The sequence below is a fragment of the Symsagittifera roscoffensis genome, chromosome 1 (genome assembly GCF_963678635.1).
Source record: "Symsagittifera roscoffensis chromosome 1, txSymRosc1.1, whole genome shotgun sequence".
Classification (NCBI taxonomy): Eukaryota; Metazoa; Xenacoelomorpha; order Acoela; family Convolutidae; genus Symsagittifera; species Symsagittifera roscoffensis.
The window spans coordinates 28761120-28829184 of record NC_087062.1 but is presented as its reverse complement, the minus strand read 5'-3'; the positions used below and the strand labels follow the sequence as shown (position 1 = coordinate 28829184).

The 68065-nt window shown below is 38.5% G+C and overlaps 2 protein-coding genes and 1 long non-coding RNA gene across 5 annotated transcripts in view; all 3 read right to left on the bottom strand.

Moving 5' to 3' along the window:
* Positions 1-24429: 24429 nt before the first annotated feature.
* LOC134856231 (uncharacterized) lies at positions 24430-27077 on the bottom strand. Of its 2 annotated transcripts, none has more exons than XR_010164721.1 (3): positions 26748-27077; positions 25815-26621; positions 24430-24585 (listed from the first exon to the last, which is right to left on the bottom strand). It is a non-coding gene; the product is annotated as an uncharacterized LOC134856231 (long non-coding RNA). The 2 variants fall into 2 exon arrangements; XR_010164719.1 differs by lacking the exon at positions 24430-24585 and adding an exon at positions 25419-25543.
* A 3162-nt stretch (positions 27078-30239) lies between these two features.
* On the bottom strand, positions 30240-32255 carry LOC134855650 (uncharacterized). Its single transcript, XM_063872245.1, has one exon. The coding sequence runs from the start codon at positions 32253-32255 to the stop codon at positions 30240-30242; it is 2016 nt and encodes a 671-aa protein (XP_063728315.1).
* Positions 32256-44806: 12551 nt separating this feature from the next.
* The window catches only part of LOC134842276 (mannose-P-dolichol utilization defect 1 protein homolog), a 160214-nt gene continuing 136955 nt past the window's right edge, over positions 44807-68065 (bottom strand). Inside the window, exons 1-4 of one of the 2 annotated variants that reach the window (XM_063858558.1) lie at positions 54387-54715; positions 47143-47330; positions 45322-45668; positions 44807-45115 (exon numbers count right to left, since the gene is read on the bottom strand). In XM_063858558.1, coding sequence (XP_063714628.1) covers positions 44937-45115; positions 45322-45668; positions 47143-47324 — 708 coding nt within the window. In that variant the 5' untranslated portion in view covers positions 47325-47330; positions 54387-54715 and the 3' untranslated portion in view covers positions 44807-44936. Of the gene's footprint in view, positions 45116-45321; positions 45669-47142; positions 47333-54386; positions 54716-68065 lie in introns of those variants that run through there. The other variant, XM_063858550.1, reaches the window with a different exon arrangement.

Genomic DNA, 68065 nt, shown 5'->3' with positions numbered 1-68065 from the left:
TTCCAGGGTCGGTGTCGCTATGACCACGTCGTCCACGTAACACATCACGAGATTCCCGTATTTCTTGGTCGCTCTGGTCAAAGCCTGAGCCATCAGTCTTTGAAAAGTGGCTGTGCGTTGCACAAGCCGAAGGGCATCCTCTTCCACTGGTACAAGCCCAACTCACACGCTAATCCGGTTTTCTCTCTGTCCTTCTTCCGTAGAGGTACCTGCCAGAAGGCAGAACCCAAGTCCAATGTGGTGAAGAACTTGGCATCACCAAGCTTAGAGAGGATCTCGTCTATTCGCGGTATCGGGTACGCATCTTTTATCGTTACCGCGTTCAAGTAACGAAAGTCGCAACAAAACCTAAGCTGCCCCCTTCTTTTTCGCCATTACTACCCCGCAAATCATGACGATTTCGAGGGTTCTATCTTGTCGTATTCAAGCAACATTTCAATTTCCGCTCGGCACGCTTCCGACTTGTGTGGCGTCATTCGTCTTGCGCCTTCCCTATGGGGAACGGCGCCTTCCCTATGGGGAACGGCGCCTTCTTCTAGTTCAATTTCGTGTTCGACGAAGTTACAGCAACCGATATCCGCTTTATGTTTTGAAAATACATGCCCTTTATGTACATGCCCATACAGTTCCCGCTTTATGTTCTCGAAGGCAACTTGAGCTTCATCGTTCCATTCAAACTTTTTCCCTTTGTTGCGCATCAGCTTCTGCATCGGATACACCTTGTCCGCATATCCTTTAATGAACTCACGGTAGTAGTTGGCAAACCCTAGGAAGCTCAGGAGCTGTGTGTCCGTTCTGGGAGCCTTCCATGTTAACACTGCTTCTACTGCTTCTGGGTCCGGCCTCACATCATGCCTGTCCACCATTCTTCCCAGGTACTTGATTGAATCCCTAAGGATTTCACATTTGGATGGTTTGCACTTCAAGCCTGCTCTCTTCAGGCATCCAAAGACCTCATCGAGCCGATCAATGTGGTCTTCCAGGGTCGGTGTCGCTATGACCACGTCGTCCACGTAACACATCACGAGATTCCCATATTTCTTGGTCGCTCTGGTCAAAGCCTGAGCCATCAGTCTTTGAAAAGTGGCTGTGCGTTGCACAAGCCGAAGGGCATCCTCTTCCACTGGTACAAGCCCAACTCACACGCGAATCCGGTTTTCTCTCTGTCCTTCTTCCGTAGAGGTACCTGCCAGAAGGCAGAACCCAAGTCCAATGTGGTGAAGAACTTGGCATCACCAAGCTTAGAGAGGCTCTCGTCTATTCGCGGTATCGGGTACGCATCTTTTATCGTTACCGCGTTCAAGTAACGAAAGTCGCAACAAAACCTAAGCTGCCCCCTTTCTTTTTCGCCATTACTACCCCGCAAATCATGACGATTTCGAGGGTTCTATCTTGTCGTATTCAAGCAACATTTCAGTTTCCGCTCGGCACGCTTCCGACTTGTGTGGCGTCATTCGTCTTGCGCCTTCCCTATGGGGAACGGCGCCTTCCCTATGGGGAACGGCGCCTTCTTCTAGTTCAATTTCGTGTTCGACGAAGTTACAGCAACCGATATCCGCTTTATGTTTTGAAAATACATCTGCGTTCCGATTTAAAACGTCCCGCAACTTTTCGAAATCTCCCTCACCTATTTTCCCTTTTAAATGTTCTATCTCTGGCAAAACCGGTTTGTCAGATTCTAGTTCATATGACGAGGGGCGTTCCGGAAAATTCGAGCAGCTCGATAAGCCGTCGTCCGTTTCGGATTTCATTGAAAACAACTTATGAATAAATTTTAATTCCTTAATCCTCTTTAAAATTTTATCTTTATTGGCATGATAAGGACAGTCTTTCACACTATGTTTCTTCAAGTTTTGTGTCTCCTCATAGTCTGTCCTCATCGGCAAACCGTAACCAAGCTTCTTTCCACGCTGGCTTGAAACCGTGGTGTCCAGTGTGTTCAATAACACACTGACACACAGTCCGTTTTGCGTTACCGAGAAGCTCCGGCCTAAAATCACCGAACTCTGACTATTTGGATTCGGTACTAAGCAAACCTGTTTACTATCGCCTAACGAATTTAAATTTCTCATTCTAAAAATTGACACCACAGCCTGTCCTGGCTGTAGCTTCACTTTTTGATCTAAAAAAATTGGCACCTTGTTTTCGTCTGTTATTATCCTATTAATTGGTTTCTTAACATACTTCCGGTCCGGGTTTCTAATCCGTATCAGACCGTTGTTCAAGTCAATCATTACGTCAAAATTCCTGACAAAATCTCTGCCCAAGATGAATTGGTCGGCGTCGTCCAAATTCTCTACCACCAGTAAGCTGATCCAAAGATCCCGTCCTCCCATGTGGAGAACCAATATTGGTGTTCTTCCGGCTACGTAAATCGCTCCTCGATTGGCGGCAGCCAGTCGGAGATTCGTTGGAATCAGATATTCCCTCGTGAAGCCCATTCTTTCCCAAGTTTTCATTGGCATCACACTCACTACCGCTCCTGTGTCCAGCAGCCCTGTGACTCCGATTTTCTTTCCGTTGGTGTCGAGCAGATGTCCGGTCCCATCTGCTTCATACCCATTGTGTACTGCATCTTGTTCCATCATGGCGTCGTGGCCTATCCTGCGGACTTTGAGTTCATCCTCACCCAAATAGATCTGCCCTATCTGGTCACTGTCTGTTGTTACATAAGTCCTAGTGTAGATACTGATCTCATCCACGTTCAGCATCACTTGATACGGCCCATAGACCTCCAGGTAGCGTCCATCAAGTTTCTTTGTGCGAGGGCCACCCGTTGTTAGTAGTGCTCGCACAGCTCTCGACTCAGTGCGTGTGTCCAAATGCATCAAAGTGAACTCGGATGGTTCACTCAGATTTCTGATTACCTGGTGCCCAGCCACTGAAATTATCGACTGTATCTTGCTTCCTTGTGGCAGCATGCCGAATCTCTGACCGGAGATCACATTAAGTTTCATGCTCAAACTACTTGGTGCTTTAGTCTCATCGACCTCCGTTGCTTCGAAGGTATTCAGTTGCTCCTGTAGTTTCTCATTCTCCAGCTCGAGTTTCACTTTTTGTTCGATCTCTTTCGTCACCAGTTCCTGCTGCACTCTATTTAGAGCATCCCGCGCGGCTGCCCTATAATCAATCTTGAAGTCATCGGCCGCAGTCACTGGTTCCGGTTCACGTGTCTCTTTAGTTACCGCTTGCATTTTCTTCGTCGCCAGCTCTTGAGGTTTGTCTTTTCTGCGTGCCTCCGCTTCACTCAACAGGCGAGCCTTGCTGGCTTTCACTCCTGACAAAGCTTCTTCACGCCTTGGATGCTTGATGTCTGCCACTGCATCCCAGAGTTGCGGATAATCTGATTTAAAATGACCTTCCAAGTTGCAAAAGAAACACCTCGGGCCGAATTTTGCAATTAATCCTCTCATGAAATCCTCATGGTCCATTTCTGACGCATCTTCGTCCTCGAGGCTGAAGCCTATTGCTTTCATGCCTTGTTTGTAAGTTGGGCATGCCGACACATGATGGTCTGTTGAACTGCAATTGGCACAAGAGCGTCTCTTTTCCATATCATCCCTCGGTTTGTACCAGTTGTTCCCTTGGTTTGCTGGCCCATTGTTAAAATTGCCATAATTGTTCTTATAATAACCAGATCTCGAAGGAGGTTTCAATAAAAGATATTCTTTTGACTTGAGCCTCAACTCCTCTGGTGTTGGCGCATTGGTTGATAGTGGTGTGTAATGCGTTGCCAGCATTGTCCGAAGTTCATCATTCTTCACACCATCGATGAATTTTGAGGCTACTGCCAGGTTCATCCTTCGGTTTGACTCATCCGGTTGACTGCGTCTTCTCAGCATTTCTAAGTCGTCTAGAAACTTGTCTATCGTTTCATCCTCTCGTTGCCTCCATTTCTCGAAGCGCATCATCGCCTGGTGCCCCTGCATCCTTGATCCAAAACGGTTTAACAAGATTTCGAAGATTTTTTCGGCTGTGTCACGCTGATATTGCTTCTTGGCCATGACACAGTTCAGGGCTGTCCCTTCCAAATTTCTGGTGAGCGCACTGCATTCTTGTCTTTCCGACAAGTCCTGTTCCTCGAAATGCAGTTTCATTACCTCTATCCAGGTATCAATACAGCCATCAGATTCGTCCTTATAGCATCTTGGTTTCTTAAAGACTCTTCTGGACTTCTCACTGCGTTCATTGGTTCTGGATAACCTCGTAAGGAATGTCTCCAAAGACCTGTTTAGGGGTTCAAAGGCTGTGGCCATTGCCGTAGCATCCCTTGAGTGTCCCGCCTGAGTGTCCTCACACCTTGTCAAAGGCTCTGTTTTCGGTACATACCTGCAATCCGAATCGCCGTGAATGTTTCCCCCTTGGCCCACATGACTCCTCCCTGGGCTCGCATATCTCCTGTTACCGGAATCACTTCTCCCAGTCGCATGTGTGCCTTGCGTTGGTCGTTCGTTAGAGGTCTGTCTGTTCCCCGTTGAACTTGCTCTACTGTTCGGGCCCCATGTTCTATTATCCCTTGTGGCATAGCCTGATGAACTGCCCCTACCTCTAGTGGATCCATATGTCCTCCTTCTTTGATGGTCATTGAAGTTCACCTTCGGCTCCCTGCTGGGACCTCCCGAGTTCGGTTCCCCTTCTTTTTGTCCTCTCTTGCTGCCTAGTAGCCCGTCCAACCTATCCATGATAGCCTGAGTTCGCCTCTCCATCATCGCGTCTATCTTTGTGTCAAGAGTCCCAAGAGACTGTTCTAGCTGAGTTCCTAACTTCTCCATGTCGTCTCTTAAGCGTAACTCTCTCTCTTCCGCTTCTCTTGTCAGTCGCGACAAGTTCTTCGCTATGTGCTCGTCCGTTCTTTCTTTCAAGCGTTTTTCGCTCCTACCAACTTCTTGTCTATTGCGGTTTATTTCTTCCCGCAGACTTTCTCTTTCAATGTGAACTGCTTTTTCTAGTTCACTCATTCTTATGGACATCTGTTCATTTTGTTCTCCTATACTGCCCACTATGTTGTTCAAGGCTTCTTCTAGTGCTTCCCCGTTATCCACGAGTGGCGTCACTAGTGGCGGTGTAACCCTGTCGGTCCCAGGTAGCTTCGTGCTGGTCGAGATTCGGGCCTTGACTCTCTGCCTCGACGTCTTTTCATTATCCACTTCAGGATCCGCCAATGCGTTGCCTAGCCCTTTGTTTCTACTCTCCCCAGTTTGCGGCTCTGAATTTGTCATAATCGCGAAGCCTCTCGACTGGCCCGGTGTGTTTACCTCTTTGCTTATCGTTCTCACCACACCAAATTTGTCCATGGTTCCAATCTCTCTTTCGACGTATGCCTCATTCTCCTGGGTCGAACTATTGAGGCTGACTTGAGACCCAAAGTCCACTTGCTCTTCTTCGTCCTCCTCCTCCTCCTCCTCCTGGGATTCACCTTCATTTCCTGTGCCCACTCCCATGGTGAATGGAAAGATGTTTCCTAAGGTATTCCTCATTGTTTCTCAGTCCCGCCAGCCATCATGGTGTTGTCTGTTGGAGATCTTCTAGTTGCCACTCTTTCAGTTGAAATGTCGGACAGTTCCGACATCTCCTCTCGATCCAATGTCCCGGTGGAAGTGGCAAAATCATGGCCTTGTTCTACCGGAGTAGATTCACTCGCCAGCCTTCTGCCTCTCCCTTCCAGTCCATGTACTTCCTGGTTGTCATTCATGGCCTGGTCCGTATTGACCTCCACTTCTAACATTTTTTTTCTCTCTTCTGAGGTCTTCTGACTCCTCGTTTCAACCATTCTGCCTGAAACCGTCTCACCTTTGTCGGTCCGGGCTCGTTTGATCCGATGCACAAAAGGGTCGGTCATTGTTTTTCTTTACTTTTTAGGTATAATTTCCTAGAGCTATTACCTCGTTTAGGTATCGTTGACTTGTCTAGACTCATTCTAAATTTGTCACTTCTTTTATGCCTATACACTCATTTCGATTGCTAGTGACTTTATAGTTTGACTATCAATAATAATGACACAACACAAAAAACTTCACAAGATTCTATTAAATAGTGACCACGAATCCCTGTATGTTATCAGAGTACAGTTTGTATATAATTTTTTCACACTAACCGATTATCGGTCGTAAGATTTGAGAACTAACACAATATGATGTTATCAGTCAATTTAAAAGATAGTGTACTCACTACCTAATCAAGCACAATTTATGTGATTTAAAATCAAAAACAAAAAAATATATAATGACAGAATATGAATACTTCTATAAAAAAACGTATGTGTATTGTACTTTTAGTCGGTCGCAGTACAATAGTCGAACTTATATTTGAAAGAAAAAGCTTTCCCTGCTTGGTGCTGCATCAAACAGATAAAAATTTGGAGGCAGTAATTTTCTCAAGTGGGCGTCTATTGCATTCACCGAGTACTGTGTTACCTATCTGCCTTCGGACTGGGCAGATACTTTTCAAAATCCTCAGGGCAGTCACTTTTCACAAAAACGTATTGGGTTTCAATCCACACCAATTAATTACGCTCTTTTTAGTTCAGACTTAGTGTAGCGAATATCCGAGTTCGGACCTGTTTTGTTTTGGTCTGGTTTTTATTGAAAGGCAAGTTACCAGTGCAGTCACTGATTCCTAGCCCGTCTGCTAATAACCTAATACCTCTCACTGTAGTCTTTCTTCTGTTTACCTAAGTCCTTTAATAAAAGAATACCCCCCCCCCCCCGGATTGGCAAAAATAGAACCCTTCCGGACTGGCAAAATTGAGACCCCTCGGGATTGGCAAAATTTAGACCCCTCCGGATTGGAACCCCTCTGAGTTAGCAAATGTAAGACCCCTCCGGATTGGGACTATCTGAGTCAGCAAATATAAGACCCCTCCGGATTGGGACCCCTCTGAGTTAGCAAAGATAAGACCCCTCCGGATTGGGACCCCTCTGAGTTAGCAAATATAAGACCCCTCCGGCTTGGGACCCCTCTGAGTTAGCAAATATAAGACCCCTCCGGATTCGGACCCCTCCGGAATTAGAAAAATTTTTTGACCCCTCCGGATTGGGAGTCCTCTGGTTTTTTAAAAGTAGCTTTTCGGAGATTTGCTTCTTTCAAGCTATACCCTTCCGGATACGTTCTCCGATGCTATTTTGCTTTTTAAGTTAACTAGGAAGGGTATGTAATGCTTTCCTAGACCCTTCCGGATTGAAGTTAAGCCTCTTATTTGAAAATTCACGCTAACGGTGAAGGGTCTTATCGCTAGCCTAACTTCGGCTCGATTAAGGTTTTCCTGTGCCTTTAGCCTTCCCTTTTCGTCTAAAACAGCCTAAAGTTACTTTATTCAACCGCTATTACCTTTTGGTAGGGGTGTAAGGGCTTTCCTAAAAAAAATTTCTAAAACGTGAAGGGTCTACCCTCCCAAATTGGTGAATTTGCTAAAAAATAATCTCAAAAACTTTTCACGCTTACTTTTTCGAAAAACTTTTGTCCCTATCAGTAAGCTGAGCTAATTTCTGATCAATTGGTACCAAGATTAACTGGATTTGTCCAGTAATTCCAAAGTTATTAACCAAAACGTCTTTTTTCTAAAGTCAAAAAAATTTCTGTCTTATAGGTTCTGCCTAACTTTTTCCGCAATTCTGTTCTTTTCGACCTAAAAATTAATGATCCGAGCTCAAAAGGCCTATACTCTTCTAGTTCAATGCAAAAGACCCGATCTAAAACGCTTTAGTTGAAAAAATTTGCGAAAAACTATGCTACCTGTACCCCTCCGGATTGATGAATCCACCAAATCAAACACGTTAAGTTCGATTTCTCTGCAACCCGGAAGGCTTTCGGGAAGCTGGTTTTAAAGCTTGTAGATTCACTAGTGGACGTTGTCCGAACAACTATTTTTACTGTACTAACTCAAAAATTTCAAAAAGTTTTCTGAATTTATAGTGTTCCGTTTTCTCAAAAATCACGAAAATTCGGTTTTTGGTTAAGAGATAGTTCCAACCACTTTCGAACTAAACTTAACCGGTTCTATCTATTATAGTAGTGCAGTTACGATGTAATACAATACTTTAGCGCTTTTTTCCGTTTCAAAAAATATTGATATCTCAAAAATCGCGATTTGTGGGGGGTCAAAATTTCGCTATTTTGACCCTAAAAACCGGTCTGCTTTCTGTGTTTTTCACTGAAAAAGGATATAGGAGTATTAATATAGGCTATATAAGTAAAAATATTAGTAATACTATACCCCTCCGGGATTGTTTAATATCCGAATTAAGGTGCTTAACTCGGATATTCGCAGTTCGGTGAAGGGTCACTACAGTGCAGCACTGTCGAGCCCCCCACAGATTACTATCTTAAATTTGTACCAAAAGGGATACAAAACTTGTTAACGATACCAAACAGTCGATTGTTGTTGTCGTTGAGCCCCTTCTTGTTGCTCCTTGTACTGCTTGCCGAATCAGTCTTCTCCCAAGACCCCTCCGGATTGAGCGCAAATCAGCTGACCCTTCCGGATTGAGCGCAATTTATCATTAACGTGCTTAAATGCTCAAATAACCCTACAGTACAAGCCTCACAAACGGGCTACAAAATTGATCGTAACAATCCTGAGTGATATAAATGCCTGTAACAACAATATATCTATCAACAACAAACGGGAGTGTCGGATCACATCTTGTCTGGGGGGATGATTTCTACTGATTTTTTTACTTTTTACTGTTTTTGGTTTTTCGGTTTTTTTCATGTTTTTTGTTTTTCTTGGGTACTATACTACTTTTTGTTTGGTTTTACATATATCTTTAAGTGTTTTTGGTCACAAACCTCTCAGGGAACGAGGGGATGGCCGATCCCCCCACCCTTCCTGATTCGTGAATTTTCGGTCTCAACTAGGTTAAGAAGCTATTCACGGTAATCCGGAAGGCTTCCGCGTTCCGAACTACCCTTCCGCCCCGGCGGTTTAGGCCTTCTAAGGGCGTTAATGTGGGCATCCGCTCGGCGCGGAGTGCTCGTTAACGGTTCTGCCGGTCATGATGTTAAAAAAGAATAACACCCAGGAGCGCCATAAAAACATCTATGTAACATTCGCCCGGAAGATACATATCGACGGAAAATAAAGCTAGTTTCTAAGACGACTGGCCAACGTCTAAACAGAGCTCTACATGCTTTTCACCGTCTCTACAAAGCCAGTACTTTCGGTAGTCTTTCTAACATCGGGTCGACAAAAAACATTACTGCTTTCGGCTTCGGTCAAAACACTCAAATTAACTAGATTACATGCAGAAATAGTGAGCTCATGGCTGGGTCTCAGTGTCCCCAGACCACGAGGTCACTCCTAAAATCAGGGCTATTACTATTTATTAAATTATTATTGCTTTTGTTCAGTAGATAAAAATCATCGTCTCCATCAAAGATGGATCAACCCTTTCCCCCAACTCCTAGCTTCTCATCTTAGCAGAATAAATTCAGATGTTAATTAAATTCAATTCAGGACATAATAGGGAAGCTGAAAATTTATATAAGTTGATAAAAGTTCCAGTCCCGAGACCCCTCCGGATTCTTGAATCCGGGGAAATAAGACTCTTATCTTTCTTCCGGAAGGCTGTCTTCCACCCTTCACCGTTGTTCGCAACGGCCTTGCAACTATTGTAGCGACACAATAGTTGCAACTCGGAACGGTCTCTGCTACTTCTGCAATCTAATGTTGTTTTTACAACACAATTTTCGTTGTTATCGCTATCGCAACTAATGTTGTTGTGTGTCGTTTCGGTTTTTTCTCTAAAATGGCCGTTTTTGACGTTTCTTAGAATTGTTACGTCATCAATTCGAATTTTTAAAATTTAGGAATTTCCAAATCCTTCGGCCTTCCCGATTTGTCCAATCGTTCGAATAACGCTCCTATTCCTTCAAAATCGCCAATTCGGAAGGTTCGCTGCTAAAAACTCGAAATTGCTGCGTTTGCATTTTGGTGCATTCTGGTCCAATGTCACAATTGTGGCTGTATTTTGATCCACATGGGACATCGATATCCAAAAATACTTTCGTCGTGATAATTTATCAACAAAATGATCTTTTTTTCTGTAAAAATTTGTTTTCGTTTGTTAGCACTTTTTATCTTCGTTTAGACTAAAAGCACTGTCCTCTGTAATCAATTTTATTCGAGTGGTTGGCTGATAGTAAATAGCCTGCATAGAGTATTTTAAACACGGCTATTGCTGAAGATTGTTTTGCTTGTGTTCTTTCTTGCTCATATAAATGATGTAATGTTTCAAGTGACATTTCTTGAAAACTTCTACTGATAGTATAATCGAGTTTCATATCGAGACGAATGTCATAAGGGATTGCCCCTAAAAATTTACTATTCACTAGTGATAATTCGTGTAATTGCGTACTGTCACGATTTTCTGGTAGGAGCTTTCCACCAATGTTTACATTGCTTTTATGTAATGTGCACTGGTATACAGGATTTTTCATCCTCTTTCTTTTGATTTGGATGAGATATGGAAATTTAGAGTTTTCCGGTTTTATAATCAATTTTTTTTTCATCCTCGACTCTTTGTCTGAATATTAAATTCGAAAAAGTAGTTTCCAGTATTTGCATGCTAAATATGTTTCAGGGTATATTTTGAAAACGTGGTAATATACTTTGTTTTCCTTCTATGTTTTTATAGGGGTTCCGTCATATCTCCGTCAAATAGGGTATATTTGTTCAAATGATATAGCTTCAAAAAAACATTTTTTGTGAAACTATCGTTCTTGCAAGATTTTTAGCGTCTTGAAAAGTGGTACATGTGTCTTCCAAAGGGAACCAAACAAGGGTTATCTGGGTGCAAGTGGTGGTGTCGCAAAATCCTTGATCAACCTTACAAGGTAAGTGGATTTCTTGATATAGCCTTGTGTTGAGTTAACTCTTAAATAGCGTGTAATTTGAACTTTTTCAAGATGGATTTTCCAATCAAAAATCAGTATTTTTCGTTATCCTAGTTTTTTTGTGTGTTATATTTGCCATTTGGTGGACCGTTTTTGACGGATTCGCGAAACTATACCACTCAAAAAAAGGTTAGTTCATATCATATTATTTTACTAATCATTAAAAAATCAATACCTTGTAAAGGAACATTACGACATATTTGTTTTAATTCCTGACTGCGTATAAATTTAACTACTATTCGTAAGTTAACAATGAGCAGTAGGAACTTTGTTCTTTTAAAATTTGCTTTAAAATTTAATATTTCTCTGAAAACAATATAAAGTCCAAATAAAAATGCAGAGAAATTAATAGTGAAATCTGAAAAGCAATTGTGAAAATTACATGTAAAAAAGGTAAGTAGTAAACCTTGAAAAGTAACAAGTGATAAATTTAAACTCATACTTACTTAGTGTCCGTTTCCCAAAAAATTCATTGGGAAAGTTAGTTGTAATTGTGGGCGAATGCGTTTTGCGAGCATTCGGATGACAACTTGAGTACGTAAAAGTGGCCAAAGAAGCTCTAGTGTGCGCGGATGATGTTCTTCGGCAGTGGCGGAAAATTCATGGTTTATTATTTGTATTAGGTTATATAGCTTGTGATTAAACTTAGTGATATGAAATTTCTCCAAAAAGGGAAAATCAACTGGTTGGATAAACTCATGCGGGATAATGATGGGGCAGGAGTCTTCAAGGGGGAAGTTGTTCGTGAGGGTAGAAAACATATACCTTAGGCCGACTGGATTTTTATTTCGGAGGGTGACGTGGAGGTTAGCGGTTTTAATACAATATGTGCGGTTAAGTAAGCAGGGCGAGGTATATTTGGATTCAATAAACATGCGGGGATGATGAGGATTTCGAGATGAGGAGCTATTTAGAAATTGACGCTGGATGAAGCGGTAATTTGGGTGGGTGTGAGTAAGCTTGCTGTTTAGTATTAATTCTTGCAGGCAGTTGATGTCACGCTCATTTGGAGTGAGGAAGTCATAGGTTAGTTGGAAGCGATCAAAGTTGGTAAAGTATTATTCGTATGCTTTTTTGTTCTGTAATGCATGGTCAAAAAGGAGTTCGGAGTCTAAAAACTCATCGGGTATGTCAAGGGCGGGGTTTTTCAGTGTGTTTTGAGTATGAAAAACAATTTGTAACGAATAATCGAAGAGCATCGGGGATGAGGTAGATGAAAAAGTAGAAAATCTAGGGCTAAACAATGGTAAAAGAAAAGAGGTGGGGTCGGAGATTGATATGACAGAGTGTTGTCGGTGGAGGTTGGAGGGATAAGAGAGAAAACTATTGAGTGATGCAAACCGACGGCTGATTGTGGGCTGAAAAGATGGTTGCTATTAGAACGAAAGTTTATTTTGTGTATTTGTTTTTATTAATTGCTCATATGTTTCATCCGTGTTCTGTGGCTGATATGCTGTGTGAAATAGAGCTTCGTAGCATTTCATTATTTTGTTGGATGCGTGATGCTAATGAGATTGTAGTCCTAAAGTACTGTGGCAATGTTTCTAATTGGGTCGTACTTAATAAATTATGTAGACGTGAAAGAGCTGTGATTTTTGTAGTGTTTTTTGGAGTATCGTACCTGTTTGGTTTTGCCGATAGTTTGTTTTATTATATTCGCTGATTTGTGCGTCTGAGTTGTAATAATCGATGTGGAAAAAATTCCAAAAAAGCTTCGAATAATTATCTTGGTACGCTTGCTTGTCAATAATTTTTGAGTGGATTGCGCTTTTCTTGTATAATCTTTTAAGAAACGAAACAGAAATCCAATGAAGTTATACATGTTTATAAGATAGACAATCTTTTTAGTATGTAATTGGGCCTTCCTATAAATACTAGGAGCTTATTTTTGATATGCAAAGTTTAAAAAAATAATTAGTGAGATGTCTTGTGGACGGTATTTTTCTCCGCTGAGGTAAACATAATCTTCAATTTGTGTAAAGTATTCACTGTAGTCTCGTTTGTAGATATCGGAGAAACCGGCTGTTTCAGCAAGTTTTCTGAAATATTGATCTTCAGATAGTAGTTGATAGTTTTCCATTTTTAAAGAAGTTCCTGAAATTGTAGAAGTTCCTGAAATTGAAGAAGTTCCTGAAATTGGAGAAGTTCCTAAAGATGATGGGGGATTGGTTGGGTTTTCTCTAATTCGTTCAGAAGTAGGTGTTGAACAAACGTAGTCGAATAGAATATTTGGTGTTTTTTGTTATGAATTGAAACTTATAGGTGGAGGGGTGCTTCATAGTGTGTTGCCTGATAGATCAAGAGGAGTCGATGTTGGTTATGAGGGTTCGTTGAATTGAATTCGTGATGTTGTTAGGGTCCTGTTTCGTCGTGGATTAGTTATTTGGGTTTTGGTATTTGTGTTTTGATTTTGATTTTGCTGTCTCGTTCGACTTAATTTTTATTGTGAAGATGGGTAAAGATTATATGTTACTTCGGATTGCGCTTTGCTCTGAGGTGCGGATGCCAATGGTTCTGATAAAGTTGCTTGTTTTTCTTCAAATGTATTTGCGTTTTCTACGTATGAACTTCGATTAAATGTTTAAGGCTGGTTTAATTGACGTGAGTAGGTTTGTTTAGGAGTTTTGGGACGGATTGGTAGGTGGGGAAACTTTGGTTGGTATTTGATCCGCAATTTTGATTTTTTTTGATACTAGAGTTTTGTCAAAAAAAATATTGAAATGAAAATTGTGGTAATCTGTTTCAACAAAAACTACTATTAAAATAATTGCTAACCCAAATGCATTTTTTTTCAGTCAATTATAAAGATCAAGATGAGGGAAGCTGTTAAGGGTTAGAAAAATGACAATAGAGCCAGGATGCTTTTTTAATTAAGAAGAATTTTTATCATCTAGAAGAAAAGATATTTATTATCGTGCCTCGTTAGGTTGTCGAAGGTTTAAGAAAAGGAGATATTTATATGGAGTAGGAAAAAAATGCAAAGTGTGTACAAAAACTATGAAAATATTTATTCCGAAATCTAAAATTCAGCTTGATAGAATAATGCAAAAGTTGAAAATGTTTGGTAATATTTGTTTTGATTGGCAAAAAATTGTTTTGAGAAGTTTAACAACTGACTTTAAAGTGAGCATTGAAAAAAAGATCAACTTTTTGAATTACTTTCAAGTTTGTCAAAGTTATATCGATTGGGGTTGGATATGAAGAGGTTTTGGTGAAGGAAAGTCTGGAATTTTAGTATAGGGTTGCTACTTGTTATTTTTTTATGAAATCTTCAGCAGGTAGATTGTATTTAGCCTGATTGATCTCAAGCAATTTTGGTTTTAGTCTAATTTGTTTGTTTTCTTCCAGGAATTTAAGGGATTGAATTTTTTTCAATGTTTTTTTTCGCTGATTTTTGTTATAATTGATAGGAAGGGTTTGTAACTTTACTTTTATAATTTATAACTTAACTCATTATGATTTCAAAGTTACAAACCCCTACTATCAATCAAAACAAAAATCAACAAAGAAACATTGAAAAATATTCGATCCCTTGAATTCCTAGAAAAAAATAAATAAATTAGACTAAAAGCAAATATACATGAGATCAATCAATCTAAATACAATCTACAGGCCAATGAAAAAAACAACAAGTAGCAACGCTATAAAAACACTCCAGACTTCCTTCCACCAAAACCTCTTCATATCCAACCCATTTGTCAAAAATCAATAAGCAATCTGACCCCAATCGTAATAACTTTGACAAATTTGAAAGTAATTCAAAAATTGATCATTTTTCGAATGCTCATTTCAAAGTCAGTTGTTAAACTTCTTTTGTCAATTCTTTTCCAATTCTCGTCGTTCTTTTCCATTCATCAATTATAAAAGTAAAGCTTATTTTTGACCTGAATGTCTCTGAGTTAGAATTATATTTTAGTTTAAATTGGAGTTATGTCGGCTAATTATAACAGTGGTGTCAAACAAATAATAAATAATTAAAATAGAATTTGAAAAGTTGCTAACACACAATTATTTCCAGTTGCGTTTATGTCTGTGATGAATGTTGATTTTCGCGTGTGTTTAAAGAATGTTTTAATTAACTAGATGTTTAATATTTTTTTTTCTTAGGAATAAAGTTTAACATTTACGAATAAAATTCTATTTTCTTTAATTTTTTAGATAAAGGGATAATTTTTTTTAAATCTTTTCTTGGTGGATTTCAGAGTCAAGACTATTGGCGTTGTTGACGTCCTTTTCTGATGGGCTGTAATTTCCGGGGAATTCCTTTTCCTATTGTAACACTTGAAGTTATTACAATAGTTCCTTTTTTCAAATCTGAAGCTGGTGTGAATCGTAATTTTTTGGAGACTAAATGTTTCGTCTTTGTTGCAGTTTCTTTGCTATTTTTTGATAAATTTCATTGTTTTTTCATCTCTGTTTAGAATCCAATTTGTGTGGGTTCTAGAGGCTAATTTTAAATTTTATGGGTGACGGAAATGATCTTCATCATGAGTATGAAATGGTAGATTATAACAAATTGAGTCGTTTGTAGGTTGGCAATTGTCTTGTACATCTTTTGAAGAGTTGTCGGTGAACATTATTGGCTTACGTGGTTTTTGGTAAACAACCATTTCATAAGATAATAATCCAAATATTGTTGTGATTTGAGACACATGCAAATGGGATTAGCTTTACGTCTTCTGACCATTCAGTGTAATTTTTTATCGCCTCAGTTAATTAGACATCGGAGGTTCTCTGATAATGAACGGTTCATGCCTTCAACTAGTCCATTGGTTCATGGAGAATGTGATGTTTTAGGTTTGTGTATAAAAATGACTTAGTGTATTTATTTCTTTGTTAAAAAATGCCGTTCCTTTGTCTGTAACAAGAATTTCGGGTAATCCGCAATTTGCTCAAGAGTTGTGTATGCATAGTAAGCATTGCAGTTTGGAACGGAATTTAGGGCTACATAGTTTGTACATGCCTCTACAATGACCATAGTGTATGAGATTCCGGAAGATTGATATAAGGCCTTTTGTATCATTTGAGGTTCTGTGGTTAAAATTAAAATTTGTCCATCAAATTTGTTTTTCTGCGATTTGTTTTTGATGTGGAAAAGGTTTACCTAGGAGACATGCATGTCAGGCAGTCATTGCAAAGTTCTTTAATCTATATGGGTGCCTTTGAGAAATGTGAATTTTGTGTAAAAGTTTGGATGTTTTTTTTCTGATCCAATATGTCCTTTTGTTTTCAAAGAATGTGATGAATGGAAAAGCTTAGATTAAACTTAGTAACATACAGGGTACCTTTGTATCCGTGTAATGGTATTGTAATCTATGTGTGTTTTCGTTTATAGGTTTTGTTATATTTTCGAAAGTATGGTTTTATATTTATGACGAGATTTCATTTGACAAACAACAGGGTCGAGGTTTCAATATTTTGAGTAGGTCGGTTGTCATTTTAACTGCATGGCAGGAAGCACTTTTGAATTTCCTGAGATAATTGGGGAATGTTGTCATTTGCTAATTTTAAATCAAATACTTTCTTTATTGTAGAGCTTTTTGTTTGTTTCTGACGGTCCTGCTAGGTTGAATGTATCTATTAGATTTTTCTTTCTTTTAAAAGGAAAATTTCTATTGCGCAGTGCAGTTTGTTTTCGGTTTCAATTGGTAATTTTTTTATCCCTAAGGAATATGTTATGGGTTTATATGTGTTGTTTCCTGTTAAATCGACTTAATTATGGTTGTTCTAGGTGATTGGTTTGTTTGATTTTGGAGTTAATTTTAACTGCATACTTACATACTAATCTTGGTGATCTTCCACATTTTGCAAAAAAGAGTTGTATATTTTGTGGTTTTCCTACGGTTTTTTTATCTTGTAAGTAAAACTGATCGCGTGTTTCTACTAAGTTTATTGGGTGAAGCAAGGTTTTTACCTGCTGTCCAAACTTCATGTGAGTTTGGAAATTTCATTGAAACCATTTGAAAGCTATATACTCTTTGATTAGGGTAAGTTTTTTGTGCAATAAAAAAAATAATTTGTTTATGATGTGTAAATAAAACTGTTGGATGTTTTGATCCAAGGACTGAAAATTCATATTCTGTTAGAATATATATTTTTGCTGTGCATTTTCTCACGGGTGTAGAGAGTCTAAGGTTTGCTTGTAGGAAAAGTCCTGAGATTGCTGATTTTAATTTTAGTTTGTTTAATGCGATTGTAAAAGTGCTGAGCCAGTTCCAAAATTGGATGCATCGCACATTGCAGAAAATGGTTGGTTTGGATCTGGGATTGTATTTGAAATTTCTTCGCTTACGATTTTCTAACTTATGTCGAAACATTTTTGATGTTCTAATGTCCATGTAAATTGTTTTGTTGACGTATTATGTTGAAAATTGGTCTAAAATATAATTGCATCTTAGACATATATTTGCTTAAGAAGTTTAAAACTCCAAGAAATTCTTGTATTTTCTTTTAGTTAGATGGTGGGTGAAGTTTCAAAATTGCATCTATTCTTAATTTTAGAGGTGTAATTATTTGTCCTTTAATAATTGTCCAAGAGATTGCACACGAGTAAGGAAAAAGTTAATTGTCTGGAGCTGACTTCATGATTTTTCTTGAAAAAATCTGATTGTATTTATCTGAAACTTTGAACATTTCTTCTTTTGTTTGTGATTGTATGATTACATCATCAAACTATGTAATTATGATTTTACTTAGGGTTAATGATTGAAAAATTTTACTCAAAATTGCAGAAAAAGCTGCTGGTCCTATTGAGATACCATAGATTAATCTATCAAATTCGTACTCTTGATTTCCAATTACAAATTATGTTAAACGGCGTGATTGTTTGAAAAAGCTACTAGTCCTATTGAGATACCATAGAATAATGATTCAAACTGGTACTCTTGGTTTCCATTAGCGAATTGTGTTAAAAGGCGCGATTGTTCATCTAGGGGCAGTTAATTATATGCGCTATTCATATCTGCTATTGTATGGTTTTTTCCATATATTTTTCTAAGAAATTTCTGTAAAGGTTCGATTGGCCAATTGAATTTAGATTCATCGATTAGAGTATTCAGGTATCTTGTGTCTTATACCATCTTGAATGATTTGCTTTTTGCTGGGATAATAACTGGCTTTATAAATGCGTTTTCTTTTCATTGTTGTTCTTTGTTTACTGTTGAGATAATTGGAACTTTATTGGAACTTTACTTGCACGTTGCCTTCTGAAATTTGCGACGGGTTTGAGTGGAAGATATAATGGTGAATGTTTTTTTCCGACATCGAATTTAGCACAAACATTGGGGTGTTTAAGTAATAGATCTGCTAATTGTTCAAAATCTTTTCGGTTAATGTGAGAGTGTTGGAAGTTAAACTTTGTTGGAATGTTGGTTTAAAATTTTTGTAGGTTTTTGTCAAATGTTTGTTATTTCTTTTTGATTCGTGTATGATGTTGTTCGTTGATAATTCTTTGTTCAATAATTAAGATTGACAACAGTATAAAAGTTTAAAAATGATATTTTTTCTGTACGTTTTTTCTTGAGTAGGGCATAATGTTGCATTCGTTTTGCATTATCCGTGTTACCATGGGGGGAAGTGTGGTTGTATACGGAGAGATGTTGTATATATGTCGTGCGATTACGTCTTATTTGTATTCTTTGCATAATTCATTGATGAGATTGTTACTCAAAAAAAAATGTGTATTCGTTTGAATTCAAAGTCAGGCATGTATTACTGTAGTGTGTTTTGGCCGTTTTTATTTTCGTGAGCTTGATTAATTGAGAAATTGTATGCATGTCCAGTTAATGTTTTCAAAATTTTACGTTGCTGGTTGGATAAAGGATAAAATTTTGAGAAGAATGGAGGTTATTTATTGAGTCGTTGAAAAAATGATAAATGAGTTTTATTTGTTCGTTTGTGTTTATCTGTACTATGTAGTATGTAGGACATTAATTGTTGATGTATTGTGTGATAAATCGTTATACTAACATGATTTGTTTAAAATCTGAGATATGAAATATTTGTTTTTAATGATTTTACTAGTAGTCTAATTTGTTCCATCGTTCTCGTTGGTATGAGAGATATTTGAATTTTTCCTTAACTTTTTAAGCTTGTGCCTTGCGAGAAAATTTATATGCTTAACGTTTTTGAAAATGGGAGTACTGGATGTAATGAAGGTTTTTCGTTCCATGTATTAAAGTTTATGTTATTTGATTATGTTCCTGAGTCTATTGAAAAATCTATTTCAAGGTCTGGCGGTTGAAAATTCTTGATTTTTTGGCATTCTAAGAGAAATGGCATTGTCAAAATTTTTCTCCCGAAAATTTTTGATGTTTTAATCGTTGGATCCGAGTGAACTGGAGTTTTTTATTCGTGTTCTATTCTTAACATACCAACAACTAATGTACTTTCGTTTTCATTTTCGTCATCTATGCTTTCACAGCGAATTTGATTTAGTTATATTTCTCAGAGTTCTGTGTTTTTTCTTCATGGTGGTTCTGGAGTTGTCTCATTTGCAGCTTGTACTTGATTTATCTATCTATGATGTTTAGTCGTACTGCTTCTTTAGTTTTGATTTTGTCTATCTGAGTGCTGTAAATTAATTCGACGTGGTGACTGAGAATAAATTCGGGATCTGTTTTGGTAGTAATTATTTTTAGTTCTATCAGTATTTGTAATTTCGCGATATCTGTTGTTGTAGTTTCGGTTATATGAATTTTCGAGTAGTTTCCATATTTAATATTTGAATAACTCCTGTTGCGGTTATTCGAATAGTTTTTTTTTGCATTTGGTTGAAGAATGTCTAGAACAATCATTTGAGTAATATCGATTACGGTTGTTGGAATTTGATCGATTCTTATGACAGTTGGAATAATTACTTATTATTCAAATGATTTATCTTGAATAATTGTTTATTTTATGATTATTTTAACTACTTGATAGGCTATACCTATTTTTGTGAATAACTTTGTGAATTTCGTCTATCTGAGGATCGTCCAAAAATTTGGTTGGTATATGGTGATTGTGATCTTCTGTTACTATATCTAGGTGGAAATGGTTTTTATGAGCTATTACTGCATATGCATTAGTTTCTATCCTGTTTCATGCATTTTTGAATTAACTTGTTAACCAGGCCCCAAAGAATTCTGCTAGTAACAGAATTTAGCAAAACTGTCAGAATTCGCTTTATAGAGCAGATGATTTTAAAGAGCAGCAGATAGAGCAGAATTTAATCATACAGCAGAATTCATCGGTGGTTTTTTCTCAAAACTTTTTCAAAACCTTAAATAGAATGCTGAATTGCTATTTCTCAGAAATACCAAACAAGCATTTTATTTCTTATTGACTAAACTTCAGTTAAAACTGCTCGATCACTCAATATAGAGCAGAAAAACAAAAATGCATCTATCCGCAGCTCTACTAGCCTACTGTTTTGCCTCCTGAAAATGCTGTTCAATTTCCAAGTACACTTTTTTCTTGAAAAGTGATAAAAACGGACGGTAATTTTTTTTCAATAAACGCATGATTAATGAAAGTTTTCATAGGGCAAAAAAAGCTGAAGTTTTGTTTATAGAGCAGCAGACATTGCTCTATTTAGCAGCACATTTTTTTGGGGCCTGCTTGTTAGCTGACATATTTCATCACTTGAAATTACTATCGATGTCAATTTGTAGAAAAAAAGACAAGCTTTCAATGCCAATTTACGCAATACAAAGCATTTGAAACAGTTTAAAGATTGAGTCTACGAATAAAAAGAAAAAAATTGATTTTCTGTTCTTAAATAAGTTTCATTCTATTTGCTCAATTGCTTGCAATTTATGAAAACTGGGGATGCTACCCAAAAAAGCAGTAGCTGTTCGAATCATTTTTCAGATCGTCATTGCTGTATCGCTTCACAATTAGCTCTATAAAACCGCAAAAAATTAAGACCCTACTCATTTCGTGAGTGAGAAAAATTTAACCACTAAATGAAAAAAATATATGTTTCGCTGAGTCACCTTGGATTAAATTAAAAGCTTCTAATTTAAAACATAAAACGTCTGTGTCCCGCATTTCAAGTAAAAAAAAATCAATCATTTCATATTATATCTAAAGTCGTAACCTAAATAATCAAGTAATTTCTAATCTATTTACAATTGCTAAATTTAAAGTTTCAGTTTTTTTCTGCAGAAAAAAACCAGTCGTTGTTTTGTTATGGCAGCCGCAGGGTCGTCTTCAGTCCCAACAAAGAGCAGCTTTAGGCTTTTAGTAATTTGAGTATTTTATTGCATATATTGTAATTTGCATATGCAGTAATAGCTCATAAAAACCATTTCCACCTAGATATAGTAACAGAAGATCACAATCACCATATACCAATCAAATTTGTGGACGATCCTCAGATAGACGAAATTAACAAAATTATTCACAAAAATAGGTATAGCCTATCAAATAGTTAAAATAATCATAAAATAAACAATTATTCAAGATAACACTCTAACAGAAGTAATTATTCCAACTGTCATAGGAATCGATCAAATTCCAACAACCGTAATCGATATTACTCAAATGATTGTTCTAGACATTCTTCAACCAAATGCAAAAAAAAAACTATTTTAGTAATTTGACTGATTATTTTAACTAGTTGATAGGCTATACCTATTTTTGTGAATAATTTTGTGAATTTCGTCTATCTGAGGATCGTCCACCAATTTGGTTGGTATATGGTGATTGTGATCTTCTGTTACTATATCTAGGTGGAAATGGTTTTTATGAGCTATTACTGCATATGTATTAGTTTCTATCCTCTTTCATGCATTTTTGAATTAACTTGTTAACCAGGCCCCAAAGAATTCTGCTAGTAACAGAATTTAGCAAAACTGTCAGAATTCGCTTTATAGAACAGATGCTTTTAAAGAGCAGCAGATAGAGCAGAATTTAATCATACAGCAGAATTCATCGGTGGTTTTTTCTCAAAACTTTTTCAAAACCTTAAATAGAATGCTGAATTGCTATTTCTCAGAAATACCAAACAAGCATTTTGTTTCTTATTGACTAAACTTCAGATAAAACTGCTCGATCACTCAATATAGAGCAGAAAAACAAAAATGCATCTACCCGCAACACTACTTACCTACTGTTTCTCAAAAATAGAGCAGAAAAACAAAAATGCATCTATCCGCAGCTCTACTAGCCTACTGTTTTGCCTCCTGAAAATGCTGTTCATTTTCCAAGTACACTTTTTTCTTGAAAAGTGATAAAAACGGACGGTAATTTTTTTTCAATAAACGCATGATTAATGAAAATTTTCATAGGGCAAAAAAAGCTGAAGTTTTGTTTATAGAGCAGCAGAAATTGCTCTATTTAGCAGCACATTTTTTTGGGGCCTGCTTGTTAGCTGACATATTTCATCACTTGAAATTACTATCGATGTCAATTTGTAGAAAAAAAGACAAGCTTTCAATGCCAATTTACGCAATACAAAGCATTTGAAACAGTTTAAAGATTGAGTCTACAAATAAAAAGAAAAAAATTGATTTTCTGTTCTTAATTAAGTTTCATTCTATTTACTCAATTGCATGCAATTTATGAAAACTGGGGATGCTACCCAAAAAAGCAGTCACTGTTTGAATCATTTTTCAGATCGTCATTGCTGTATCGCTTCACAATTAGCTCTATAAAACCGCAAAAAATTAAGACCCTACTCATTTCGTGAGTGAGAAAAATTTAACCACTAAATGAAAAAAATATATGTTTCGCTGAGTCACCTTGGATTAAATTAAAAGCTTCTAATTTAAAACATAAAACGTCTGTGTCCCGCATATCAAGTAAAAAAAAATCAATCATTTCATATTATATCTAAAGTCGTAACCTAAATAATCAAGTAATTTCTAATCTATTTACAATTGCTAAATTTAAAGTTTCAGTTTTTTCTGCAGAAAAAAACCAGTCGTTGTTTTGTTATGGCAGCCGCATGGTCGTCTTCAGTCCCAACAAAGAGCAGCTTTAGGCTTTTAGTAATTTGACTATTTTATTGCATATATTGTAATTTGCATATGCAGTAATAGCTCATAAAAACCATTTCCACCTAGATATAGTAACAGAAGATCACAATCACCATATACCAATCAAATTTGTGGACGATCCTCAGATAGACGAAATTAACAAAATTATTCACAAAAATAGGTATAGCCTATCAAATAGTTAAAATAATCATAAAATAAACAATTATTCAAGATAAAATTCTAACAGAAGTAATTATTCCAACTGTCATAGGAATCGATCAAATTCCAACAACGGTAATCGATATTACTCAAATGATTGTTCTAGACATTCTTCAACCAAATGCAAAAAAAAACTATTTTAGTAATTTGACTGATTATTTTAACTAGTTGATAGGCTATACCTATTTTTGTGAATAATTTTGTGAATTTCGTCTATCTGAGGATCGTCCACCAATTTGGTTGGTATATGGTGATTGTGATCTTCTGTTACTATATCTAGGTGGAAATGGTTTTTATGAGCTATTACTGCATATGTATTAGTTTCTATCCTCTTTCATGCAATTTTGAATTAACTTGTTAACCAGGCCCCAAAGAATTCTGCTAGTAACAGAATTTAGCAAAACTGTCAGAATTCGCTTTATAGAACAGATGCTTTTAAAGAGCAGCAGATAGAGCAGAATTTAATCATACAGCAGAATTCATCGGTGGTTTTTTCTCAAAACTTTTTCAAAACCTTAAATAGAATGCTGAATTGCTATTTCTCAGAAATACCAAACAAGCATTTTATTTCTTATTGACTAAACTTCAGATAAAACTGCTCGATCACTCAATATAGAGCAGAAAAACAAAAATGCATCTACCCGCAACACTACTTACCTACTGTTTCTCAAAAATAGAGCAGAAAAACAAAAATGCATCTATCCGCAGCTCTACTAGCCTACTGTTTTGCCTCCTGAAAATGCTGTTCATTTTCCAAGTACACTTTTTTCTTGAAAAGTGATAAAAACGGACGGTAATTTTTTTTTCAATAAACGCATGATTAATGAAAGTTTTCATAGGGCAAAAAAAGCTGAAGTTTTGTTTATAGAGCAGCAGACATTGCTCTATTTAGCAGCACATTTTTTTGGGGCCTGCTTGTTAGCTGACATATTTCATCACTTGAAATTACTATTGATGTCAATTTGTAGAAAAAAAGACAAGCTTTCAATGCCAATTTACGCAATACAAAGCATTTGAAACAGTTTAAAGATTGAGTCTACAAATAAAAAGAAAAAGATTGATTTTCTGTTCTCAAATAAGTTTCAATCTTTTTGCTCAATTGCTTGCAATTTATGAAAAATGGGGATGCTACCCAAAAGAGCAGTCACTGTTTGAATCATTTTTCAGATCTTCATTGCTGTATCGATTCACAATTAGCTCTATAAAACCGCAAAAAATTAAGACCCTACTCATTTCGTGAGTGAGAAAAATTTAACGACTAAATTAAAAGTATATATATGTTTCGCTGAGTCACCTTGGATTAAATTAAAAGCTTCTAATTTAAAACATAAAACGTCTGTGTCACGCATATCGATTCAAAACAAATCAATCATTTCATATTATATCTAGAGTCGTAACCTAAATAATCAAGTAATTTCTAATCTATTTACAATTGCCAAATTTAAAGTTTCAGTTTTTTTTCTGCAGAAAATAACCAGTCGTTGTTTTGTTATGGCAGCCGCAGGGTCGTCTTCAGTTCCAACAAAGAGCAGCTTTAGGCTTTTAGTAATTTGATATTTTGTGAACTTTGGTAAGGTCAGAAAAAAAACAAGAGATAAAGGAACTGTTCAGTAATTTTTGTTCAGACCACCCCGGAATAAAATTTTTGAGCATCCCATTTAACAGAACTTGGATGAGTTAAAGGCCTAAAAAATTCTCTTGACTAGTGGCTATAGAGCTCGCAATTTTCCTAATAAAAATCTTTACTTGTATTTTTATGCACTCAATTGCAGGGGCGGATCTAGGATTTTCTCGAGGGGGGGGGGGTTTCAAAAAATTGTCGAAAATTTTGACGACCTTTTTTTTAGGTTGACCAAATTGATTTTCCGACGAGCTCTCCTAAAGCAGTAAAAAGACCCTGATTTGGGCCAAATTTCTGCGCCGCAGGCAAGTTTTTGAAAACAGGTCAAAAAGCCGTTTTTGGGCATTTTTTGGAAAATTTTGACAAAAAAAATAGCGTTTTTTTGGCGCGCACTCCCCCTGAAAGTTAGTATATATTGGCGCCAAAGGCGCCTTTTGAAAAATTTTAGGGGCGGTGCTACCCAATAGAACAGTCACTGTTCGAATCATTTTTCAGATCGTCATTGCTGCATCGCTTCACAATTAGCTTTAAATGAAACCGCAAAAAATTACGACCCTACTCATTTCGTGAGTGAGAAAATTTTGACCACTAAATGAAAATATATATATATGTTTCGCTGAATCACCTCGGGTTAAATGGAAAGCTTCTGACATGAAACAAAAAATGTCTGTGTGACGCATATCAGGTCAAAACAAATCAATCAATTCATATTATATGTAAAGTCGTAACCTAATTAATCAAGAAATTTCTAATCTATTTACAAGTGCTAAGTTTAAAGTTTCAGTTGTTTTCCGCGGAAAATAACCAGTCATTGTTTTGTTATGGCAGCCGCATGGTCGTCTTCAGTCTCAACAAAGAGCAGCTTTAGTTTTTAGTAAATGAATATTTTGAGAGCTTTGGTAAGGTCAGAAAAAAAAGATACAGAAACTTTTCAGTAATTTTTGTTCAGACAACGCCGGAAGAAATTTTTCGAGCATCCCATTTTACAGAACTTGGATGAGTAAAAAGCCTTAAAAATTCTCTTGAGTAGTGGCTATAGAGCTCGCAATTTTCCTTATAAAAACCTTCACTTGCATTTTTATGCACCCAATTGTCACATTTGAAAAAGCTGCTCCAACCCGCGTTTAAGGGAGAGCTCCTATGAGAACACATCTCCTTTCTTTATCGTGCCTGCTCGCATTTCTTCCTGAACCTCACTTTGCTGGGACTGCATCTCATTGAAGAAATCCTCTTCTTCTGCTGTTGCTGGGTACTCCATCCTATATTTCCGACCGCACTTCAAGTATCCTCTTAACGTTTCAAACCGCTCCGTTGCGGACGATAAAAAATTTGAGGATGAGAAATAGCTCCGCTTTTGTAATCAAAAGTTACAGCTCAACCACCCGCAGTGTAATTTTTGTTCTCGACACTGGCTCGGATAAGGAAAGATAGGAAAGAAGGAAAAAATGCCGTAGAAAGTTATTTCTAGGAAAAGCTTCGATATGGAAAATACTTTTTGAAAGGTGCACCAACAAATTATGAACAAAAAATTTTTTCCTCGAAACAGTTTTAAGTAATTTTTTGAACGGAAAAGATTACGCTGGAAGAGTTTCAAGAGAAAATTATTCCGCTTACGGATAAGTTTCAAAGAAGAGGCTTTAACACTGAGCATGCACTCTGAACACCTCTATTTCAAATTCAGCAGTACAAGAATAACCACGCAAAAAGAATCGCATTGAGAACATCGATCTTGTTATTATGGTGAAATAAAAGGCGGAACGCAGATAACTATCTTCGAAGCGAAGGCAAGAGTTCATATTTGAATGACTTTGAAGTAACAGTATCGCCAAGAAAAAATAAAAGACCAGAGGTCGACTAAAAATTAAAGTTTATAAGCTTCAAGTGTGTATAATAAATTAGAAAGCTTTATAAAAAAAATTCGATGACTGAAAATTAAGCAGAACAGTTAAATTATATGCTTTATTCTTGCATGCATCATTGAATTTTAAGCTTGGCTGCCAGTGGCAAGCAAGCTGAAAATACGCAAGCAAGAATAAATCATATAATTTAACTAGGTTTCAGTTAACGAATCTGGTAAGTCGCTCTAATTTTAAGGCAAGAGTTTCCATTTTTTTAACTACTGAATTTGTTGTGACAGGAGTCATTCAAGTACCATTCTGTTCAAAAAGATTTAGATTCCCCGGAAGTTGCAGAAAAAAACTGAAATTGAGGTCAAGTATTGTATGTTGTAATTGTGCATAACAAAACCAGGTTCAGAAACCACCGCTGCAGAAAAAATATCAACTATGTCGCCATATGATTGATTAGTCATAATCAATATCAATTCTGTTATAAACGCAAACTAATTATAGATTATCGAAGTAGAAAGTCCAGCGTGGTTGATCGTGATCACGAGGTCTGTGTTAAGGTGAGATAACCTCAGCTGAAATATTATAAACACAAGTAATATCTGCATTCATAAGTTATGAGTAACATGCATAGCCAACCTCACATGCACAAAATTCGAAATTTGGTTTCCTTTGTTAAAAATGAGCATCCTTTTTGGGTCTTTTTGATTATAGTAACCAAAACGATTTTCACTCTTCTAACAATTTTTCCATTTTCCTCTAGATTAACATAAATATCTTAAGCAAAAAAAAACTTAAAAATTTATCTGCCAGTCTTAAATAGAAACATGGGGAAAAATAACTTTTTTTTCGACCTAAATAAGCAATGAAAACTAATTTTTGTTTGTAGAACAAAAAGCCGAAATCCCACATTTCAAATGTTAAGTTTCAAGATCTTTAACTGTTCCCCTGTGGTACCTAAGAACAAATTTTGACCCCCTAAAAAGAATCAAATTACTGGTTAAGCTATATAAGCTATATCTGGTAACGAATTTCCCCTCCGATCCTTCAGTGGTTTTTTGTTTTAATGAACCCTGGAAAACATGAAATTGTTAAAAATGATTTAAATATAAAAAATCCCAGATCTTCAATCATCAACTGAAAAACATTGATACATGAATATATGATTGCGTTAACCAGCTAAAAAGGGACAGTACAACAGTGCCAAAAATGAAAAAGGGTTCAACAGTGCCAAAAATTGATGATTTTTGGCACTGTTGAACATTAAATCATTTTCGACACTGCTGTACTTCGGCTGTGTTATGCTGCCCTTAGAGGGGCGTTCAAAATAACTAATAAGTCGTAAATAAAATAACTGTTCAACAGTGCCGAAAATCGTCAATTTTCGGCACTGTTGAACACACTTTTTCATTTTCGGCACTGTTGTACTTCGGCACTGTTGAACGCCCCCAGCTAAAAATAACATCACATATAATATCCAAATTATTGTTATGTACCATTATTCTTAAGCTGTTAGACAGAATACTTTTCAAATATTGCTTGAGTATCTTTATATGACAAGAAGTACAGAAAAAAACTTGCAATGTGTTTCCAACAACGAAGTCTGTTTTCGACCAGCTTTTATTCTGACAATAACAAAAAATGCCCTCTTATACTCTCAGTTTGATAACAAAGTTTAATAATTTCGTAAACTCAAGTTCTTTATTATCTGTTGGGGGGGGGGCGTTATATTTTTTGGTATAATTTTTTTTCATTAATTAAGGGGTTTTAGAAGAAACAACTTGCGTGGTAAACGGCTTTTGAAACATGTTCGCGCACGATTTTTTTTACTTTGATTCCCGGTATGACAATGGCAATACTTTTTGGGTGATTAAGATTCCAATTTCAAATCGTAGTTTAGTTGTTTCTTTTTAAATGATTTCTTTTGATTTTTGAATTTTGAGTCTTTCAGTTTACTAATTTGGCGGCATATTCATGTCGAAAAATGTGGCAAAATTAGGTTTGGCAAAGAATAAAGTTCAAATGTCGTAGACATAGCCGGGCCCATTTGCAGGTTGCAAATTAGAAAATGGTTCGTTGAAGCTGATGGTACGTCGTCGTTGATTGTAATGGTCATCTAGTTGTTAGCTGTCGTTGATCATGTTGGTCATCTAGTTGTTACTGTGGTCCAATACTCGCGAGAGTTTGACTGCTGGTCGGTGTAGAATCCCCCTGCTAGTTTTAATTTCGCAGGAGCGAACGATTCCGTCTGCACCTGGGAAAGTACGAAGTACCCGTCCCAGGGGCCAAAGACCTCGAGGCGTTAGGTCTTCCAGTATCCATACAAGATCTCCTTGCTGAAGATTTTCCAATTGCTTTGTCCAATTCGTTCGGGTCGTCAAGGTTGGCAAGTAGTCTTTGAGATATCTGTTCCAGAACTGTTGACTCAAGGCTTGAGCTTGTTTCCAAGTTCTCTTGTCCGTTGTGTGGCGAGGGAGGCAAATTGTTTGTTGGTCGTCCTAGTAGAAGGTGATTGGGTGTAAGGGCCTCGTCGTCGGTTGGGTCTGATGAGACGTGGGTTAGCGGGCGAGAATTCATCGTAGCTTCAACCTCGCACGTGAAGGTTGACAGAGTTTCGTCGTCCAGTGCCCGTGTTCCAATGACTTTGTAGAAAGCAATCTTAAATGTTTTTATGAGGCGTTCCCATGATCCACCAAAGTGAGGAGCTGCAGGTGCGTTGAACTTCCAGGTTATTCCAAGTAATTGGCATTGATTGTTGAAGTCGTTGCTGTGTTGAATCTCAGAAAGGCTTTCCTGTAATTCCTTGTCAGCTGCAACGAAGGCTTTTCCGTTGTCAGAGAAAATGAGCCTGGGTTTACCGCGTCTAGCGATGAAACGGCGTATGGCTTGTAGAAGTGAGTTTGTGTCAATTTGCTGGCATATTTCTTAATGAACTGCTCGCGTGACGAGGCAGGTGAAGAAGAGAACGTATCGCTTACTGTACTTGTCGTTGTTCCGCGTGGCGAAGGGTCCAAAGAAGTCAATTCCTGTTGAAAAGAAGGGGTAACTGTTTTCCGATAGAGGGAATCGTTGTAGGGGTAGATCTGCCATCAGAGGCTTCACTGGTTCCTGTCGAAGGCGTCGGCAAGGTATGCATTGTCGAATAGTTTTCTTCAGATGCTTGCGTGATCTTATGATCCAAAAGTCCTGCTGAAGAATGCTTCGGGTGTGTTCCATTCCACAATGGGAATTTATTTCGTGTGTTTGCTTCATGAAGATTTGTATTGGGTAGTTTTCTGCGTTCAAAATGACTGGATGTCGACTGCAAAGTAGAAGCGGGGCTTTCTGTAGTCGTCCTTTGGCACGTAAATATCCGTGATCGTCAATGAAGGGGCAAAGAGGTTGTAGAGGGCTGCGGGGTGGAATGTCAGATTTCTTTGTCAGGCATGCTATTTCCTTGGGGAATGATTGATTCTGTGAGTGTTTAATGATCCATGCGAATCCTAAGGTGAGGTGTTGAAGTGAGAGGCTCTGGCGTGTCTTCCTTTTGATGTTTTCTGCGAAGAGAAGAACATATGAAGTAACCCTGAGTGCTCTTGTCCAAGTGCTAAATTGGTTGCAGTCGATTACTGATGTTGGCGGTTTAGGGTCGTTGTCTGTCAGATGAATATCGGCTGTAGGTTGTGTTAGCGGGTGATTAGGCCAATCTGGTGATGGTCATAACAAGAAGTCTGGTCCTTTGATCCATCGTGAATCGGTAGTCATGTCACATGCTTTGTAACCACGTGTTCCGTCGTCTGCAGGGTTGTCTTTGCTGGGCACGTATCTCCAGTCCAGTGGAGATGTTGAGTCCATGATGAAATTCAGGCGGTTGGCAATGAAGATCCGGTGTCGTTGATTCGGCGAGTTTATCCAATGAAGAACTGTTGTACTATCTGTACATAGTGTCGTACTGTCTATTCGTATGTCATGTTGTTCTTTGATGAAACGAGACAGTTTAGCTCCGTTAGTGGCGGCTTGAAGCTCGAGATTTGGAATTGTCATTCTGCTGATGGGTGCTACTCGGGCTTTTCCAATGACGAACTTGAGTTCCGTTGTGTCGTCGTCGTATCTGATTCTGAGGTAAGCAACTGATGCTAAGGCAAGTTCGGAGGCGTCGCTGAATACATGGATTTGGGTTTCCAGTATCTTCGTTTCTGGTTTGAAGTAAGTCCGGGGCAGGCAGATGTCGTTGAATTGGCTTCGCTTGTCTATCCAATCGTTGAGGTCTGTTAAATGCTCCATGTTTAGAGGTTTGTCCCATTGAGGTCCATTACTCCAGGCAAGTTGAAGTGATTGTCGTAGTCGAATTGTCAGTGGCATCGTAATTCCAAGCGGGTCAAAGATTGAAGAAGCAAACTTCAATAGTTTGCGCTGCGTTAAGTCCTTCTTGTCAATGGCGTGAAACTTCTTTGCTTCCACAAGAAAGACGTCCGTGTCTGGTTTCCATTTCACTCCAAGAACTCTTTCGAGGGGTCGTTCCTTCTTGGTGAGGCTGTCGCTGTTTTCCAAGTGGTTCTCGTTAACTGTTGTGAGGAATTGTTGAAAGTTTGAGGTCCATTTTCTGAGGTTGAAACCTCCAAGGCTGAACATCTTTTGAAGGTCGTTCATTAACTGTGTCGCTTCCGTCGGTGTTGAAACGGCTTTGTATAGGTCGTCCATGTACATGTTGCGTTTTGTGATTTGCTCCAAGGCTGGATATTTGTCGGCATTGTCCTTCGCACATTGTCGAGTGGCGTAGCAGGCAACACATGGTGAGTCGGTAGCTCCGAAGATGTGGCGGGTGTATTGGAAGGTTGCGGGTTGGCCCGTGTTGTCCTTCCACAGAAATCGCAAATACGGCTGGTCCTCTGGGCTGACGAAAACCTGCATGAACATTGCTTCAATGTCGGCAGAAATAGCGATTTGGTCCTCGCGAAATCGCATAACGATTCCAGTAAGGTTTGTGAGGAGGTCTGGTCCAGTTAGTAGGTTGCTGTTGAGTGATACTCCTTTGTAGATGCTCGATGCATTAAGGACTCGGCGTACCTTGCCAGGTTTATTGATGTTTGTCACTGGATGATGAGGAAGGTACCATTTTCCTGTTGAGTCTTCATCGGAATCATCAACTTTGACTATGAAACCTTTCTGCAAGTCGGTGTCGATGGTCTCCTGATATTTCTGTGCCATCTCGGTGTTTCTCTTTAGTCGTTGGAGAAGGCTGTCGAGCTGCTTCTTGGCAAGCCATCTATTGTTTGGCAGTTGTTGTCCACGTTTCCAAAGCATTCCAACTTCGTAGTGTCCATTGGGCAAGCGGGTTGTTGAAGATTCCAAGATGCGGAGAGCTTCCTTGTCGTCTGTTGAGAGGCTGCGTTGGTCAGTTGAAATCCCTTCGGCGTACATTTTCATCCATTCAGCTACGTGGCAAAACAGTGTATCGTCTGTCGTGAAAATGATTGTGTTGATGTCGTTGGGTGTCGCTGCATTGTCTCGTCCACAGAGAGACCATCCAAGTGGCGTTTTCCATCCAATGGGCACATTTTGTTTTGAATGGATTACTTCTGAAGGTGTCACGAGCTCGGCGAAATCGCATCCAATGATGATTCCGATTTCTTTCGAGGGCAGTGTGGCTATCCGAATGTGTTGAAGTGGCTCGTTCCTTTGGCAGATGGAGTTGACGAGTTCAGGGTTGAATTGGGAAAGGTTCCAATCCATTATGACGTCGATGTCATTTAGTTGAAATGGCTACTTTTGCTGGTTGTAGGGTCCAATCGCGATCGCCATCTTTGTAGAAGCTGTGTCTGATGATATCAGTGCTTGGTTTAGCTGGATGGTGTCGTCTAATTGCAGATCCGGTTTGAGTTGGAGGGCGATTGATGATTTAAGCAATGTCAGTTTGCTTCCACAATCAAGCATTGCATAGGCATGAACTCTATGTTTGCCATGAGAGATCGTTATTGGCAGGGTCGGAATGTGGCGAGTCGATTTCCTTCTGCTTATGCTGGTGCTGCAGTTGGTGGTGTCGTCATGTTGTCTGGAGTTCCGGTTGGCTGTCTCCCTCTGTGTCGTCGAGTTGTTGCTGTTGTGCAGAAGTGTGTGGTGTTTCTTACTGCATCCGTCCGTCCGGCAGGTTTGCGTTGATTGACAGTCGGCGAACTTGTGGGGGCTGAGGCAGTTGAAACATAGTTGTAGGTCTCTGGCATGCTGTAATCTGTCCTTTGGGTTCATTGCGATGAAGTGTTGGCATTTGCCAAGGTACTGGCAATTGCGTTTCTCCGGGCAAAAATCTCGTCATTGGTCCTTTTGTCCAGATTTATGTTGCTGCTGGCTGCGTTGCTGGTTCCGGTTGTTCTGATTGGCGCGGTGATCCGATGGTCCATGTTGGTGGGTGTGACCGTTGGATGATGATCCTTGAGTGTTGCTGCTGTTGTAGTTGTTGCTGCTGCTGTTTTTGGTGTTGTTGTTGTTGCTCGGCAAATCGCTGCATGCTTCAGCGTAGATGTTCAACCAATTGGTGAGGTCGATGAGTGATGGTTGTCTGATATTGCATTGCAGATTGTATTTATTCCATTCTAGTCGGCAAGGGGTAGGCAGTTTTGACAAAACTGTTTGGACATTTGTCGTAGAGTGTAGATCGTGCTAGAATCCAAGTGTCCTGAATGTATCGACCATTGTCTGTAGGAAGTTGGCGAGGTCCTTGTAGCTTCTGGTATGTCGTAGATTGGGGCCGCTGATGGCGTCGAGTCGTCGAAGGAAGGATGTAACTATCTTGGTCGGGTTACCAAAGTCGTTTTCCAGTCGCTGAAGGGCTGCGTCATACATTGCTCCATTGCATCCATATCCTCGGATGAGAGATTTGGCATCTCCGGATACAAGTTTCTGCAGATGTGTCATCTTTTCCGAGTTTGTCATGTCGGTGCTGTTGATGGTTGCGTTGAACAGTCCTATCCAATCTAACCATTGTTCAGGTTCTCCGTCGAATATGAATGGTTTGACAATGGGCACTGATTTCCTGAATGTCTTCGAGATCATTTGATGATGGTTGTGGTCTGTCGGTGCTGTTCCAAGGTTGGTAGGAATCGGAAAATAAGTCGGCTGGTTCTGATGTGCTGCATGTTGATGTGCTGCATGTTGATGGACTGCATGTTGATGAGGGGGAGGTCGGTTGATATTTGGGTGAGTTGTTCCTGTTGGTCCCCTGCAGCCTGCATGAGTGAAGGCTGTTGTTGATGATGTCGGCATGTTCGTAGGGTTGTATGCTGTCGTGGTTCCCAGAAATCTTTCCTGGTACGATCGCATGGCAGGTTGTGTACATTGGTAAGTCAGGGTCGGCTGGCTGGAGGTCCAATTTGTTGCTGTTCGTTGATCTCCTTGGTTTGTTGGCAGTAGTGCTGGTTGTGCTGGTATCGGTACTCCGTTGATGTTTGTGATACCCTTAGCTGTCGTCTGGTGTCCACTGAACACGTTGGTGGGGGGATGATTGGTTGAATTCTGATTTCCAATCGTCAAGATGGGTCTAAAGGCGCTATTCGGATTATGTGTCCTCTGTTGCTGACTTGGAGGCTGGTTCTGTTGTAGGCTTGAAGGCTGGTTCTGTTGTTGGCTTGAAGGCTGGTTCTGTTGTTGGCTTGCAGGCTGGTATAGTCCATGTGGGGGGCTAGCTGTCTGGGAAGTAAGAATTGGGGGTGTGATTTGCTGTCCAATCATTTGACTCAGAGCTGCTTTTGAAGTTGCTGTCGGAAGAAATATTGGCGCTGAAACATTTCTTTGTTGGGTTGCTGGAGCGTTCATCTGCTGATTGAAAACTTGGATTTGAGTTCCAGGGTTGGAGCGCGGTGACGTTTCATGAAGTTGAGCTTCTGAGTTTGGTCTTTGTCCTACTGTTGCTGTCAATTGCTGATTGTCGATTTGGAGTTGAGTTCCATTGTTCAATTCTATAGTCGCTCCTTGAAGTTGAGCTTCTGGGTGGTTCGGCTGAAGGTTTGAACCTTGTGACAAGTCGGCGTTCGGCTGCTGCAATGAGAGGTTTGACTGAGGATGGAGGTGAGTTCCATGAGCAGTTTGAGTTCCAAGAGTTTCTGTTTGTTGTTGATGAATGCGATGATCCAAGGTATTGGCGTCGCTGTTAGATCCGGGGCGAAGTAGGAGTCCTGAATTGTCCTGGGCGGAATTTGATCTGTGGTTTGAAGTAGCGTTTAAGATTGCTGGCAATCCTGAAAATTGTGGCAAATCGTCCGGGGTGTCCTGGTCCATGGTGACGTTTTGTGTAGTGGTACTACGGGTTAAACTTTCCGTTTGGCGTCGAAGGGGAAAATTTTCCAAAGCTTGTCGTATTATTGAAGGCGTCGAGACGTTGCTGGCTACTCGTGATGAGTTTAAAGAGGACGTGGCAGTGTTGTTGAGGGTACGCTCGTATCGTTTTGATCGTAGTTGGATCGTTCGGTACAAAACTTTCAAAGTTTTCAATCGTTCAATGATTGAGTCTTGCTGGTCCGTTCCGGTGCGTATTATCTTGACTGCTTCGTTATTGGCATCGTCAAGCAAGCTCTTCAATTCCGTTAAGAAATCGTTTATGATCTGTACTTCGTCGGAATCGCTTATGGCTTGGTTAATTGCTTTTGCTAAAGTTTCTACGTCTGTTTCTATGACTTTAAAAACAGCATCATAGGTTGAATTCATTTTTAATTGACTATGTCTCCTAAGCTTAATTCACGTTTTGACGTGTCAGACAAAAATGTAAAATGGCCAATATGTAATTCCTTTGATTACATGGAACCCTCGCAATTGTATTGTAACAAAAAATGATTTTGAGTTTTTTTTTTGGAACTTACAATCCAATGTGACTCTTAATCCCAGGGTCGTGGGTTCGTGCCCCACGTTGGGCGCCAATGACAATGGCAATACTTTTTGGGTGATTAAGATTCCAATTTCAAATCGTAGTTTAGTTGTTTCTTTTTAAATGATTTCTTTTGATTTTTGAGTTTTGAGTCTTTCAGTTTACTAATTTGGCGGCATATTCATGTCGAAAAATGTGGCAAAATTAGGTTCGGCAAAGAATAAAGTTCAAATGTCGTAGACACGGTATGAACGAATTTTTTTAGGCCAAATCATGTATTGGGGTTCCTGATAACTAAGTGCCCGAGAGTTATGAGCGATTAAAAACAACTCAAACATACTAGTAATTATAAACTTGACTGAATTCAACAGCCAACGGCAGGCGCCAGCAAGAGCCGGATTCATTTTTGAATGTTTTGCTTGACACTATTGCAGGAGAGACTCAAATCTTGGCTGACCCGTACCTATTAAATAAAACAAAATCAGGAGTGTTCAGGTATTTAGCAGATCTAGCTATAAAACAGGACTGATCAGATCTGATGCAGAGCTGTGTACATCTGACATGCCTTTTGCAGGTCTGCAAAACTAGTATCCGGGGACCGACCTCTTACCAGACCGACCTTTTGCCAGAAAAGTTATAACACGGACCTTTTACCAGACTCGATAAACAAATTTGATTGACAGATGTAATGACGCCGTTTCGTCTGGTTAAAGACAATGAAATCACGGTTTATCAGCGAAGATTTGTTTGTTCTAACCGCTTCCTTCTTGAATCTTCCACAAATTTAAATTTATTTTAATTGAATTATTGCATAGTGGTCTGGTAAAAGGTCGGTCTGGTAAAAAGACCTAGCCTCCTAGTATTGAGACATGACTAATAACTTGCAGACCTGCACAATGCATGCGAGACGTGCACACTCTTCTTTGTATTTTGTCCGCTACTAATTGAGTTAATTAATGAAGGATTGGGCTCAATATTTTTTGCGTTTAAATTTTGTTGTGTAATTTTTGTTTATTTGAATCTTATTTAGATCCAGATTTTTTAAAATGAGCCAATCGAGGACTGATATTTCAAGCCAAATCGTTTGCGGAAGATGATAACTCGCCAAAAAACAGGTAAAATTTCAGTTACCACCCTCCTCCGTTAGCGGATTTACGGTGCGGGGGGGGGGGGGGGGGGGGAGGGATGAGAACGCGTTTTACGGTGGGGCCGGTTTTACGGTGGAGGGGGGGGGCAAATGAGCGTTTATACACCTAATATGAACTGTTATAACATGAAGGGAGGGGGTAGGGTGTTAAATTGACCCCAACTTTTTTTTTTTAATTTGAGTTTTTTGATTTTTGCAAAAATCAAAAATGAGCGTTTATACACCTAATATGAACTGTTATAACATGAAGGGAGGGGGTAGGGTGTTAAATTGACCCCAACTTTTTTTTTTAATTTGAGATTTTTGATTTTTGCAAAAATCATCCCCACACACGCCATATATAGTACAAAGGGATAGGATTCGCTGCTAGTAACAAATCAATTATGGCAAAAAAGCTTCTTTCAATCAATTTGGAACCATTTCTAACTCGGTTTAAATATCCGCTGATGCGTTAATAGCGCGAAATATATCGCGCGCTAATTGTCCCAAAATGGCCAAAATGGCAATCTTTAAGCCCCAATAACTTTACGAAAAAAGATCACAAGAGAAATATCTTTTCTAATTTAAGCTCAAGACAACAATAGCTTTCGAATGATGTAAGAAAATCTTGTGGATATTTTCGAGTTTAGCTCTGGCTTAAACCTTAACAAGACAACTCGTACCAGGGCGAAGCCCTGAATGTTCCGACTGCCTTTTAAGGTCTTTGGAGCAGTGATAACATGAAAAATTTGAACGTAATAAAATAAAATTTAAAAATTTTAAAAAAAATGAGATTTTTCGTGAAAACATCAGCCCACACGTCATAATATGTCCAAAATAATAGTTTTTGGTCCTATTAACCAATCAATTATGGCATATAAGCTTCCTTGAACCAAGTTGGAACGATTTATAAGACGGATTATGTCTCGCTTACGCGTTAATATCGCGAAATATATATCGCGCTTTAATTGTCCCAAATCGGCCAAAATGGCAATCTTTAAGCCCCAATAACTTTACAAAAAAAGATCACAAGAGAAATATCTTTTCCAATTTAAGCTCAAGACAACAATAGCTTTCGAATGATGTAAGAAAATCTTGTGGAGATTTTCGAGTTTAGCTCTGGCTTAAACCGTAACAAGACTACTCGTATCAATGCGAAGCCCTGAATGTTCCGACTGCCTTTTAAGGTCTTTGGAGCAGTGATAACATGAAAAAATTAAACGTAAAAATAAAATTTAAAAACTTTTTTTAAAACAAATGAGATTTTTTGTGAAAACATCAGCCCACACGTCATAATATGTCCAAAATAATAGTTTTTGGTCCTATTAACCAATCAATTATGGCATATAAGCTTCCTTGAACCAAGTTGGAACGATTTATAAGACGTATTATGTCTCGCTTACGCGTTAATAGCGCGAAATATATATCGCGCGTTAATTGTCCCAAATTGGCCACAATGGCAATATTTAAACCCTCGTAACTTTACGAAAAAAAAGACCACAGGTGAAACATCTTTTCAAATTTAAGCCCAAGACAACTATACCTTTTGAATGATATAACAAAATTCTGTCAAAAATAACTAGTTAAAAAGTCGAAGTTTGTCCGAAGAAAAAAAACCCACCCGAGCACAAATAGTGCGTTCCTTTCGTTACGAAAGTCGGAACAAAAAGAGCCTTTCTGTACCAGCAATTCAATCCAGTTACTTCATGCAAAATTTCGCGTTGGTTTTCAAAACATGGGATGATATTTGGACATCAAGTTAGTTTCAAACGTACAACAGCAGATGTTTTTTGAAATCATTTTCTTTTCAGCGAAATTTTTACAGCTCATACTTTCTTCTTCCGACCATTGACAGTGGGGGAAGAACTACGTCTTTGCCTTAGTATATTTCTTTTTTTTTGCTTTATTTTTAAACAAAATCAAGTACAAAGAGTAATTATCAGCACGAGTTGGGTAATGTAACATTCAAACCTTTTCCAGTACTAAATCGTTGGACAACCAAAATAAATGTTCATTTTCTCAGGTTCAACAAGTACCGGTTAACCATTTTTGCTTCTCAATCTAACTCCAAGCTGAATTTTGTTATCATTTAGACTGTTATAGGTACCAAAACGCTTTTATTTAAATAAATTACCAATAGCGTCATTCTTTGCTTTTACAGTTTTCAATTATGTTAACATGTATGTTTTTCGACCAACTGTCAAAAAATGTAAAAATACTCACAAAGGAACGACCAAAACGCCACTTGTTGAAAAAAGACGGAATTATCATATGGTCATGGAGGGATTGTGCTTATAGGGCGCCTCGGTCAAAACATAAATCGCAAACCTCGACCCGGGTAAATTGCTCGCTCGTTTTTAACAGTTCTTGATTTCATTTCAAGGTGGTCAGAAGTAATTGTTCTGCTCAGACTCGGTAGTAAACCAAGTGAAGACGCATTAAAAGAAGAAACTTTTGTGAAGAGCTGAGTCGACAACATGCTTGGTAAACTATAGAAGAGCCCTCATGTCGCAATTCGAAACATCCGTGGAAGTGGAGTCCTTAGTAATATTTAATAGGTTCCTGATCGTTTAAATAGCAACGATGGATGTTGATTAAATTTTTTAATATGATAGTCCGAACTCAATTTCAGACTAAGGAGAAATTGTGTTTTTACCAATCAACTAAATGCAACCTAAGCTCTCTTTTAGGGCTAGTTCGGGCTCTCAATCTGGACGTTTTGAACTCCAGACCAGTTTGAAGACTGACAATAAGAGGAATACCTGTGCTCAAAACCATTTTATTCAAGAACAAAATCTTGTCAAACTTTATGACCTGGGGAACCCGAGTTTTTGGACAAGGAATAGTTTTTGGACAACAAATTTTTCCTGCAAATGAAGGCACTAATAAATCTTAGCCCCAGAAAGAGTGCACAAAAGAATCCAGTGATGATATGATGACAAAAAACGATAAAGAAACAAAGAAAAGTATAACAAAGACAGCTGTGTGATGTGCCAGTATAACAGAAAACCCCACAAAAAAAATGTTTCTCTTTCATATTGGGTTTTATATTGTGCCTTTATGAGAGGATCTAAACGAAAACCTTCAACTTAATCAATGGTTTTGTAATAGGCAGGTTATGGACTATGTTCTGAAGTTCGACTGCTATAGGCGAGGCACATGCGACATTCATATCTATTTAGCCACATTGGACAATTCTTTTCCCCAAAAAAATCGATAGAAATTAAAAAAACTCAAAATCAATCCAGAATTTTTCTATATTTGCAAAATATTTTTAAACATAGATTAAATTTTGAAATCTGTTTTATTCCAGCAAAAATAAAACTGATTTTTCACGGACAAAAATAGCTTATTGTCTATTATAATTCTGCTTGATCGCATCATTTGCTCAAAAATGAACTGAACATCAAAATATCAAATCAGTTTTTCTCGACACCCAGACTTTTTTTGGCTTTTTCCTGGGGTAGTAGGAATCACGACTGAGATAACTTTTGTTCTGCATTTTCGGCTATTGTTTTTATCTGCTAAATATGTTGACTGAAACGCCTGGCCGCGATGGTTGAATCTGATTAGCTGAAAATGCCAAATCAGATGCGATTCCATAAATTGCAGCACAAGATATGTAATATTGGTTTTCGACCTTTTAAGGCATCAGACCCCGAATTTTCAAGAGTTGAAGAATGAATTACATCACACTTAAGATCTTTAAATTTAAATCATCTTTTTTGATTGACACTACTGTAAGGACACTTACACATTATATAAAAGAATAGAGACCTAACTAGAAACTTCTTTTAAATAAAACCACCAAAATAGAAAAACTTTTTTTCTTAGGTCGACCAATTTTATTTACCAAACTCTCCGTCCGAAAAAACCCTATTTTGATTTTTTTAAAAACAGGCTAAAGTGACATTTTGAGCTTACTTAAAAAAAAATTTGACCAAAAAATTGGCAAAATTTTAAATGTTGAAAAAGCAGGCCAAAAAAGCGCGCTCCCCCTCAGAGTTAGTAGGTAGATGTTTACTCCTCCCCCCAAAAAAACCCTACATCCGCCCCTTTCTCATATATAATTTTCTTTTTGTGATAAAGTTAATGAAAAAAAAATGATTTTAAAAAATGTTTGCATATTCTCATTAACTTTTTTACAAAGAGAAAACTTTGATCGGGTCGAGTTTTCCAGTTTATGTTTCGACCGCTCAAAAAATGGTATGTACCGACAGACTTGGCCCAGGCTCGATGTGTTTTGACCGTCTTACTCAAGTAGTCTATGTTTCGGCTATGTTCGACCCAGGAAGAACATTTAGACCAAATTTGAAGAAGCAAAATATTTTCGATCAAGATTGACTTAGGATAAACGTTTCGATATAAGTACTGTTTTCGACCAGCTTTTATTCTGAATATAACAAAAAACGCCCTCTTATACTCTAAGTTTGATAACAAAGTTTAACAATCTCGTAAACTCAAGTTGTTTATTATCTGGTGTGGGGTTATATTTTTTGGCATAATTTTTTTTTATTAAGTAAGGGGTTTTAGAACAAACAACTTGCGTGGTAAACGGCTTTTGAGTCTTTAAAGCGGCCGAAAGTTATTTATTACGCAGAGGCAAAGCTTCGCTTCGCAAAAACTTGTAAGGAGATGACAAAAAGAAACCGGCGACCAGGAAATTATGAGTCCCACGCACTAACCACTCAGCCACGGAAGCTTAATAGACACCAAACACTAGCCACAACAAATAAAGCCGAGAACAGATGTAATGCAATTTCCAATGCTACAACAAAATTTCCAAATAAGTGAACTTTTTTATGAACATTTTATTTGCGAATTAGGTTAGAAAAAGGAAGGTTCGTAATAACACACTATGCTGATCGCAAGTTTAAAAATGAATCAATTGCCGTTCAACTAAAAGGAATTAAATGAAGCAAAATTTTGCTTCTTTTATACTGAAACCCTTGAAATATAAATTTTGCTCCAATTCGCCTGCGGTCAGTGACAATTTGAAAATTCTCCATAATTCTGCCGTTTTTATGTTCGACCGGATTAATTATTAAGCTCCTGGATATGTTAACTTTCTTTGAGATTTTCACGGTTTCGTTCCAAATTTTAGAATACTCAACCTGAATGGCTGATTTTGTTTTCACCCATTCGTCCTGCACCTATGAGGGATTCTACCCAACCTTTGCAGCCGAAATCGGTCAAGCTGTGGTAGAATTGAAGCTGGAGGTCAAGTGAGAGCTCGTCCTCTTACAATACCATTGTCAAGGAAATCGATTACTCGATCTGACAATCACGAAGTGAACGCCTTACCACTATACTTAGCGCCTCAATTATGAAAAATGTTCTGCGCATAGATCATTAACACGAGACCAAATTTGTTTGACACATGATTAGACTTAATTAGCACTCGATTAGCGATCGAACTCACTCCATCACTTTCACTCAATTTGATAATTGCGACTCATTCCAGCATTCTTTTGAGTAAAAAAAATTGGATGAAACATTTAATTAATTCGGCTCTAGGCTCAATTCGCTGTACCATCACAAAAAAATGAATGATAACTAAACTCATTAATTCTAATGATGCATAACATTGTGCCATGATTTTATAATTATTATGAGACAAACCTTTTAAAGATAACAATACTATTGGCGAAAATTTTATTAAAAATCCATGAGAACAGTCATTAGATCTCTTTAACTATTCCCCCTGTGGTATCTAGTAACGGATTGCCACCCCCAGGGGCGGATCTAGGATTTCTCTCGAGGGGGGGGGGGCGGATTTTCAAACACATTATATAAAAGAATAGAGACCTAACTAGAAACTTCTTTTAAATAAAACCACCAAAATAGAAAAACTTTTTTTCTTAGGTCGACCAATTTTATTTACCAAACTCTCTGTCCGAAAAAACCCTATTTTGATTTTTTTAAAAACAGGCTAAAGTGACATTTTGAGCTTATTTAAAAAAAAATTTGACCAAAAAATTGGCAAAATTTTAAATGTTGAAAAAGCAGGCCAAAAAAGCGCGCTCCCCCTCAGAGTTAGTAGGTAGATGTTTACTCCTCCCCCCAAAAAAAACCCTACATCCGCCCCTTTCTCATATATAATTTTCTTTTTGTGATAAAGTTAATGAAAAAAAAATGATTTTAAAAAATGTTTGCATATTCTCATTAACTTTTTTACAAAGAGAAAACTTTGATCGGGTCGAGTTTTCCAGTTTATGTTTCGACCGCTCAAAAAATGGTATGTACCGACAGACTTGGCCCAGGCTCGATGTGTTTTGACCGTCTTACTCAAGTAGTCTATGTTTCGGCTATGTTCGACCCAGGAAGAACATTTAGACCAAATTTGAAGAAGCAAAATATTTTCGATCAAGATTGACTTAGGATAAACGTTTCGATATAAGTACTGTTTTCGACCAGCTTTTATTCTGAATATAACAAAAAACGCCCTCTTATACTCTAAGTTTGATAACAAAGTTTAACAATCTCGTAAACTCAAGTTGTTTATTATCTGGTGTGGGGTTATATTTTTTGGCATAATTTTTTTTTATTAAGTAAGGGGTTTTAGAACAAACAACTTGCGTGGTAAACGGCTTTTGAGTCTTTAAAGCGGCCGAAAGTTATTTATTACGCAGAGGCAAAGCTTCGCTTCGCAAAAACTTGTAAGGAGATGACAAAAAGAAACCGGCGACCAGGAAATTATGAGTCCCACGCACTAACCACTCAGCCACGGAAGCTTAATAGACACCAAACACTAGCCACAACAAATAAAGCCGAGAACAGATGTAATGCAATTTCCAATGCTACAACAAAATTTCCAAATAAGTGAACTTTTTTATGAACATTTTATTTGCGAATTAGGTTAGAAAAAGGAAGGTTCGTAATAACACACTATGCTGATCGCAAGTTTAAAAATGAATCAATTGCCGTTCAACTAAAAGGAATTAAATGAAGCAAAATTTTGCTTCTTTTATACTGAAACCCTTGAAATATAAATTTTGCTCCAATTCGCCTGCGGTCAGTGACAATTTGAAAATTCTCCATAATTCTGCCGTTTTTATGTTCGACCGGATTAATTATTAAGCTCCTGGATATGTTAACTTTCTTTGAGATTTTCACGGTTTCGTTCCAAATTTTAGAATACTCAACCTGAATGGCTGATTTTGTTTTCACCCATTCGTCCTGCACCTATGAGGGATTCTACCCAACCTTTGCAGCCGAAATCGGTCAAGCTGTGGTAGAATTGAAGCTGGAGGTCAAGTGAGAGCTCGTCCTCTTACAATACCATTGTCAAGGAAATCGATTACTCGATCTGACAATCACGAAGTGAACGCCTTACCACTATACTTAGCGCCTCAATTATGAAAAATGTTCTGCGCATAGATCATTAACACGAGACCAAATTTGTTTGACACATGATTAGACTTAATTAGCACTCGATTAGCGATCGAACTCACTCCATCACTTTCACTCAATTTGATAATTGCGACTCATTCCAGCATTCTTTTGAGTAAAAAAAATTGGATGAAACATTTAATTAATTCGGCTCTAGGCTCAATTCGCTGTACCATCACAAAAAAATGAATGATAACTAAACTCATTAATTCTAATGATGCATAACATTGTGCCATGATTTTATAATTATTATGAGACAAACCTTTTAAAGATAACAATACTATTGGCGAAAATTTTATTAAAAATCCATGAGAACAGTCATTAGATCTCTTTAACTATTCCCCCTGTGGTATCTAGTAACGGATTGCCACCCCCAGGGGCGGATCTAGGATTTCTCTCGAGGGGGGGGGGGGCGGATTTTCAAAAAATTTTCCAACTTTTTTTTTTTTTTAGGTCGACCAAATTGATTTTTCGAGCTCTCCCAAAGCACGGTTTTGTCCCTATTGTGGCCAAATTTTTTGCGCCGCAGGCAAATTTTTGAAAAAACAGGTCAAAAAAGGCGTTTTTAGGCACTTTTTGAAAAATTTTGACGAAAAAAATCGCGTTTTTTGGCGCGCGCTCCCCCTCAAAGCTAGTATATATTGGCGCCAAAGGCGCCTTTAGAAAAATTTTAGGGTCGGTCGGCAAAAAATTGATTTCTTAAAAAGTACCAAAGGGGGGACCCTTTGGGTCGGCAGGGGGTCGAATCCCTGAGGGGGGGCGTCCGCCCCCCCGCCCCCCCCCCCCTAAATCCGCCCCTGGCCACCCCTATAATGAACTCATTCACTGGTTAAGCATATGTGAACTTTGTACCAAGTAAGGAATCTCCCTCCTCTATTCTAAATAACTCATATTTTAAAAAAAAATCAACGGTTAAGTACATGTGAACTTTGTACCTAGTAACGAAAGGGGATAGTTGAAGAGATCCCAGTCATTTACCTCTGCTATCAAAACATTACCATTTTTTGTCCAATATACAATTTGACCTCTCTATCTTTCACTTTTAGTCCGTCTTCACTCTTCTCGAATACCAGCCGATCTGAAGACATATGAGTCCGTTCAATGCTGCTCCTAAACTGTATGAGAACACCAGCTGAGGGTCATTCGTCTCCTGAATAGACGTGAACACTCTCGCAACACATCCGGCGAACAGGAGGAACATCGTGATCAAAGACAATTGACCTACAGTACCTTTCCTGTTACTCCTTGTCTCAATTAGTATGATTTTAAAAATCTTCAAAAAATAGAACATGAAAAAACATACACTTAATTTGAGATATCTACTTCAGAAGACACTTTCAAGAAAGTAGGGAGGAGAGTTCAATAGTTCGGCCTATAATTTATGCAGCTTACATGATGTTGCAAGGAGCTAGCCGGAAAGATCTGACCTGTACTCTGGTTGCGGAGATTCGTTACTATTTGCCATCCTCTAGCTGTTATGACCACGAAAATATTCAGTCCGTTCACAATTTTTAGCGTGCTCAGAGGCACAGCCCCCGAGCACAAAAATGCGACTGTTAATAAACATAAGACTGAGAAAAGTAGAGCAAGCATTGATTTATTGGCATAATGTATACATAGATGTGCAATGGCTAGCGTTTGGAGAATGTTGAAAAATGCGTCGCCATAAGCACTGAAGGGATATTCTGCAATGAAGCAATAGGAGAAGTTAGCTGTGCAAGCTACTATGTCCAAGAATTGGCTGAAGAAACTGACTCCTTGAGCATTGCCGGCACTGAGAATTGGTGAAATGATACGTTAGGTGGTATGATTCTGATTTTTATTCAATTTATCGAAAAAAAAATTGATTTCACATTTAAAAAGTTTAAAATAATTGAATTTAAGTACCTTGAAAATGAACGCTAGGAAAAAGAGCTAAACCATCGCAGCCATTTATTTAACCAATATACCACAAATCCTTGTTGCGAAAAGGTTAATATTATCTTCTCAAGGTGAGCGGTGTTAACGTATCTGTGGAGCTCTTCAAGCTCTTCTGTTCGAGACCCACCATGATCCCTGCTTGTTGCTTCAGGGTGAGCCAAGATTTTTCGTCCAGAAAAATAACCGAAAAGCAGCATGTAATTGTGAACCAGGGGCACAAAAGCGGTTTTTCCTTAAGAGCTAAACAATTAGCTCTATCCATTTAGGTGAAGTTCAAATTAAGCATAGATCGCTCATTCTTCAGTGTTTCGAAGAAATAAACGCGGTTTACTCTCGGGATGTTTTTTTTGCAAAATCAATTCACGATCATTTTGTTACCAAACTTCTGGTATAAACCAAATTTCTCCGCTTCGTCTTTAAACAGGCAGTCTTGATCATCGTAATCTCGACATAATTTGAACAACCAAATTTGTTCCTGGTATTGAAAGAAGCGCCATATTATAAAACAAAGCTCGACCTGAGTAAAACAGAGATACAGTGCAGAAGTGTCAATGACCTCAAGAAAACCCAAAAAATTTTCAACTTTCGAATTTGTACTAAAAGATTTACTAACTTTTAGGTTCTTTGAAACTCATGAACATTTTATGAGCGAACTTTTTCCATTAAAAAAGTGGTAGTAAAAAAGCTAAGATACGCCCGAAAGTAAAGCTCCTCCCTACTTACAGTTTTGCGAAGAATAATAAATATATTCAGGGGCGGATCTATGATTTTCTCGGGGTGAGGGGGGATTTTCAAAAAATTTCAAAAATTTTGCCGACTTTTTTAGGTCGACCTAATTGAATTTCTGAGCTCTCCCAAATCACTTTAAAGACCCCCACTTTTACAAAAATTTCTGCTCCGCAGGCAAATTTTTGAAAAAACTGGCCCAAAGCGGTTTAAGGCACTTTTTGGAAAATGTTGACCAAAAAATCGCGTTTTTTGGCGCGCGCTCCCCCTCTCAAAATTGATATATTTTGGCGCCAAAGGCACATTTAGACAAATTTTGGGGTCAGTCAGCAAAAAATAGATCTCAAAGTAGTACAAAGGGGGAGACCCTTTGGGTCGGCAGGGGATCGAATCCCTGAAGGGTGGCGTCCGCCCCCCCTCTGAATCCACTGGTGAATATAATGATGATAACTGTACAAAAATGAGTGTGTTGGTTCACTTTTCTTTCGATTTACGAAATTTTAAAATTTTAAATTGATCATACAAACGCTGAAGAAATTTACAATTATAATCAAACAAAACATTGGGCTGACCATTATGTACCACCTTTTGTATCATTTGACCTGAGAATCTTGAGGATCTGTGGAAACTTGACGACACATGATGCGACTACAATTAGGTATCCGAGACACTTGCTCACAAGTTCTTTACCACAATCGACGTCTAAGAAATTGTGCTTTATGAAGTAGTTGTCGGCACACTTCTGTGAAATGAGATAGAGGGACAATCTCTCTAACTGGTCCATTTAAACCTGAAAATGGCAATAAGGGTTCAAAAGAACGTATTATTGATATTAAGAACAACTATCCATGATGGGAAGCGTGAACACGCGAATTTTTTGTCTTATTACTTTGGGCTCTGTCGTATTTTTTTAAACTTATAATTTGATTTCTTGCAAAGAAAACTCCTACCATGTGGCTCCTGCATTTGCTCCCAATTCTCTTAACTTTCCTCCGAATTCTTTAATTACATCTCAAAAAATTACTGAGCGGATTAAATAAGCGAAGACTGACACTTCAAATTGTTCATGCACTGGTGATTTGCATTATTGCTGAGAATTGGTTCCTGAATTACCAAACCCCTAAACTACCAAATGAATGGCCACTAAAACACCTATCATGAAGGACGGATAATCAACAAACCGCCAAATCTACAAACCGTCATATGAACAACCCACCTTGAGATATCTTGAAGCCGAAATTGCGGAATTAGGTAAATTACATCAGAATTACGTAACAATTGCATAGCAACAATGACAATCTGTTGTTATGTTGAATAACAATATTAATTTTGGGCTTGTTGGAATGGTAATCCTATTTCCGGTTTGTTGGCCCTTCGGCTGGTTGGTCTAACACCATCAAGGAGTGGGAGTGTTAAAAAGTCTGTTTCTAATCATGATTGAATTATTTTACATATTTACAAATAAGAACATTTTAGCCGTAAAATGACTGCTGTTCTATGGGCAATTGCGTTACCCTTGCTACTCCTCTTTCGTAGCCTTTCTCTCAACATAATTTGCTCCATTTTCACCCCCATCTTCATAGTCGCCAAAGGAGTCCCCTTCGCGAATATGTTCCACAGTGGTGGCAATTTCTTCCATTGATTTCTCCATTATGTCCCAGAAATCTTCGACTTCCCTCACTGGATCCACAGAGTACATCCAGAATAGTGCAAATCAGGGTTTTTTTGTCAATTTATAATAGGTACTACAGTGCTGATTTAGATAATCCGGAAAAAATTTTTAATGAAATTTTAAACGCATTTTTCTCAAATTGACTTTAGACAAAAATGATGATCAGCCTTGCTTAAAATTTTAACAGAATTATTATGGTATAATTTGTTTTGCGAAATTCGGGCCCAAAAATGTATCCCAAAAACGATCATTTTTAGTTTAGTCAATCAAAAATTACGCCAGAACTACAGGATCCATTGCTGATATAACTATAGCAAAACAAGTCTCTTATTTAGCCCAACAAAATTAAAGAAGGATTTAACCTCCTAAAGCGGATGCAAAAGGTTTTTTTTAAAGTTTTTATTACAAGAAATTGGTGCTTTATATATAAAATGACATTTTTGGCTATCAATCGAAAATAAATATGTTTATACAAAGCGGAGAAAAATATAACATTCTCAAATTTTGTCACCGAATTATACCCTAGTTTGTCGCCAATTTTGCAAAAAGTTGATTCTGTTAAAACTTTAACCAAGATTGGCCTTCAAAATTTGCTGTGTAATCTAAACCCAATTTGAGAAAAACGTGTTATAAATTTCATGTTTTATTCATTTTGTCCGGATAAATTAATCAGCAACTATATAAAAGAGCAAACTGTCTCAATTTATTAAGCAGCTGTTATACGTTATACATTATGTCGCCAGAACTAACAAAGAATAAACACAGTAGCTTTTTAAACTTCTATACTACACAGCGATCTTGTTTTAAGACCATGTAAATTAACCATCTAGAATAATCGCAACCAAAAAAAATACTAACAATTCCAATCATGGTCTTCCTCAAATCAATTGCACAAAACTGAAAACGCCGATTATTCTTTGTTAAGTTATGAGATGCAATATTTAGAAAACACGATGTCTACTATGAGACGCATAGCGAAGTTTCATTCTATAAAGCAATGCGAAAACTGTTTTTAAAAAGAAGGCGAAAGAACGACAATTAACAAAGACAGGAGCTTCAAAAGCATCTGAATTGGCGTGTATCAGCGTAGCTGCTAAATAATATAATGAAATCTAGAGTACAAACAAGACTGCTCGTATCAGGGCGAAGCCCTGAATGTTCCGACTGCCTTTTAAGGTTTATGGAGCAGCAGTAAAAACATAAAAAAAATTAAATGAAATAAAATAAAGCGAAAACTTTTTTTTTAAATTTTTTATGAAAATCATCCCCCACACGCCATATAAAATACAGAAAGATAGTTTTCGTTCCGTGTAACAAAATAATTAGGGCAAATAAGCTTCGTTCAACCAATTTGGAACGATTTCTAAGACAGATTAATTCTCCGCTTACGCGTTAATAGCTCGAATTATATCGAGCGTTAACTGTCCCAAATTGGTCAAAATGGCCAAAATGGCAACCTTTAAACCCTCATATCCTTACGAAAAATGATCACAGGTGAAATATCTTTTCAAATTTAAGCTCAAGACAACAATACCTTTTGAATGATATAAAAAATGGCTAGTTAAAAAGTCGAAATTTGTCTGAAGAAAAAAAAAACCCACCCCGAGCACAAATATTCCGTTACTTTCGTATCGAAAGTCGGAACAATAATCAGCGAAGCAATGTGGAGTTGAATGAATATTCAGTCATCACGGAGCAGGGATGGCAGAAATTTAAACGTCATTAAAGGCATATTATTTTTCAGGTGTGATGTATCAGCCAACCCTGGGCTGGAACAGGAAAAAAAGGTTAGCTTCATCATCGCAAAAATGCATGCCAAGTTTGGTATTGTTGGCTGGTTTAGAAAAACTTCGAAGGCATCAGTGAATTTAGTTTCCACTTATTTAGAGTCATCGCAAAAAAAATTAAGACATAGCATCTACACTACAATGCGATTTAGAATATTGGCGATTCTAGCCGTATTATCGCCTTCTATTTGTAAAGAGGAGAAGCGACAGCTTCAAGCACAATACCCATAGGTCAGGGGCGGTTTTAGGTGGGCGATGTTAATATAAAATTTCTCCAATGCACAAAATGTTCCAACCCTAGTTACAAATATAAAAAGTTTAAAACCACGAGACGATAAATCCCGCCATTTTAAAACGCATTGAAAACATATTGACAAACGTTCACATTAAGTTTATACGTTCAATCTGAATAATACTGATTGTGAACTTTGACAAACGTAAATCAAATTCAACATTACAGCTCGTACCATGGCGCGACGTCGATGAAAGGTTTTAGGTATGAAAAATTGTTCAAAAAAATGAAAAAGGAACAATTTTTTCTTTCAATTTTGTTTTTCCCCCCGATATTTTAAGCCCCCCACAAGCCATGCAATGAACAAAGTTGATAAATAATGCTTCTGTTATAATCGCTTGCCCCAATTTCTCTGCCTTGATTCATATGGAATGAATTAATTTGCCGCTCAGCTAACTAGAATAGGAAGAAAAAATACTGCGTTAATTAACCCAATTTGAACTATAGTATTTTTTTCATTTTGGGTTTTGAACATAAAAAAAACCGCCAAAAATAGCCCGCCAAAATTAACTAATTAAAAATTCGAAATTTGTCTTGAAAAAAATACCGGGTACAAGTATTCCGTCACTTTTTTCGAAATTCGGAACAGCAAGTCTGTCGACTTTTAATTTTAGCCCGCATACTTCCTTGACTTTTGATTTCAACACGCAAACATCTGACATTTAAATTCAACACACATACTAAAAGACTTTTAATTTCAGCACATACCTTTCAGTAAATTTTTATTTTGAAAAGTGCTGTTCTAAATAAGTGCTGAGCTCAATTTAAAAGATATTTTACCTCTGACCATTTTTCGTAACGTTATGGAAGTTTGAAAATTGCCAATTTGAGTTATTTAATCTCGCGAGATATATTTCGCGCTGTGTAAGCGTAGATGGCAAATTACATCATTCCAAATTGAATTTCTGGCCAGCATCATCATAACCGGTTTTGGTATTTAAGGTGCTGCGGTAGTCCCAGTCACTGGGGTTGGCAACATCTGGCAACGTCTAACTCCTGCTCTCGATCCTTCCCTGTCCCGCGGATCGGCGCCAGACAGGTTGCAGACACTAACATCATTACTCACACACTCTGACCACGTCTTTCTGGGTCTCCCTCTTCCTCTGCGGCCAGGGATTTCCATGCTGGTGACAGAGTTGATGCATGACGAGGCACGTTGCACGAGTTCAAACCAGCTGAGACGTCGTGTTCGTAGGACAGACGTGATCACAACGACCCCCAGTTTCTGAAGTGCAGCCGTGGAAATGTCATCCAGTTTGGTGCCAAAGATCCAGCGAATCATTGCACGATCATTTCGGCGGAGACGCTGCAAGTCCGGGACATTTGGTGCCCATGTCTCACTACCAGCGATTTGCTTTTATTGATGAGTTAGCAGGCTCAGACTATATCATTTCGTACTTAAGATAGCGTGTGGGGGTCAAGGAAGTATGCGGGCTAAAATTAAAAGTCGACAGACTTGCTGTTCCGAATTTCGAAAAAAGTGACGGAATACTTGTACCCGGTATTTTTTTCAAGACAAATTTCGAATTTTTAATTAGTTAATTTTGGCGGGCTATTTTACAATAACAAAAAGAAAAAAATAAAATAATTGCATTTTTCCCACTATTTTATCAATTTGTTGGAAAAAGAATTTTTCATAGTTTTTGGACGGCAGTCAGAGCTGCTTCACGTTATAACCAGCACTCTCAAATTTTTCTTCACTGTTCTATTATAATTTTATTGTCAACTAGCTGAAATTAAACGCATTTTGTTAAAATTAAACGTTTTTGTTGGTAAATTTGAAATTATATTAAATAAGTTAAGCTTGTTGAAATATACAATCAGGAATGTTGAAACTAATTGCAAATAGACGTTAGTGTCAAATGGTTTACTGATAAAAATAAACAAAGCCAACACTTAGAATAGAGTCAATGAACGCCAGTAAACCGAAAAAACGTACTTGTTTTTCTTTTGAAAAGCTTCAACTTTGAAACTTTAAAACAAAACAAAAAACAGATGACCTTCAAGCTCTTTGACTTCAAAAATAGATTTATGATTAGCCTTTGTTTGATAAAGTTAAACCAGTTTTGAGAAAACTGTATTACAAGGTGAAGTTTCTATTCTGCAGGGAATTCTGAAAATTAAATTCCACTTTCGAAATGCGAAGTCGCTCACGTTTTTTGTGACCTTTACACTTTTGCTGTTTGATAGCAGATTTTCACTTTTTTGTAAGAAAAGAAATGAGCTGAACTTAAAAAATTCAACAGCCCTACGGCGAAAAAGTTCATTTGAGCCGCCTGAACAAATTTATGACTTTTCCTCGGAAAAAAATTGAAAAAAAAAATCATTGCGACTTATATGAGAATCTAAGCTACGTTTACCGACTCTTAATCAGTTTATCAGCTCTACTAAATTTGAACCGGACTAGCAAAAATTCAGACCAGTTTTTCTCGACACCGAGAAATTTTTGGCAATATCTTTCGTCGAGGGACCTAATTTCGCGTAAAAATGCCAAAAATAGGATCTTTATAGTGTTCTGGGACTGCTCGAAAACTTACTTTGGTCGACCTCAAAAAGGTTGAAAATCCGCCCCCTCCCCCTCGAGAAAACCCTAGATCCGCCCCTGCGTAAGACATATAAAAAAGTACTTTCAAGTTTAATATTTCTGCCTCAACAAAACATGAAGACCAACATCACTATTCTCAAAAGTTGTTCACAAAGCTGCCCTTCCAAGTGACCTTTAATCACGAGCGAATAGCTGTGAAATCATCGCCCTCTGGTATCGCTCCCGATCGGATCTTCTTCTCAACCTCCAACTGCAGAGATTGCATCTCATCGAAGAACCCTTCTGGCTCCATTTAATTATCTTGCTGCACTGGGTTGGGTCTATTGTGATAGATATGTCCTTACACGTTCCTTCATGAAAAATCAATCTTGACAGAACGTTCAAAAGCTCTAAGAATGAAAATTAAAATTCCTGTTCGGAGTGAGTAAACAGAGACGCAAATGAAGAAAAACAATAAAATTTAAAGAAAAAAAAACAGTCAAAATGACTACTAGTTTTTCAATAAACAATTGTTTTTATTTACCCTTAGAAAACAGAAACTATTGTTCTAAACGCCCATCAAGGGGTCCGAAAAGACTATGGCCAGCATGGCCTGTTCCACTTTGCTTCGGGGCTTTATAAGCTCAAAGGAGACTCGTAGGTGAATACCATGCAGCAGCGAAGGTCTTTGTCTTTTTAAAAAAAAACAGACATAGTATACATTGATTAATTACCGCGGAACTTTAAATGATATACGCGAATAGGGTCGTCGGAAGAAGTACTCGTAAAATAAAACGAACTCCTCTCGAGACAACATAAGAGATTTTTGTGTGCAAACAAAATCGCGTAAAAACATCCTACTCATTTTTTTATGTCCTCAAGAGAGACGGTTAAACATGCACAGCAAAAAAGGACCGGCGTCTCAAGGCTTTTTTCATGTAATAACCCACAACATTACCCAATCTATCACAATATTGCCTTTCATGTAATCACACACAACATTACCCAATCTATCACAATATTGCCCGATTGAAACTTACTTCAAGGAATTTATTTTTTAAATAATCAAGCTGAACTAGACTTGCAGGACGTATGAACTCTAACGGGAGTGCTAGCTTTCCAAGAATTTCAGTTATCCAAGGACCAATAAAATGTTAAGGAAAATTGGCACAGGAAGACTACTTAAAAAGTTGAAAACAGCCTTTCTAAATCACAAATGAAACTGTTTTTATAGGTAAACGGCAGTGGTAGTGGTTTCTTCTCCAAATTCAGATGTACAGAAAGCAGCTTGAAAACGCATACTTGTCAGTTGCCGAAATTCTCTAGAACTTGATGAATGAAAGAAATCAAGGTTATCAAAATTGCGAACACGGAAACAAGACATTAATGGACAATTAGTAACAAGAATAACAAAAATAGCTTAGCGAAGAGCCGATAACTGACTTATCAAAATGACTGAATTCTAGTCTGCCTTACCAAAATTTTATCTAGAATTAGATAATCGAAAGACCAATTAAAATGAATTAGACCAATTAAAATGTTGCAAGTATACAATCACTTCTATTATTTACCGGCAATTGAAGATTTGCGTCATGAAAGATAATGCGATGTAAAGTAACTACTGCTAAAAAATGGGCTTCGTTGATAAATCAGGTGCAATTTTACCACTGTTTCGCTCAGTTCTTTTCTCTTTTGTATTTGTGCCGAGTAAAACACGTTACAACTCAAAAATGTGTGACCAAAAAACCATGTCATCAAAATCCAGCTACTCAGACGATGATAATTTGAGATATAACGAGAAAGTTAGAAATCATATGAGCTTTCTGGGCCACGAGATATTTGTGCAAAACTAGTTGAGCAATCAAACGACAGAGCTTATTGCTCGATCTGTTTCACGATGTATTTACATTGCGACAACTTCTATTCTGAAATCCGAAAACGTAAAGGGTTAAATCGATATATTTATAGTTACTTTTATAGGGATAAACCACAATCTTGTCAAAGTGATTAAAAATCATTTTAAATTTTTAAATTCTCGATTTAATTCTTTTATACTATGCTGGTAAAAGAAACAGTTTTATTCCACATCTGCTTCCACATCGTGTAAATTGCTACAATTTCTAGAATCTGTAGAAAGAAATCTGGTTACAAACCACCAAATCAGAAAAAAAAACTAGGGACCCAGCTATAGCTGGAGGTACTTGATTGATAATTTTCGAGCTTGTTGTACTGATGCGGGATGAAATGGGTAATTTCAAAAATTGGGCTTCACCCAAAACCTTAATTGTTTCTCTTATAAAATAAGATGAAGTAAGTCTCCTCTAACAAAATAAGTTTCCCAGACAAAACAATTTTCGCACAACTTTTAAGGCGTGATTACTTAAGCACAGAGGCTTCTCAAAATGTTGCCTTGATTAAACCCGTGATAACAGTCGCAGCTGAGTAGTTTTCGAGAAAAGTCTAAAAGTTTCAAAAACCGACAAGAAATCAAACTTTTCTCAGGGCCCTAAACTTCTGTTAGAATATAGTGGAACTTCACACAACCTGTTTTCTCGATTGAACTCAAAATCTCAAATTTAGGAGTAATTCTCGAGAAAATTCAAAGTTTCGAAAAACTGGCACAAGAGTCACAATTGTGTTGTGACTTTTCCGAGGACGATAATACTTCTGGTTAAAAAATTGGGCGTAGCCGCTGCTGCAGGGGAGCTTACCATGACAAACCTAAAATCGCAGAATTGATCCTATCATAACCTTTCGTGAAATTTGAGCTTAGCTGTTTTACAAGATGGCTTCTTACAACTCGTCCATTTGATTGAAATTCGGATCTTAGATTTGGGAGAATAGTTTTCGAGAAACTGGAAAAAAAAATTTGGGTTAAACCCCCACAGAGTTTTTTGAAAGCTGTAGACAAAGATGTATGGTGAAAGAAGAAGAATATGCAACCACATTGGGAATGGGCATTCTTCTCGTTGTTACCATTTTTAACACTCGTTCCAAAGCCTCTCAAATTGTTCCAAGTTTTAACACTCGTTCCGAATTTTTCCAAAGCCTCTCAAAAAACCCCAATCATTTTATCAAACAGGAATGAATTTTTCAAAAACGAAAGATTTTCAAAAATTTTAAAAATAAACCACAACTCTCCCAAACTACTAGGGATTCCTTTCTTCATTCGAAAATTAAAGCCTGTGGATCAAATATTTTCTCAAATGTTTCAAGAAATTGTCATGTCTTCTAAACTACGAGATTTAGAGTTTCATAAATTGAGCTCTTTGAACCCTATAGCCAATGCTTGAACACCTCGAAAATCGTTAGAAAGTACAAACTCCACCCTTATCAACAATTCATAAATTAATTAAAGCTCCCAAATATGAATGCTATAGTTTTTTTTCATTATTTTTCCTATTAACAAAAGATAAATTCTCTTCTATTGTTTTGATAACCAAAATCCCCTACCTTATTTGGTCAAATAACTTAGACATTTATCAAATCTTAAATACAAAAAATGGCATTTTACGAAAATGGGCATCTCAACAGTTTATCATCCTCGTATATTTACCAAAGAAAAAAAAACTTTACGAAGGACGTCATAAAAAACAATTTTGATTTCCATACTTTTATTTAAAGATCTAAAAATAAACATGCTAAAGCTGCTCCTGAAAAACGAAAACGTTTCTTTTAGCAGAAAAATAGACTGGACAAGAGGATGGTTAGCTGGCTGTAGGGATGGCTGGATAGACGCATGGATGGTTGTCTAGATGGATAGCTAAATTGTTGTTCGGATAGATGGGTCGGTTGAACGACTAGCTGGGTGTATGGATGGCATGGTGGATGGCTGAACTGATAAAAGCATGAAGGGATGGGCAAGATGGATGGATGGATGACTAGTTGGTTGAGTGGCAAAATGGATTGATCGCTGGAGAGATGGATTGATGGCTGGCTTTTCTTTCATTAGCCCACGTTGGTCGGGTTGGGCTCGTCCGTCTCCAGGCTAAGGAACTTCTCAACTTCCACCGGCCTAAGCCACAGGTCTGCGGGAGTGAGTGGGGAGGGATTCTTGGGGTAGTTAAAAATGTGGCATATATTGTGGGGTGCTAGGTGACAGTCCGGGCATAGTGGGGAAACTTGGTTGTCTAGTCGGGAGAGTTTACAGCGGGTTGTTCTGGGGAGATACTTTTCTGTCGGGTCGAACTTAGGGGGCGGTATACAAATTACTTTAGAGGGAGGGATTTCTGCGAGGAGCTTGACTACTAGATTTGTGTGGCTGTGATTTAAAAGGGACTTGTGGTGGTTAAAAAGGAAAGTGCAAACTTCTTCTGGGTTATTAAGATTGAGTGAAGTGTTGAGATTGGTTAAAACGGAGTCAATATCTTCTTTGAAAGCGCTTAAAATCGATTATCGAACTTGACGTGGAGGTGTTGGGTGTGAGTGGTTAAAACTATGTGGGTGATGGGAGCGGTATGACGAGATAAAAAAAATGAGAGGTTAAAAGAGTGTGATGATTTGAAACATTGAAGGTCTCGACCTCACTGTGCAGGTGGGCAGTAGAACTCATGAGTGTAGAGCCGGTAATAACTCTGAGGGCTTGATTTTGGGTAACCTTCAGGTGATTAAAGGTTTTGCTGGCGACATGTGACCAGGCAGGGGAGGCCTTATCTAAAATGGGGCGCGTTAAGGCTTTGTAGGTTAAAAGGAGGTTTCTTTAGACTGTCCCCAATAGGATCCTGCCAACGCTTTCAGTACACCTACCCTGCGGCGAGCCTTGTCAGCGGATCTTTTACACGGTGCAGCAAAGCATAAGGTTGGGTCAAAAGTAACCCCTAAAATTTTTGGGTTTTTGTTAAGAGGGAGAGTTGTTTAAAAATACACTGGGTGTTTCGTTAAAATGATTTTTGTACGATGAAAAAAGGGTAACTGATCCTTTAGAGGACGCGGAAGATAACTTCCTGGAAGTTAAAAAATTGAAAAATGATGAAGGTAATCGTTCAACGATTGAGATGCTGCCTCTACATCAGGGCTTTGGGGAAAAGGATGGAAATCGTCAGGTTAAGATGTGAGACGAACATTATCGGGGGGGGGGGGGGTGTTGAGCGTCATAGACGTAAAAATTGAAAAATGAGCGAAAGAACAGAGCCCTGGGGAACACCACAGTGAACTATTGGTGGGGGGATTCATGGTTTAAAAATGTGGTGGCTTGTCGGCCATTCAAGTAGTTACCCAACCAACGAACAATACCTCTCGGGAGCGGTGAGGCATGAATTAGTTCCACGAGAGTACGACGACACACAATATAAAAAGCCTTCGAGAGGTCAAACGTTGCGAGAACGGTGCGGGAGGGTGGGCAATTTTGATTAAAACTGTCTGTGATAAAAAAAAAAACTAGTGTGGAAAGCGCAGACGTGGTAGAGTGGAAAGGAAAAAAAACCATGTTGATGTGTTGCGGTACGGACATACTTTGTTAAAAAAGAGTGAATGAGCCTTTCTAAAACTTTAACAGCGGGGCAGAGTAAGAGATGGGCCTATAAGAAGTGGATAATTTATGGTCCTTTTCGAGTTTGGGTAGGGAGATTTTATCTTCAAATTTTACCACAATTGAGGGATAATATTTTCAGACAGCGACATTTTAAAAAGAATGGTTAAATATTCAAGGGCTAGGGGTCCCAGATGTTTTAAGTGAATGTTGCAAAGGCCATTCGGACCAAGCGCTCGCGAGGGTTTGCTGTCCGCAATGGCTTGTTCAGTTTGTAGAAGGGAGAAAGTGGGGTTATCTAACAGGGTGAGCTTAGCTATTTTACGTCTAGTTTTCCAGAGTAGCTTATCTGACGCACGAAACCTGGCATTTGTTAACTGTTTATTAAAAGCCTTGGCTATGTCTGTATCTGAAGAGATTGTTTTTGATTCAAATTGAATAGGGTGCCTTCCTACTACAGGCCTAGATCCGTTTAGGGAGCGTACCGCTTTCGGAAACTTTCTGGCACCAGTGCGGTAATCACAGGTCTGGAGGAATTTACGCCATTTGTTTCTCCTATTTCTCTGGATAGATGGATTGCTGGCTGGCTGGATAGCTACATGGATGCATGGCTGCTGTATGCTAGATACTGGATGGATGGCGAATCTAGCATGCAGCTGAGATGGCTAGAATGGCGAGTTGGCTAGATGGTCGGATGTAGGAGGAATGGATATCTAGATGGATGGATGGCTGGATCGAAGATGGAAGTCTGGATGAATGACTGGCTGAAAATAAGGATGGTCCGGCGGATGATATATGGCTGGCTGAGATGGATGTATCCTTGGATGGATGGATAGATGGCAGGGGGGCTAGATTGACAGATAAAAGGCTGGTTGACAGGATCGATGGAAGGCAAAATGGATGGAAGACAAGATGGAATGGCTGACTGAAGAGCTTGATCGATGATTGTCTAGATGGTTGAAAGCAACGATGGCTAGATAGATGAGTGGCTGGATCAATTAATGGCTAGAAGGATGATGGCTTTATGGATGGCCGGTTGGATGAATGCATGGATGGTTTGTTGGATGGACGGCTGCTTAGATGAATTATTAGTTTGTTGGATGGGTAGATAGACAGCTGGCGGGATAGATGACTAGATGAATGGATGGATGAGTTGCTATATGGATAAAAGAATGGGTGGTGGATGAATGAATGTAGGGATGGTCAAAAGGCTGAAAGGGTTGATAGCTAGATGGAGGGTTAGATAGATGGCTTGTTAGAAAGATGATTGGCTGAATAAATAGCTAAATGGATGAATGGCTAGCTGAACGAAGGACTGGTTGATTATCTAACTGGATGGTTTGCTTGACGAATAGCTAGCTGGTTGGATGGCGGGATGAAAGCCGGAACGGATAGCTGATTGGATTGATGGATGCCAGGATAGATGGATAGCTGGTTCGTAGAATGGATGGCTAGATGTATGGCCGGATTGTTGGTTGGATGAAGTAATACAATAAATTGCATGATAGATGGGTGGCTGGATAGTTTCACTGTGAGATGAAGGGCCTGCTATGTGGATGGAGGTCTAATTGGAGGGATGGCTAGATAGATGAATGGTTTTATGGACAGATGGCTTGATGTAATATATCAAATTGATGGATGGCTGGTTCTATAGATGGATGACTAGATGAATGTAAGGCTGGATGATGGTATGGATGATCTAATGGACGAATGGATTGCTTGACGAATGAATGTCTTGATGACTGGCTGAATGAATGGATGGATGGCTAAAAGAATGGCCCGAAATTTGAATCGGAAGCTAGTTAGATGGCGGATTCGATGGATCTCATGATGGACGGATGGGTGACTAGATGTATCGTAGTATGACTCGATGGATGGATAGCTGGATTGTTGGATGCATGGCTGGACCGATAAATGGATAAACCGCTAGATCGAAGAAAAGCTAGCCGGATGGCTAGATGCCTTGATAGGGGAAGATCGATAACTGAACAAATGGAGGACAGAATGGATTCATGAACAGCTGGTTGGACCTGAAACGATCTGAGCACTCAAGTTGCGAAGTTTGCAACCCCTGAGAGTCACTTAATTCCTTCTTGGCATAGGGTCGCGAACTTCAAAAATTTTGTTTATATTTTTTTTGCGTTTTGTCTCAATTAAAAGTCTCAGAAGCCAAAAAATTAGAAATCATAACTATGGAGACCATATCTTCAAGTGCTGAGAGTGCCCTGACATCACCCGAACAAAACGTCGAGAACTTCAAATTCGACACTCATGTTTTTTTCAAGTTCAAATTTTTTGAAAAAACCAATAAAACGCCATATCAAGAAAACTAAAAGGCATTGAGCAGTCATATTTGAAAGCCTGAAAGAAATTTCCAAAGATTATTTGACAGCACATCATCAAGGAGTTGAGAATTTTACGATAAGTTAACCACAAAACGGCATTTTTAAATGCCTAGACTGGATAATCGAAAACAATTCTTTTCGAATCTAGCATGCAGCTGAGATGGCTAGAATGGCGAGTTGGCTAGATGGTTGGATGTAGGAGGAATGGATATCTAGATGGATGGATGGCTGGATCGAAGATGGATGTCTGGATGAATGACTGGCTGAAAATGTGGATGGTCCGCCGGATGATATATGGCTGGCTGAGATGGATGTATCCTTGGATGGATGGATAGATGGCAGGGGGGCTAGATTGACAGATAAAAGGCTGGTTGACAGGATCGATGGAAGGCAAAATGGATGGAAGACAAGATGGAATGGCTGGCCGAAGAGCTTGATCGATGATTGTCTAGATGGTTGAAAGCAACGATGGCTAGATAGATGAGTGGCTGGATCAATTAATGGCTAGAAGGATGATGGCTTGATGGATGGCCGGTTGGATGAATGCATGGATGGTTTGTTGGATGGACGGCTGCTTAGATGAATTATTAGTTTGTTGGATGGGTAGATAGACAGCTGGCGGGATAGATGACTGGATGGATGAGTTGCTATATGGATACAAGAATGGGTGGTGGATGAATGAATGTAGGGATGGTCAAAAGGCTGAAAGGGTTGATAGCTAGATGGAGGGTTAGATAGATGGCTTGTTAGAAAGATGATTGGCTGAATAAATAGCTAAGTGGATGAATGGCTAGCTGGACGAAGGACTGGTTGATTATCTGACTGGATGGTTTGCTTGACAAATAGCTAGCTGGTTGGATGGCGGGATGAAAGCCGGAACGGATAGCTGATTGGATTGATGGATGCCAGGATAGATGGATAGCTGGTTCGTAGAATGGATGGCTAGATGTATGGCCGGATTGTTGGTTGGATGAAGTAATACAATAAATTGCATGATAGATGGGTGGCTGGATAGTTTCACTGTGAGATGAAGGGCCTGCTATGTGGATGGAGGTCTAATTGGAGGGATGGCTAGATAGATGAATGGTTTTATGGACAGATGGCTTGATGTAATATATCAAATTGATGGATGGCCGGTTGTATAGATGGATGACTAGATGAATGTAAGGCTGGATGATGGTATGGATGATCTAATGGACGAATGGATTGCTTGACGAATGAATGTCTTGATGACTGGCTGAATGAATGGATGGATGGCTAAGAGAATGGCCCGAAATTTGAATCGGAAGCTAGTTAGATGGCGGATTCGATGGATCTCATGATGGACGGATGATTGACTGGATGTATCGTAGTATGACTCGATGGATGGATAGCTGGATTGTTGGATACATGGCTGGACCGATAAATGGATAAACCGCTAGATCGAAGAAAAGCTAGCCGGATGGCTAGATGCCTTGATGGGGGAAGATCGATAACTGAACAAATGGAGGACAGAATGGATTCATGAACAGCTGGTTGGACCTAAAACGATCTGAGCAATCAAGTTGCGAAGTTTGCAAACCCTGAGAGTCACTTAATTCCTTCTTGGCATAGGGTCGCGAACTTCAAAAATTTTGTTTATATTTTTTTTGCGTTTTGTCTCAATTAAAAGTCTCAGAAGCCAAAAAATTAGAAATCATAACTATGGAGACCATATCTTCAAGTGCTGAGAGTGCCCTGACATCACCCGAACAAAACGTCGAGAACTTCAAATTCGACACTCATGTTTTTTTCAAGTTCAAATTTTTTGAAAAAACCAATAAAACGCCATATCAAGAAAACTAAAAGGCATTGAGCAGTCATATTTGAAAGCCTGAAAGAAATTTCCAAAGATTATTTGACAGCACATCATCAAGGAGTTGAGAATTTTACGATAAGTTAACCATAAAACGGCATTTTTAAATGCCTAGACTGGATAATCGAAAACAATTCTTTTCGAATCTAGCATGCAGTTGAGATGGCTAGAATGGCGAGTTGGCTAGATGGTTGGATGTAGGAGGAATGGATATCTAGATGGATGGATGGCTGGATCGATGATGGATGTCTGGATGAATGACTGGCTGAAAATAAGGATGGTCCGCCGGATGATATATGGCTGGCTGAGATGGATGTATCCTTGGATGGATGGATAGATGGCAGGGGGGCTAGATTGACAGATAAAAGGCTGGTTGACAGGATCGATGGAAGGCAAATTGGATGGAAGACAAGATGGAATGGCTGGCTGAAGAGCTTGATCGATGATTGTCTAGATGGTTGAAAGCAACGATGGCCAGATAGATGAGTGGCTGGATCAATTAATGGCTAGAAGGATGATGGCTTGATGGATGGCCGGTTGGATGAATGCATGGATGGTTTGTTGGATGGACGGCTGCTTAGATGAATTATTAGTTTGTTGGATGGGTAGATAGACAGCTGGCGGGATAGATGACTAGATGACAGGATGGATGAGTTGCTATATGGATAAAAGAATGGGTGGTGGATGAATGAATGTAGGGATGGTCAAAAGGCTGAAAGGGTTGATAGCTAGATGGAGGGTTAGATAGATGGCTTGTTAGAAAGATGATTGGCTGAATAAATAGCTAAATGGATGAATGGCTAGCTGGACGAAGGACTGGTTGATTATCTGACTGGATGGTTTGCTTGACAAATAGCTAGCTGGTTGGATGGCGGGATGAAAGCCGGAACGGATAGCTGATTGGATTGATGGATGCCAGGATAGATGGATAGCTGGTTCGTAGAATGGATGGCTAGATGTATGGCCGGATTGTTGGTTGGATGAAGTAATACAATAAATTGCATGATAGATGGGTGGCTGGATAGTTTCACTGTGAGATGAAGGGCCTGCTATGTGGATGAAGGTCTAATTGGAGGGATGGCTAGATAGATGAATGGTTTTATGGACAGATGGCTTGATGTAATATATCAAATTGATGGATGGCTGGTTGTATAGATGGATGACTAGATGAATGTAAGGCTGGATGATGGTATGGATGATCTAATGGACGAATGGATTGCTTGACGAATGAATGTCTTGATGACTGGCTGAATGAATGGATGGATGGCTAAAAGAATGGCCCGAAATTTGAATCGGAAGCTAGTTAGATGGCGGATTCGATGGATCTCATGATGGACGGATGGGTGACTGGATGTATCGTAGTATGACCCGATGGATGGATAGCTGGATTGTTGGATGCATGGCTGGACCGATAAATGGATAAACCGCTAGATCGAAGAAAAGCTAGCCGGATGGCTAGATGCCTTGATGGGGGAAGATCGATAACTGAACAAATGGAGGACAGAATGGATTCATGAACAGCTGGTTGGACCTGAAACGATCTGAGCACTCAAGTTGCGAAGTTTGCAAACCCTGAGAGTCACTTAATTCCTTCTTGGCATAGGGTCGCGAACTTCAAAAATTTTGTTTATATTTTTTTTGCGTTTTGTCTCAATTAAAAGTCTCAGAAGCCAAAAAATTAGAAATCATAACTATGGAGACCATATCTTCAAGTGCTGAGAGTGCCCTGACATCACCCGAACAAAACGTCGAGAACTTCAAATTCGACACTCATGTTTTTTTCAAGTTCAAATTTTTTGAAAAAACCAATAAAACGCCATATCAAGAAAACTAAAAGGCATTGAGCAGTCATATTTGAAAGCCTGAAAGAAATTTCCAAAGATTATTTGACAGCACATCATCAAGGAGTTGAGCATTTTACGATAAGTTAACCATAAAACGGCATTTTTAAATGCCTAGACTGGATAATCGAAAACAATTCTTTTCGAATCTAGCATGCAGCTGAGATGGCTAGAATGGCGAGTTGGCTAGATGGTTGGATGTAGGAGGAATGGATATCTAGATGGATGGATGGCTGGATCGAAGATGGATGTCTGGATGAATGACTGGCTGAAAATAAGGATGGTCCGCCGGATGATATATGGCTGGCTGAGATGGATGTATCCTTGGATGGATGGATAGATGGCAGGGGGGCTAGATTGACAGATAAAAGGCTGGTTGACAGGATCGATGGAAGGCAAATTGGATGGAAGACAAGATGGAATGGCTGGCTGAAGAGCTTGATCGATGATTGTCTAGATGGTTGAAAGCAACGATGGCTAGATAGATGAGTGGCTGGATCAATTAATGGCTAGAAGGATGATGGCTTGATGGATGGCCGGCTGCTTAGATGAATTATTAGTTTGTTGGATGGGTAGATAGACAGCTGGCGGGATAGATGACTGGATGGATGAGTTGCTATATGGATAAAAGAATGGGTGGTGGATGAAGGAATGTAGGGATGGTCAAAAGGCTGAAAGGGTTGATAGCTAGATGGAGGGTTAGATAGATGGCTTGTTAGAAAGATGATTGGCTGAATAAATAGCTAAATGGATGAATGGCTAGCTGGACGAAGGACTGGTTGATTATCTGACTGGATGGTTTGCTTGACAAATAGCTAGCTGGTTGGATGGCGGGATGAAAGCCGGAACGGATAGCTGATTGGATTGATGGATGCCAGGATAGATGGATAGCTGGTTCGTAGAATGGATGGCTAGATGTATGGCCGGATTGTTGGTTGGATGAAGTAATACAATAAATTGCATGATAGATGGGTGGCTGGATAGTTTCACTGTGAGATGAAGGGCCTGCTATGTGGATGGAGGTCTAATTGGAGGGATGGCTAGATAGATGAATGGTTTTATGGACAGATGGCTTGATGTAATATATCAAATTGATGGATGGCCGGTTGTATAGATGGATGACTAGATGAATGTAAGGCTGGATGATGGTATGGATGATCTAATGGACGAATGGATTGCTTGACGAATGAATGTCTTGATGACTGGCTGAATGAATGGATGGATGGCTAAAAGAATGGCCCGAAATTTGAATCGGAAGCTAGTTAGATGGCGGATTCGATGGATCTCATGATGGACGGATGATTGACTGGATGTATCGTAGTATGACTCGATGGATGGATAGCTGGATTGTTGGATACATGGCTGGACCGATAAATGGATAAACCGCTAGATCGAAGAAAAGCTAGCCGGATGGCTAGGTGCCTTGATGGGGGAAGATTGATAACTGAACAAATGGAGGACAGAATGGATTCATGAACAGCTGGTTGGACCTGAAACGATCTGAGCACTCAAGTTGCGAAGTTTGCAACCCCTGAGAGTCACTTAATTTTTTCTTGGCATAGGGTCGCGAACTTCAAAAATTTTGTTTATATTTTTTTGCGTTTTGTCTCAATTAAAAGTCTCAGAAGCCAAAAAATTAGAAATCATAACTATGAAGACCATATCTTCAAGTGCTGAGAGTGCCCTGACATCACCCGAACAAAACGTCGAGAACTTCAAATTCGACACTCATGTTTTTTTCAAGTTCAAATTTTTTGAAAAAACCAATAAAACGCCATATCAAGAAAACTAAAAGGCATTGAGCAGTCATATTTGAAAGCCTGAAAGAAATTTACAAAGATTATTTGACAGCACATCATCAAGGAGTTGAGAATTTTACGATAAGTTAACCATAAAACGGCATTTTTAAATGCCTAGACTGGATAATCGAAAACAATTCTTTTCGAATCTAGCATGCAGCTGAGATGGCTAGAATGGCGAGTTGGCTAGATGGTTGGATGTAGGAGGAATGTATATCTAGATGGATGGATGGCTGGATCGAAGATGGATGTCTGGATGAATGACTGGCTGAAAACAAGGATGGTCCGCCGGATGATATATGGCTGGCTGAGATGGATGTATCCTTGGATGGATGGATAGATGGCAGGGGGGCTAGATTGACAGATAAAAGGCTGGTTGACAGGATCGATGGAAGGCAAAATGGATGGAAGACAAGATGGAATGGCTGGCTGAAGAGCTTGATCGATGATTGTCTAGATGGTTGAAAGCAACGATGGCTAGATAGATGAGTGGCTGGATCAATTAATGGCTAGAAGGATGATGGCTTGATGGATGGCCGGTTGGATGAATGCATGGATGGTTTGTTGGATGGACGGCTGCTTAGATGAATTATTAGTTTGTTGGATGGGTAGATAGACAGCTGGCGGGATAGATGACTAGATGACTGGATGGATGAGTTGCTATATGGATAAAAGAATGGGTGGTGGATGAATGAATGTAGGGATGGTCAAAAGGCTGAAAGGGTTGATAGCTAGATGGAGGGTTAGATAGATGGCTTGTTAGAAAGATGATTGGCTGAATAAATAGCTAAATGGATGAATGGCTAGCTGGACGAAGGACTGGTTGATTATCTGACTGGATGGTTTGCTTGACGAATAGCTAGCTGGTTGGATGGCGGGATGAAAGCCGGAACGGATAGCTGCTTGGATTGATGGATGCCAGGATAGATGGATAGCTGGTTCGTAGAATGGATGGCTAGATGTATGGCCGGATTGTTGGTTGGATGAAGTAATACAATAAATTGCATGATAGATGGGTGGCTGGATAGTTTCACTGTGAGATGAAGGGCCTGCTATGTGGATGGAGGTCTAATTGGAGGGATGGCTAGATAGATGAATGGTTTTATGGACAGATGGCTTGATGTAATATATCAAATTGATGGATGGCTGGTTGTATAGATGGATGACTAGATGAATGTAAGGCTGCATGATGGTTTGGCATTGAGAAGTCATATTTGAAAGCCTGAAAGAAATTTACAAAGATTATTTTGACAGCACATCATCAAGGAGTTGAGAATTTTACGATAAGTTAACCATAAAACGGCATTTTCAAATGCCTAGACTGGATAATCGAAAACAATTCTTAAGCATTGCAATATACGATATACCTCAACAGTGCAAAATTTCTTCTTATGCAAAAATTAATATGCTTAAACATGGTAAGATACGCGTCACACGCATTTAATATAGGATAGATATAGATAGTTGCCTGGTATCATCGAAACTTTCAACTTTCCAAAGAAGACGAATTTGAAAAACGCAGTATTGCTAATCCGAAAAATAATGGGCGTTTTATTGTCTAAATCATGGTGGCAATTAGGGGATATGGTGAAGTTTTTGAAAAAACAACACTACAACAAAAGACTTTAAATGCTTGTTTTAGGCTCAAAAAAAGTAGATATATGTAGGGTTGAAGCATTTGCGCTTCCACATGTGCATGGTGAACACGGTAGATGACCTTGAAAAATGGACATGAATCGATCGTAATATGTATAAAAAGACTAACTTTAACATCGTAAAGAAAGATTTACAAAAATGACTTCAGCACACATTTTAGACACATTTTTACAGTGGTACTTTTTAAACATGTCTCACGTTAAATGCAATTTAAACAAGGTATATGCGCGAGACTCGCACCTACGGTGCTTCCAGCTGATTGTCAAACGTGGATTTTGTTTCCTAAAATATGTAGGAAACAACAAAAT

Bases quoted from the DNA above. Each gene is read 5' to 3' on its own strand.
- LOC134855650 (XM_063872245.1), bottom strand. From the start codon at position 32,255: ATGGATTGGAACCTTTCCCAATTCAACCCTGAACTCGTCAACTCCATC.